General features: G+C 49.4%; 1 protein-coding gene across 5 annotated transcripts; it reads right to left on the minus strand.

Annotated features, from left to right (window-relative positions):
- Nucleotides 1–6,057: 6,057 nt before the first annotated feature.
- On the minus strand, nucleotides 6,058–37,325 carry CDC42EP3 (CDC42 effector protein 3). 5 transcript variants are annotated; one of them, XM_039912253.1, is made up of 3 exons: nucleotides 37,158–37,183; nucleotides 34,307–34,434; nucleotides 6,058–8,360 (listed from the first exon to the last, which is right to left on the minus strand). In XM_039912253.1, the coding sequence occupies exon 3, from the start codon at nucleotides 8,078–8,080 to the stop codon at nucleotides 7,307–7,309; it is 774 nt and encodes a 257-aa protein (XP_039768187.1). In that variant the 5' UTR covers nucleotides 8,081–8,360; nucleotides 34,307–34,434; nucleotides 37,158–37,183; the 3' UTR covers nucleotides 6,058–7,306. The 5 variants fall into 5 exon arrangements, 3 of the variants coding, with proteins under 3 accessions (XP_039768187.1, XP_028926167.1, XP_028926174.1); XR_005660066.1 differs by lacking the exon at nucleotides 6,058–8,360 and adding an exon at nucleotides 33,923–34,054 and having other exon boundaries at nucleotides 37,158–37,325; XM_029070334.2 differs by lacking the exon at nucleotides 34,307–34,434 and having other exon boundaries at nucleotides 37,158–37,315.
- Between the last annotated feature and the right edge of the window lie 34,513 nt (nucleotides 37,326–71,838).

The raw sequence follows: 71,838 nt of genomic DNA on the forward strand, positions 1-71,838 counted from the left end.
GACCTGGGTTCTAATCCCAGCTCCTTCACTGTTAATCAATCAAGGGTGTTTACCGAAAGCTAAGTGGCCTCTGAGCACCCTACTCACTACTTAGGAAAGTGTAATACAACAGGCAGGAAGACACAATATTGTCGTTGTGAGCAGGGAATGTCACTGTTTATTGTTGAATTGTACTCTCCCAAGTACTCAGTACAGTGCTCTGCACACAGTAAGCACTCAATAAATACGATTAAATTGAATTAAATTGAGGAAATTTAGAGACTAGAAGGGGCAGACAGATATCAAAATCAATTTTGGGTTTTACATAAGTGCTGTCAGGATGTGAGCTCGTTATGGGCAGGAATGTGTCTGATGTTATATTCTACTCTCCCAAGCTCTTAGGCCAGTGCTTTGCACACAATAAGTGCTCAGTAAATACGTATGAATGAATGAATGAATGGGGTGAATATCGAGTTCTTAAGGGTTATGGACCCAAGTTTGTAGGCGATGCAGAAGGGATATATCGATTGTTATATTGTACTTTCCCAAGTGCTTAGTACAGTGCTTTGCACACAGTAAGCGCTCAATAAATACGACTGAATGATTGAATAAGGGCGAATAGGAGAAGTGAAAGCCTAGTCAGGGGAGGTCTCCTGAAGGAGATATGCTTTTTGGAGGGCTTTGAAGACTTGGAGAGGGGTGGTCTGGCAGATAAGACAGGGAGGGAATTCCAGGTCAGACAAAGGGCATGGGCAAGGGGGCAGTGATCTGATAGACGAAATTGAGGTATAGGGTGAACTTGGGCAAGTCACAACTTCTCTCTTCTTCAGTTACTTCTTTTGTAAAATGAGGATAAAATATGTATTCTCTCTTCCCCTTATACTGTGAGCCCCATGCAGATTAGGGACTGTGTCTGTCCTGATTATATTGTAACAAATGCAGTACTGGGCGTACTGTAAGCACTTAGCAAATACCACAGTCACTATTATTAGCTAATTTAGGTACCTACTTCTCCTGTCATCCTAGCTCAAGTCTCCCGTGTTTTATCCCTCCAAAATACCCGTGAGTCCAAACCATCACTGGGAACTCATCTAAGTGCACAATTTCGGGTTCCTGGGTGGTGGAGTGGGGGCAGGGGAGGAAATGATAGTTTTAAAGAGGCAGGCACCTAGCAGACTTAAGTATATCCGGTATTTCTTCTTTAAAGTTGGACTGTGTGCACCCTGTAGGTCTGCCCTACATCTGAAACTCGGAAGACGTGTGCAGTGATTTGATTAATCAAGGTGTTTTCATCATCCCTCCTCCAAAGAGCGCTTTTCTAGGTTTATATTTGGGGGAGGGAACGAAACACTAGGCTAAGACCTCTTTGGACGAAGCTGATTGGTTTCCTTTGACCCTTCTGAGTCCTTGACAGCTTGAAGTGACAGAGAGTGTGAGGTAAATGCCCGCTAATGCACAATTCATGACATACCCCAAGAGGTATTTCACGGTGACCCGAACACCTGCTTTTCTGAACCGGATTGAGCCTCGCTCTGGCCTGAAGCCGCTAACTCTGTTTGCAGGTCGTGACTTGCAGAATAGTAAACTCGGCTCTGCCCTGGACAGGACATATGGTTTGATCCATCATCGGTGACGGCTCGTTTCCAAGAACGGTTGTAGAAGAGTTATACTGTAACCTCCCGAGCGCTTAATACAGTGCTCTGCACACGGTAAGTACTCAATACATACTACGGATTGGTTGATTGATAACAGATTCCGGCCCTCCAAGGTTGAAGGTTATGGACGGTCTTTGGAGGCAGACTCCCTGCAAGGCCACCTTAAAGAAATAATGGAAGATGATCGAGAGCAGTCAGTCAATCGTATTTATTGAGCGTTTACTGTGTGCTGAACACTATACTAAGCGCTTGGGAGAGTACAATGTGACAATAAAGAGACACATTCCCTGCCCATAATGGGTTTACAGTCTAGAGGGGGAGACGGATATTAATATAAATAAATAAGTTACAGATCTGTACATATGTGCTGTGGGGCTTGGAGGGGAAGGAATAAAAAGGAGCAAGTCAGGGCGACGCAGAAGGGAGTTGAAGAACAGGAAAAGAGGGCTTAGAGAAGGCCTCTTGGAGGCGATGTGCCTTCAATAAAGCTTTGAAGCGGGGGAGAGTAATTGTCCGATACGAGGACAGAAATGCCCATCAAACACCCACCGCTCTAGGCCGGGCCCCTCAGGAAGCAGACATAGCTAACGTTCCTTTGCATGCCACTCTGCACTGTATAAAATCTTTACCCCAAAGTGATGACTCCCTGGGAATTCAGCCGGGATCCTCCCACAGCCTATTTTAGCTTTGGGACTAAGTAGGGATATATTACCCAGCTACAGAAGGTAAGCTCGTTGGACAGACCTTGGGAGGGGTCCCCGTTATGTTACGTATTATTCATTCATTTATTCAATCGTATTTATTCAGCGCTTACTGTGTGCAGAGCACCTGGAAAGTACAGTTCGGCAACTGAGACAATCCCTACCCAACAATGGGCTATTATTAAGTGACTTTTTGTGGAAAGAGCATAGGTCTGGGATTCAGAGGACCTGGTCCTCCTGGTTCTGCCACTTTTTTTTTTATGGCATTTGTTAAATTCCTACTATGTGCCAGGCACTGTTCTGAAGCACCGGCATAGATACAAGCTAATCAAGTTGGACACAGTTCCTGTCCCACATGGGGCTCACAGTCTTAATCCCCTATTTTCCAGATGAGGTAACTGAGGCCCAGAGCAGTGAAGTGACTTGCCCAAGGTCACACAGCAGTCACATGCTCTGATTCCCAAGGCCGTGTTCTTGCCACTGGGCCATGCTGTTACATTAATTGAGTGCTTACGGTGTGTAGAGCACTGTGCTAAAAGTTTGGGAGAGTTGGTGGACACACTCAGATTTAACTAAAGACATAGATAGTCCTTTAATAATAATAGTAATGAGGGAGTAATATCATTATTATTATTATAAGAGCCTGGGCTTGGGAGTTAGAGGATGAGGGCTCTAATCCCGGCTCTGCCACTTGTCTGCTGTGTGACTTCACTTCTCTGTGCCTCAGTTCCCTCATCTATAAAACGGGGATTAAGACTGTGAGTCCCGCATGGGACAACCTGATTACCTTGTATCTACCCCAGTGTTTAGAACAGTGCTTGGCACATAGTAAGTGCTTAACAAATACTATAATTACTATTATTATTAAAGGACTGCCTATGTCTCCAGTTAAATCTGAGTGAGCTCTGAATAGTGGGCTAATAGGGCCACCCTCCTCTTCTTTGCCCTGGTTTCTTAGATCCAGTTTAGGCAGGACTGATGTTAGAAATGGGATCCTGTGGGAAACCTATTTAGTTCATTAGCTGGCTCAGACCAGATTTTGGGACTACCCATAGATGGTCCAGTTCTATAGTTACAAGGGATTTTTCTCCACAAAATGCCGCTGGATTCAGCCCCGGGTGAAGAACAAAAAAGAATGCTTTGGCAAGAAAGTTTTGCACCTTATCCTTCACCCACTTTTACACAGCAAACTCAGCATACCCAATCGATTGAGAAACAGCTTGGCTAGTGGAAAGAGCACGGACCTAGGAGTAAAAAGACCTGAGTTATAATCCCAGCTCTGCCAATTGTTTGCTATGTGACCTTGGGCAAGTCACTTAACTTCCCTACGCCTCAATTTTCGAATCTGTAAAATAGGGATACAATACCTGTTCTCCCTCCTACTTAGACTGTGAGCCCCAGGAAGGACTGTGTCCAACCTGATTAACTTATATCTACCCTGGTGCGTAGAGCAGTGCTTGATGCAGTATAAGCACTTAATATAATAATAATAGATTTATAGCCAGGACTTCCCTCTGTGCCATTTATGAAATCACTGGGCCACCTGAAACCAGGGGTAGTAACTGAATTTTTCAATTTTCATTTTCTCTATGATCTCAAACATAATCAGTGGGAAGATACCACCTTGAAATTTAATAGGGTTTGAGACTTGCTTGGTCTTGGTCTAGATAGAGCACCTCTTTGGGAATCAGGAATCTCACTCTGGCTTGTCTCGTGCCAATCTTGTCACTGGTGAAACGAGGTTATTGGCTGCTTCCCACTTTCCTCCTGGAGGCCTGGGGTTATAAAATGAAGAGGGTGAGCCCTTGGAGGTCAATTTAATTATATATGCCCCTAAGCACTTGCTTAAACACTATATTAGACCAGTGTCCCATCCAGCCTAGGACCCTGGCAACAGGCTCTCTGGAAAAGTCAGGTGAGAGTTGTCCTCCTTGACTTTCAAATTCAAAACGGTTTAGATGTTTATCACATAATCTCAAAGAACATGTTGGGTTGTGATATCTGATCGGCTCCTATGAGGTTGTTTATTTTCACAAAACTGCAGTGTCACTAAAGTACATAATACATCGCCCATTTTATTTTAGACATTGGTCTCGATTTAGGCTTTGCGATTCCCATGTGGCTCCTTGGGCTCTGTTAGGGAAATCCTGCAGAGATGCATTCTGCTTTTGGTAGAGATAGTAACCTGGCCTTGCAGCTAGTTGGTTAATTGTGGGGAGGAATGCAGGAATTGGTTTAAGCACTTCCTTGCAGGTAAACCACAGGATAATGAAGGCACCTGGCTCCTCAAATTGAAAGAGGATTAGTCGCTAGAGTCTGACAAAGCAGGATAAAACCTAGAAACAAAAAGCTGTCAGGAACTTGGGCATGGAGAGCCTAACCAGATTGCCCAGGATTTGGCTGGTTAAAAAAATAACTCTATACCCGTGAAAAGTGAAAATGTCGATAACTGCAATTCTCATCTGGCCAAAATTCCTCAGAGAATCAGCAGGGCATTAGTGTAAAAAGCAGGGGCCAGAGAGTCAGAGGAACTGGGTTCTAATTCCACCTCTGCCACTGTCCTGCTGTGTGACCTTGAACAAGTCACTTAGCTTCCCTGGGCTTCAGTTTCCTAATCTGTAAAATTTGGATTCAATACCTCTTCTTTGTCCTACTTTGACTGTGAACCCCATGTGGGACAAGGGACTATGTCCAACCTAATTATCTTCCATCTCCTCCCGTGCTTAGTACAGCGCTTGACGCACATTAAGCACTTGCTAAATACGACAATTCTTTCAGCCAGGAGCTTCACTCTATTCCCTCTCCTTACCTTTCCTCAATGCTGTTCCTAGGGAGCAAAAGTGGCTAGATTATTTTCATTTCTCCCCTTTCCCTCAAGCCGGGAAATGGAAAAAAGGAGGTGGCAGGACGCAGAGACGGCAAGACCTCAAATAGCCTCTGGATAATCAAGAGCACTCTTTCCAGTCAGACTCATCAATGCTGTCAGTGACTTGGGTCTCAGAAATGTCTGTTTTCAGTCATGAGCACGGGGATAGTTGCTGTTGGGGGAAGCCAGTAGGAAGAACAGAAACCGTGAGATAGAAAGGACAAAGAATCCAGCTCTTCTTCCTCACTTCCTTCTTGGTTGTCTTGACCATCTACTACAAAAGCCCCGAGGGTCATTTCAACTGATAGGCCTGGGTTTAAAAAGATAAAAATGCTGGGAGGATTGGGTAGCGTAGGTAGAGCAGGGTGAGGAGGGTGAGGAGGGTGAGGTGCTGAAGAAAATACGCTCCTGTCCTTGGCCTTCACACTTCCTGTCCTCTTCAACCAACCAATCAACCAAGGAATCTCTGGACTCCCACCAGGTAGTGGCAGGGGCCCCTGCTCCAAAGCCTCCTCTTCTCTGCCCGCTCTCAAAAAGCATCGACAGCGTGAAAATGATGATGGTTTGCCATCAGAGATGAGCTGAGAAGAGTTTGGGGAAAGGCAGGGTAGGGGGTGACGGGATTGGGGATTTGGGTGTGGGGGGGTGATCCATCACCTCGTATATAACAAGGGCGTGGGGCCGGTACCTCCATTTTCTTCTCTAATTGGAGCTGTCAGCAAGAGTTCTGGTGTCCAAGAGGGCGTAGTTTTTCCTCAGGGTTCTGGCTCATGTCGATGTGAACTCAGGCAAACAGAACTTACACTTGTCCTTTGTCATTCTCTGCCTACTCTTCCACACACATACGAAAACTCAATTCAGCAAAGCTGGTTGTTTTATTCATTCAAATGAGGTTCTCGTGGGAGCTGGATCCACAGCAAATAGTTCATGCCCTCCCTGCATATTTATAGTCAAAAAGGAGGGTACTGTTCAACATTAACTCTTTATTGTGTTGCATGAAGTACCTACGCACTGCAAGGATGTACTGAACCATCCCCATTTCCAAAAACATCATAAAGGTGTCACCGCCTATCTCGGCAGAAGCCTCGTGAGTAACCGGTGCCTTCTTTAAACATCCCAACCCGTCCTTGGCAGATAAGCATTTATGATATATATAGACAAAGGTAAAGTTGAGTATTACGAGTTGCTGTCTCAAACACACACGCGCGCGTGCACACAAAATTTACAACGGACCATCAGTGGACACGAGCCAAACCACAACTTGTTGATGCAATCCCTATAAAATGTAGACTCTGTGATAAAAAGCCAAAGGCACATAAAAATATATTTCAACTTTAAAAATAATTTAGTTACAGTAAATGCTCCGCCTGTGCCATCATCACCACAGGTCCCCGACAGTCCAAATCTGCAGATAGAGATATCCAGACTGGAAATTCGTTGTGGGCAGGGAACGTGACTACCGACTCAGTTGCACTGTATTCTCCCAAGCGCTCGGTACAGTGCCCCGCACAGAGTAAGCACCCACAGACTGACAATGAACGATTGATGAACAGCAGGAAGGCTGTGTTCGATAAGCAAGGCAGAGCAAGAGTTTCGACCCTGCAGGATCGGCGTGCAGGCGCAACAGAGATACGGTCCACCTCTCAAGAGAGAGGCCCGGATGTTAAATAATGGTGAAAGTAAGAGCGTGCCATCCCTCATTCTGCACACAGCCCAGCTGGAAATCTTGGGGAAAAATGAGCACGGAAAGGTTTCCTCAAAGCGAGCGAGTCGGCTGGTGTCGGCCCGAGCCGGATTCCTCGTGTGTGTGGCGTGTGCACCCACCAACGCCAGAGCTCATCCAACCTGGCGAGAAACCGGGTCAGACTCGTTTCCTCTTCTCGCCGGGAGAGTTTTACCAGATTGCAAATGTGAAATACATAAGTAAAAAAATATTTTTGTCGTAACACTCTTTAAGAAAACCCGTCAGACCACTGGAAAACAGTCGGTGAGGCCTCTTTTCAATCTATGCTTTTCGGCCTTCTGTTTTTTGTCTGCCGTGGCTGCTCTCCTGTCCCCCCGAGCTGCATGGCGGGGATGGAGTGGGGGCATCAGGGCCGTCGGTCCTACGACTTATTCTTGTCCATGACGTTCAGGACTTCGTCCAGCAGCGAGGGCCCAAGGTCGAGCTGCAGCGAGAGGAGCGAGCCGGTCATCTCGGAAAGGGACGGCTCCGATTCGGACTTGCCCTTCCCGAGGCCTCCTGGGAGGGGGCCGTCGTCCGAGAGCTCGTCGTTCAGCCAGTCGGCGTACTGGTCGGAGAGGGTGGACGAGGGGCTGTCCCGTCCGTTACTGTACCGGGAAGCGGTGCCGTTGGGCTTCCACGGCGCGTCGGCCCGCCGCGGCGTTGCGTCCTCCCCCGGTCGGCTTTTCTCCTGAAGCTTCTCTTCAGCGACCGGCTCGCAAATCAGTCTCGGGAACCTGCCAGCGGCCAAGGTGTCCGTCTGGGAGTTAAATGTCACAGGGGACAGCAGGGGCAGAGTCAGGGCTTGGGAGCCGCCGATGGCCGGCAGGGAGATGGCGTTTTTGAGCACGGGCGAGGGGGTTTCCGTAAACACAGAATCCGAGGTGCTGTTGGCTCTCAGGAACTCGTTGTGTGCCGGGAACTGGCCGATTCTCGTCTTCTCCTCCCGACTTCCGGGCAGGAGCTCGTAATTGCCTTGGAGAAACGAAATGTCGCCGAAGACGTCGTGATGGCCCTCTTTCCCGATGTGGATAGTGTGCCGGAAGTCTCCCAAAGGAGGGCTGATCATGTCCGGAGACAGGATGTCTCTCAGTTTGAATTTCTTCCCTTTCTTGTTGTTGGCCGCTTTCAGGTAAATCGGGGTCTTGGCTGGCATTTTTGAACGTTCAGAGCTGAGGAGAGTCTGCTCTGAGAGGAAGGGAAAAGAGCCACTTTCTTCTCAGAGTGAGCACTTCCCCTCTGGTAGGTCTGCAAAAGTTCACGGGGGTCACATTATTTTCTCAGATGCAGAATGGGGCCTTTGGAAGTCCACAGTGGACAGGAGTCTGGTCACGTGTGAGGGGCTCCACTAGAAACTTTCCCAAGGTTCCAGACACAGCGCACATGCCAGGGGAGACAGCCTCAGCGACAGACCGCTTCCAGAAACGCGGGAACGCCTGTCGGAGACACAAAGCAGGTGATCATTAGCTGGCTCTCCGTAGTCTGCCCAGTCTAATTCTCACGGTAAAAAGCAGAAAGCAATAGTCCTGGCACCTCCAGCCCGCAATCATTCGATCAATGGTATTTACTGAGTTTTTACTGTGTGCAGAGCACTGTACTAAGCACTCGGGAGAATACGACAGAGTTGGGAGACACGTTCCCTGCCCACAGGGAGTGTTTGGTCTAGAAGAGACGTTAACCTTTATGACAGTTATTTCTTCAGTAAACAGGATTTTTAAAATGATATATTAACTATGTGCCAGGCACTGTCCTAAGCGCGATGATGGATACAAGTTAATCAGGTTGGACACAGTCTGTGTCCCACATGGGGCTTGCAGTCGCAATCTCCATTTTGCAGATGAGGTAACTGAGGCACTGAGAAGTGAAGTGACTTGTCCAAGGTTACACAGCAGACAAGTGGTGGAGCCGGGATTAAAATCCAGGTCTTTTGACTCCCAGGCCTGTAACCTTTCCACGAGGTCACGCTGCTTCCTGAGTGAAAGGTTCACTCTCTACAAGGGCCGGTTAGGCTCAACGACCTGGGTTTTAGGGCACACTTTAGAACTAAACGTCGATTCCTGCCTGTCCGCTCTGTTTCCAGGACTTCACAGATCAGCTTCCTTCAGATAAACTGCTATCAACATTACAAGCATGGGACTCCATCAAATGAGTTCTTAATTTAAGAGGAAATGGGAGAGCAAATATTATTTCCCTTTAGTTCCTTGCTCCCGTCTAGCATTTTGAGCTTGCGTGTCTTTTCTGTGCCGGGCATAAAGCGTAGCATCGTGAAACGGAGGAATATGGAGAGCTATAAGGAAATAGAAAAGGCGTCCAACATCTGAGGTCAGCCAGACGTGGAGGGAACGAACTAGAACTGGCTTCCTATGAAATAATCTCAAAAATTCCTCCTCGCTTAGCAGGAACTAAAACATCTTGGTGGGCCCTTAGCTTCTCCAAACTTTCAGTGTAGTAACAGTTGACTGCTGAATACTTCATCTAAACTGGAGAGCTCCCTCTGGGCAGGAAATATGTCAATCAACTCTGTTGTTTTCCCCCAAGTGCCTAGTACAGTGCTCTGCACACAATAAGCGCTCAATAAATTCATTCCATCGCATTTATTGAACCCTTACCGTGTGCAGAGCACTGTACTAAGCGCTTGGAAAGTACAATTGGGCAACGGATAGACTACTCATTGATTGATTCACCTATCTTCTCAACCACTCCTACAATTAATTTTCTAAAAGCTATTCCAGCTCAAGAAACAGACATTCTCCTCCCAATATCCGGAGGCAGGGGACCCCAACAAGAACCTTCGGATCTCACCGTCCCTAACCCATCAAGAAAGCCTGCCTCAGAAAGGTTACTCTCCAAGAACCTTAGACCATTACTCATTTCACCTCAGCATTAGCTTGAGAAGAATGAAGAGGGTGGGCTGGGCATAGATGGAGAAATAGATGGATAAAATAGGACAGAGGAGTAATATAGTATCTGAGCGCCCATTGGGTATAATGCACTGAACTAAATGCTGAGATAGTACAAAACAAGCAAGTTCATTCATTCATTCAGTCATATTTATTGAGTGATTACTGTGTGCAAAATACTAAGCACTTGGGAGAGGACAATATAGCAATAAACAGACATATTCCCTGCCCACAATGAGTTTACAGTCTAGAGAGGGAGACAGATATTAATATAAATAACAGATATGTACATAGGTGCTGTGGGGCTGGGAGGTAGGATGAATATAGGGAAGTGTCATGTCCCTTGACCACAGGGGAGTAAACAGAGTAATCAGGATAAATAATTGAATAAACATATGTCCATAAGTGCTGGGGATGTGTATTAAAATAATAATACTAATTGTGGCTTTTGTTAAACGCTTATTATGTGCCAAGAAACGTACTAAATGCTGGGGTACCTACAAGCAGATCAGGTTGGACACGGTCCCTGTCCCATGTGGGGCTCACAGTCTCAATCCCCATTTTATAGATGAGATAACTGAGGCCCAGAGAAGTGAAGTGACTTGCCCAAGAACCCATAGATGTGTGATGGAGCCGGACAAGAACACAACTGGAGTCTAAGTGCTAACGTTGGTTGGTAGAGTCCCTACCTCTGGCCTGGAATGAAGCAGACGATCTCTCTACCCACCTTCGAAGCCTTATTAAAAGCATGGCTCCTCCAAGAGGCCTTCCCCGACTAAGCCCTCGTTTCCTTTTCTCCCGCTCCCTTTTGCATCACCCTTGCACATGGATTTGCACTCTGTATACACCCCTCCCTCAGCCCCACAGCACTTTTGTATATACCCATAATTTATATTATTGTCTCTATCCCCCTCTAGACTGTAAGCTCACTGTAGGCAGGGAATGTGTGTAACAGCTCTGTTATATCGTAGTCTCCCAAGCGCTTAGTACAGTGCTCTGAACACAGTAACTGCTCAATAAATAAGGCGGATCGATTGATGTAGAGAGCAATGGGTAACCACTGAAGCTTTGTGAGGAGTGGGGAGATGTGTGTAGAGCATTTTAGTAAAATGACCAATTCACCTCACCTGTGGTAGCAGGCTGAGTAGGGCTAATAACAATACTAATAATCGTGGTGCTTACAATGTGCCAAACACTAGACTAAGCGCTGGGGTAGACACAGTAATCAGGTTGGACACAGACCATGACCCAAAAGGGGCTCACAGTCTGAGGGGGAGGGAGAAAAAGTCCTTAATCCCCAATATGCAGATGAGGAAACTGAGGCCCAGAGAAGCGAAGTGACTTCTGAGGTAACATAGCAGGCAAGTAGCTGAACTGGGATTCGAACCAAGGTCCTCTGACTCCCTCCCAGGCCTGTGCTCTCTCCACTAGGCTACACTGTTCTTCCTGGCTAACTTGTGCCGAAGGCCACTTTACCCAATGGGCAGAGGGACATCTGTGAAGGCCCCTTCCACTCCCAAGCCCTCCCTGAGGCGACGACTGCTAACTCCTCCGAACACTTCTCCCTCCCCCACTTCATTATTTCATCTGTCTCTGCCCCACCTAAAAATAGCCCCAGCAGCTGAGGGGCAGGGAGTAGGCAAGGGAGGAGTTGACTGGGCTCTCTAGGGGAGGGCAAGGCTTAGGAGAAGAACTTTAGCCCAGCGGTTCCTCCCCGGGCTTCCCCGGCTCAGTCCCTCCAGAGCTGAGAACTGCCCACATCTCTGTTTTCCACAGATAAAACTCACAGCTCTTTCCTGCCCTTCAGACAAGAGAGGGCCCTGCAAACCATCCGGCAAGGCGAGTGCCATCTGTTCACGCGACCCCGGCACTCGGACTTCAGAACGGAAGATATGAAGTCAGGACCCCGGAGCCCCCGTCCTGCCCGCCTGGAACTACTCCGCCCCTGACCGGCGTTCCAGATGCCTGCCAGGCAGAAGTCAGGAGGGACGGCGGAAGTTGGGAGTGGAGCAGGGAGCATTCTCTAACCCAGAGGGCATCCCCGTGCTCACGGCCCTTGCCCTCCAAAGGGGCAGCTGACCTGTCAAAGATGTAATAATAATGATAATAGCAACAAAAATAACAGAAGCAGCATGGTGCAGTGGATTGAGCATGGGCCCAGGAGTCAGAGGGTCATGGGTTCTAATCCCCGCTCCGCCACTTCTCTGCTGTGTGAACCTGGCCAAGTCACTTCGCTCCTCCGTGCCTCAGTTAACTCATCTGTAAAATGGGGATTGAGACTGAGCCCCATGTGGGACAGGGGCTGTGTTCAACTCGATTTGCCTGTATCCACCCAGAGCTTAGTACAGTGCCTGGGCACATAATAAGTGCTTAACAAATACCATTATAATTATTATCATTAATAATGGTATTCATTAAGTAATTACTATGTGTCAAACACTGTTCTAAGTGCTGAGGTAGTTACAAGCTAATCAGATTGGATACAGTCCCTGTCCCACATAGGGCACCCAGTTTGGGTAGGAATAGGATTTAATCCCGATTTTAGAGATGACGATACTGAGGCATGTGATTGACAGAGTCAGGATTAGAACCCAGGTCCTCTGTCTCCACCAAGCCACAGTGCTTCTACAAGCAGAAAAAGGGGAGGAACAGTGGGGAAAGAAAAGGGAAGGAAAGCATTGCCTCTCTAGCTGGGCACATCCCATCTTTTCTTTTTCTATAGTATTTGTTAAGTGCTTACTATGTGCCAGGCACCGTACTGACTGCTGGGGTAGCTACAAGATAATCAGGCTGGACACCGTTCGTGTCCCACAGCCCACAGGATATTTAACGAGAACACTGAGCAGCTTCTGCCTTTAATGAGGATTGGCATTTCAAGAAACCCTCCCAGAGAACACACAAACCCTCTCCCTCAGTATGGCATTCCGAAAGAAGGCCTGTTTGGCTTAGGGTTATTTATTTGGGGCACAGTAGTGGAGAGGGAGACTTTCTGGGTGGTTTGTGAAGCAGCGTGGCTTAGTGGATAGAGCATGGGCCTGTGGGTCAGAAAGACCTGGGTTCTAATCCCGACTCCGCCACATGTCTGCTGTGTGACCTTGGGCAAATCACTTCACTTCTCTGGGCCTCGGTCCCCTCATCTGTAAAATGGGGATTAGGACTGTGAGCCCCATGTGGGACAGGGGTTGTGTCCAACCTGATTAGCTTGTATCTACCCTAGTGCTTAGAACAGTGCTTGGCACATAGTAAGCACTTAAGTACCATAATTATTATGATTAATAAGAGGGAGAAGAGCCGAGGCGGGCGAGGAAGACGACAAACCAGAAAAGCAGAGTATTCTGCCGAGGGGGTGGGTTTGGGAGTGCATAAGGAGACAGAGGCGCAAGAAGTCAGAAAGGTGATTTTTGTTGTCATTCTCCAGTCTTGCCACTTTCAAAAATGCTCTTTTAAGCAATGTGGGACGAAAACACAATGAACCTCACTTTGCAGCTCCAGTAACACCCATAATGCACTAGACTGTTGGCTAAATACGCGGCACCTTTGACTCGCAGGGGCCTTATCTTATCTGTGATCTCTCCCCCTCAAATCTATGGACACCCACTTGATTTCATCAGCAACTGGGCTCCAGGCTTTCTCCTCTCTTGCTTCAGCTCTCCTCCCTCTACCACTCCTTGACTCCCAATCTCTCCCCACATCCCAAGTGACTGTTTTAAACTTTATCACCATAACCCTGCTCACCTCTCCGAGCTTATCTGCTCTTTCAGCCACTTCTTTGCTGGCCCAGTGCCATGTCTTCTCTGAAATTTCCTTATGACCCTCGCTGATAGGGAAGCACAGCTCCAGTTTGATCTGGACTTCCCTACCCTTCTCTCGAGGCCAGATCGGTCCTTTTGAGAAATAAAGGGCCAGGCTCTCTATCCTGGCGAAAAGAAAAAAAACCCTGGAAATCTGTTGCCCTCTGTCCTGGAAGTTTTAACATTGATTTGCCCCAAATTTCCCCAGCCGCTGACTGAAATCTCTCTCTCCTTCAGGTGACTGTTTCGCCTCAGCTTCTTGAGCACACCCAGGCCCAAGAGGCATGTGGCTTCCCAGCTCCGCTGCTGAGGGGTGAGAAGGGAGTGGAGGACCCTCCCCTCACCTCAGCAGAGGAACCCCTGCCGCCATCCAAGGCCTGGGAGGGAAAACCTGCAGCAAACCAGGGAAAGGAGGGGAACGTGGGGCCTTTGGTGCAGCTGTATCCCAGGACAGCCCAATTTGAAGGCTGGGTAAGTCCTAGGGAGCCATCACTGGGATGAATCCAGTAAATTCTAGCACACCCCCAAATTCATTCATTCAATCGTGAGCTCTTACTGTGTGCAGAGCACTGTAAATCCGGGCTGCCTCTGGGTACCATGACAGGAGGGGTGCGGTAGAGTCTTGATCTCAGGTAAATAGGGCTGTCCACCAACTGGAACTGGCAGTGGGGACCTATCGGATGTTGGGGACTACGAGGAGGGAGTGGATCGCAAACCAGCGCTTCCCCCGGGTGGTATTCGAGCTCCCGAAAGCGACCTAAAGACTTTCACTTCCAAGGGGCTGACAGCCTGGGAAACAGCCTAGGCACCCACCACGCATAGATCCCAAACGCTTTGTTTTTTTATGTATTTATTTATTTTTAATGGTATTTGTTAATTGTTTACTGTGTACTAGGCACTGTACTGAGTGCTGGGGTAGATACAAGCTAAAAGAGTTGGACACAGTTGGGACCCTGTTTTTACAGTCCTGAATTGCCCCCCAGAAAAGGTGGTACTGGTAATACTGTCCATTTAACTAGCAGCATGAAAAACCATCTGTGTCCCAGAAACAGTTGGAGCTGAGACCACTCCCTTCCCTACTCAATACTAATCAATTAATCAATAGTATTTATTGAGGGCTTATTGTGTGAGAAGCAGCGTGGCCTAGTGGATAGAGCCCGGGCCTGGGAGCCAGAAGGACCTGGGTTCTAATTCTGGCTCCGCCACTTGTCTGCTGGGTGACCTTGAGCGAGTCACTTCACTTCTCACTGCCTCAGTTATCTCATTTGTAAAATGGGGATTAATACTGTGACCCTTCGGCGAGACAGGGACTGTGTCCAACCCGATTATCTTGTATCTACCCCAGTGCATAGAACAGTGCCTGGCACGTGGTAAGTCAGTCACTTCACTTCTCTGTGCCTCAGTTACCTCATCTGTAAAATGGGGATTAACTGTGAGCCTCATGTGGGACAACCTGATTACCCTGTATCTACCCCTGCGCTTAGAACAGTGCTCGGCACATAGTAAGCGCTTAACAAATACCAACATTAATTAATTAATTAACATGGTAAGCAACTAACAAATACCTCAATACCACAACTGTAATAAATACCACAGAGCACTGTACTAAGTGCTTGGGAGAGTGCAGTATAACAGAGTTAGTAGACACAATCCCTGGCCACAAGAAACTTACAGTCAGGCAGGTCCAGGCCCCGTCAGCAAAAACCCCGCTTCCACTGCTCAAGCTTCATATTTCTCAAGCTTCCAGAATGAGATCCAGTCCTGCTACCTCCCGGCAGATGTCTTCCCGCTCCCTTTTTTCTCTCCTTTCCAATCTCTACTCCTGCTACCGGGACACTCCTCTGCTATTCTTCTCTCCTAGCCTTGATTTGCTTTCCTCACATTTCTGTCATTCCTTTCCCTCCGCTATCTTCCCCACATCTTCAAATTCGTCCTTTGCTCAGCCCTCTCTCTAAAACCCCGTCTCTTGGTCCTGAAACACGAACTGCCCACAATCACTAATGCCTCTCTCAAAGCGTTCAGGAAGGCTGTTTGGGTTCTTCTCAGCCCCCCTCCCCACCCAACCTCCTGATAATACACGACTCTGGAAACAAGATGCCTCGGAAAAGTTTGCAGAAAGATCTGAGGGCCTCGGCTTCATCCGCTGAGAGATCGGATGCAAAGCTGGTGGGCAGCTTGTCTCCATTAGAGTCAGAAAGCCACACGGGGCGGATGAGGGGCCGGATTCCAGATGCCACCTCACAGACTCTCACCTGAAGCCATTTAGTGGAAAGTAAAGGGCCACTGTGACAGATGGCTTAAGCAGAACTCTGCATAGGGTGGCGATTACTACAGTCTGAAGATGGCAGCCGTTTTTGACCGAGGGGATTTGGATGAGTTTAATTTCGTTCTAGACAAGGACAAGGATACGAGAATCAACGAGTGGTGAGAACAGTGATGATGAGAACCAGGATATTTCCTGGAAGACATCTGTAATCAGCTCTCCAAACCGAAGCTACCTAGGATAACTGAAACGACAGATTAGAAATGCTCCATCTAATCTAATGAAGTCAGCCTATCCACAAAGTCAGGCTTCATTATGCCTGGGGGGGACCCAACTTTAGAGGTCTTGAACTAACCAGTGTCTAATTCCATCACCTTACCCACTCCTATCTTACTTCTCTGATTTCCTACCACAACCCAGCATGCTCACTTTGCTACTCGAAAGCCAACCTATTCACTATACCTCATCTTATTTATCTCACCTTTGACCCCCTCACCCACATCCTCCCTCTGACCTAGAATACCCTCCCCCTTCAAATCCAATAGATCGTCACTCTCCCCACCTTCAAAAAATCAGATCTCCTCCAAGAGAGCTCCCCCAACTAAACCCTCATTTCCACTATTCCTTCTACCTTTCTGTGCCGTCCTTGTCCTTGGATTTTCATCTTTTATCCACCCCACTCTCACCTCCACATCCATATTGCTCATAATGTCCATCTCCATAATGTCTGTCTCCCTCTCCACCCTGTAAGCTCCTTGTGGGCAGGGAACTTGTGTATCACCTCTATCATATTATAATCTCTTAGGCGCTTAATACAGCACAGTAAATGCTCAATTAATAGGAACATTCGATCGCACCAGTGTAGATACCTGGCTCTCCTCTATAGGTCAAAATGGAACCAATCACTCTCTTTCAGCATGGCTAAGTGGAAAGTGCACAGGCTTTGGAGTCAGGACTCATGAGTTTGAATCCCAGCTCTGCCACTTGTCAGCTGTGTGACTGTGGGCAAGTCACTTAACCTCTCTGTGCTTCAGTTCCCTCATCTGTAAAATGGGGATTAAGACTGTGAGCCCCACGTGGGACAACCTGATTCCCCTGTGTCTACCCCAGTGCTTAGAACAGTGCTCTGCACATAGTAAGTGCTTAACAAATACCAACATTATTATTATTATTGTTATTTCCCTTTCTTTCCTTGGTAATGACAGGGAATGCGTCTGTTTATTGTTATTTTATACTCTCCCAAGTGCTTAGTACAGTGCTCTATTTATTATTATTATTATTATTATTATGGTATTTGTTAAGCGCTTACTATGTCAGCCACTATACCAAGCGGATACAAGCAAAATGGGTTGAACACAGTCCCTGACCCATTTGGGGCTCACAGTCTCAATACCCGTTTTACAGATGAGGTAACTGAGTTCCAGAGAAGTGAAGTGACTTGCCCAAGGTCACCCAGAAGACAGGTAGCAGAGCCGGGATTAGAACCCGTGACCTTCTAACTCCCAGGCCCGCGCTCTATCGACTACGCCATGCTGCTTCTCATGCACACAGTAAGTAGGGTAATGCTCTGCACCTAGTAAGCACTCAATAAATACGATTAAACAAACGAACGAATGAATGATGGGCAGTGAAAAGGACACGAGGGAAGGCAGCAAGGTACTAGACTGTAAGCTCCTTGAGGATAGGGATCGGGCCTCCCAACCCTACTGAACTGTACTCTAAGCGCTTGGCAAAGTGCTCTGTACACTGCCAGTGCTAAGTAAACGCCAATTACCGACTGGTTGATCGAGAAGAGGAAGGCACAGAGAGGAGATGAGGACAGTCCCCACACGGGCTATCGGCCCCTACCGTACCAGCAGCTGCGAGCGCTCTGAGAAGCCAACTGAGAGAGAGAGGGAGGATGGTTTCACATACTCCGAGAAAGGCATCTGGGTCCATTTTTGGATTTTTTACATGAATCTTTGATGGGCATGGAGGGGGAAGAACTGCTCCCGGCTGGCAAAACAGATTGGAATGTTCATTCCAAGCCCACGTGGGTGGGATGAGAGAAGGACAGGCCGAAGGGACCTATCCCCTTCCTCACACTGAGAGAGGATTCCTCAGCTCTCTCTACCCTCCCTGGCTCATCGGGCCTCTCTCCTCAGTGGCCTCAGCCCCACAGCCTCCTTCACGGCCTCCCTGAACCAGAAGGCCCAGAACTACCCCCTCGCCACCCCACAGACCCGGCAGGAAGGCGGCCGTTCCTTAGAGACAGAATCCAATGTGGCCGGAAACTCGTTTCAGTCCTGGCAGCCACCCACGAGGCTGGGAAAGCTTGGCTGAAGGGCTGGCCGGGCTTCCTTCCTCACGCGGGCTCCCCATCTCGGTCACTGGGCACAAGCCACCACAGCTCCCGAGCCCTTTGGCCAGTCAGTCTTCTTCCCCACCCCGAGCTGCTCGACCTGAATGGAGCAGCTTCCGACGGGGAGAAAACTACACCAACAACACAATGGAGGCCTCCCAGACCAGAATGGAAACTCAGAAAGAGAAAGAAAAATAAACAATTGTCCCCAATGCCAAGCACATAATAAACAGCATCATGGCACAAAGCTCTTCACTCTTCAGGTTATTCTCACCCCATCTATTGGAGAGGATAGGAACCAACCTCCATCTATTTATTTTTATTAATGATGTGTATATATAATAATAACAATGCTGGTATTTGTTAAGCGCTTACTGTGTGTCAAGCACTGTTGTAAGCGCTGAGGTAAATACAAGGTAATCGGGTTGTCCCACGTGGGGCTCACAGTCTTCATCCCTATTTTACAGATGAGGTAACTGAGGCACAGAGAAATTAAGTGGCTTGCCCAAGTCACACAAGTGGCAGAGGCGGGATCAGAACCTATGTCCTCTGACTCCCAAGCCTGGGCTCTTTCCATTGAGCACGCTGCTTCCCATCTATAATTCCATTTATTTATAATGATGCTACTGAGGCCTGCTTACTTGTTTTGATGACTGTCTCCCCCCTTCTAAACTGTGAGCCCGCTGTGGACAGGGACTGTCCCTATTTCTTGCTGAACTGTACTTCCCAAGGGCTTAGTCCAGTGCTCCGCACACTGTAAGTGCTCAATAAATACGACTGAATGAATGAATATTATTAGATTTCATCCCCATACTGAGGACTGATGATAATTGTGGTATTTGTTAAGTGCTTACTATGTGCCTGGCACTGTACTAAGCACTGGGACGATACAAACAAATCGGGTTGGACACAGTTCCTGTCCCCCAATGGGGCTCGAAGTATGAATCCTCATCTTACAGATGAGGTAACTGAGGCACAAAGACATGAAGTGTCTTGCCACACAGCAGACAAGTGGCGGAGCCGGGATTAGAACCCAGGTCCTTCCGACTCCCAGGCCCGTGCTCTATCCGCTAGGCCACACTGCTTAGCCAGTCACCCGGAGGTGGGTTACTCTCAGCACTGGTTTTCCTGGTTCTCCCTTCCCCTTTGCTTCTTCTCCCCTTCCTTCTTACTTGGCTGCCCACTTGCTATTCCATTAATCATTCGCTCCACTTGGGGAAGGGTGCGGAGGGAGGTAGGAGAGTGGAAATCCATCCATTTCCAGTCTGTGGATTGTTGGGACTTTCGCAATTATTCAATTTCGTTTGGCTGCCCGGAAACTTTCCTGGATGTCTTAGGGCTACGAGAAGAGTCTCTTCAGTCTGCCAGTTGAGTCACCAGTCGGGCCAACCTCTCTGGCTCCCACTCTCCCCATCTGCTCTCTCCCGGAGGGAAAAGTGTAAGCTCCTCCTCTAGGCTGGGGACTTGTTGTACATTCTACAATACGCGTCCACTGTACTGTACTCTTCCAAGCGCTCAGCACAGTGCTCTGACCACAGTGAGCACTCAATACTCACTATTGTTTGAGTAGTCCAACAAAGATGACCAGAGCACAGGGAAAAGGGACAGAAATCTGCCAAACTTTCCAGAAATGGAGAGGGAAGAAGACAGTAAGCTCTAAACTCGTTGAGGGCGGGGAACGTATCTGCCAACTCTTGTACTGTACTCTCCCAAGCGCTTACTACAGTGCTCGGCATGTAGTAAGCGCTCAATAAATTCCACTGATGATGATGAAGGAGGTGGGGGGAGAGAGGGTGGGAGAGAGAGAAAGAGGAAAAGAGAGAGGGGAGAGTAGTTGGATTGTTGGACAAGGCAGTGTCACATCACAAGGGAAACCAGGAAGAGACATGGAATAAATCAGGACTTAGCAAGATGAAACTTCCTGGTGAGATTCCTAAGCAGACACAACCACAGTGGTCCAGAACTAGGGGTATCCCATATGCCCTTAACCCCAGCCCAGGAAGGCAGAGGAAATACCTGAAGTGCAAGGTCTTCTAAAACTTCTAGAAACCAGGATGGAAGCCTGATCACTGAGAAATCATAATAATAATAATGATGATGGTATTTGTTATGCGCTTATTATATGCAAAGCACTGTTCTACACACTGGGGGGGGGGGCAGGATACAAGGTGATCAGGTTGTCCCAGTGGGGCTCATGGTCTTAGTCCCCATTTTAAAGATGAGGTAACTGAGGCACAGAGAAGTGACTTGCCCAAAGTCACACAGCTGACAAATGGCGGAGCCGGGATTAGAACCCATGACCTCTGACTTCCAAGCCCACGGTCCTTCCACTGAGCCACGCTGGATCCCCTTCTACTCTTGTATTTATCATCACATTTGTCTCATACCGATTTGGGGGATTTTATCATTTCTTCTTGCCTTACGTGTCTGTCACCGATTCCACCTTCCCTCTTTATTCTTCGGCAGTGAACCTTCAGAGGACAACAGACCACGTATTTATCGCCCAGGGCTCAGCACAGGGCTTCACAGGCAGTAAGAGCTTAATAAACATTAACGTTTTTATTAAAGAAAGGGATGTGGGTTCCTCGGAGCAGCTCATTTCGAAATCGCTTCATTCTGCACAGGTCAAATCCACCCTTTGTTTCCAAACCCACACGCTGATGGAGCAGACGTGCAAATGGTCAATCCCGCGGCAGTGTCTCACGGCTGGGTGAGAGCCACGGGGGTGGCTGAACCGGCCTGGATTGTGTACGCGGAGAATGCTCTCTCGAGCCTGAGTCCCGTTGGTCCTAAAGTCCTCCTGATCGACCGAGGCTCGCCAGAATTCACCTGTACAGCAGCAGGGGGCTGGATCAGCTGACCTCTGGAACTCCTATCCAGCTATAGGATTCTATAGGTGGTAGAGTCAACGGCCTCACAAAGTAGGTCACACGAAACTCACCGTCCAGTGAATACAGCAGGGGCCTGGAAGTCACAGAAGGACCTGGGTTCTAGTCCTGGCCCTGCCGCTTGTCTGCTGTGTGACCTTGAGCAAGTCACGTCACTTCTCTGGGCCTCAGTTACCTCATCTGGAAAATGAGGATTAAGACTCAGAGCCCCGTGTAGGACAAGGACCGGGTCCAACCTGATTATCTTGTATCTACCCAAGTGCTCAGTACGGTGTCTGATGTGTAGATAGTGCTTAACGCACACCATTTTTTTTAAAAAAAGATCCTCCCTCCTACTTAGACTGTGAGCCCCATGTGGGCCAGGGACTATGTCCAACCTGATTAACTATTTCTCACAACGTTCTCTACTCCAGCACCTAGAACAGTGCTTGGCACATGGTGTTTAACATAAGCGCTTATTTAACGTAGGAAAAAAAATTACTCTTACAAACAGCTCCGCAAACAGTGAGGCTTTGGGGAATTCTTGGCCAGCTGCGTCCCCAGTAGCACAGAGAGAAGGGTTGCCTGGCAGCGGTGACGGAGATGGGGGGAGGAAAGGATGGACCGACCCGCTCGGATTTCCTGGGGTTCTGCCCCAGTTCCCCAGGAGTCAATTTGCCCGTGTAGACACAACCACTGAGATGCTACTAGAGAAACTATCACTAGACTGTATGCTCACTGTGGGCAGGGTGCGTGTCTACCAACTCCGTTACGTTGTACGCTCCCCAAGGGCGAACCGTCAGTACTAAATAAGTGTCACTAATGATGACTGATGTTGATGATAAACACAATCATCAGGCGGAGCCAGCGAGAGTGCCGGAAGATGCCCTTGGCTCTCTTCCAGAAGCAGCTTGGCCTACTGGACACAGTCTGGATCTGGGAGCCAGAAGGACCTGGGTTCTAATCTCGACTCTGCTATTTGTCTGCTGTGTGACCTTGGGCAAGTCACTTTACTTCTCTGGGCCTCAGTTACCTCATCTGTAAGATGGGGATTGAGACTGTGAGCCCCACGTAGGACAGGGACTGTGTCCAACCTGAATAGCCTGTGTCTACCCCAGCCCCTAGAATGCTAGACTACTGTGTCAGCCTTCTCTCTGACCTCCCTTCCTCCTCTCTCGCCCCGCTCCAGTCTATTCTTCACTCCGCTGCCCGGCTCATCTTCCCGCAGAAACGATCTGGGCCTGTCACTCCCCTTCTTAAACAACTCCAGTGGTTACCTATCAACCTCCGCTCCAAACAAAAACTCCTCACTCTAGGCCTCGAGGCTCTCCGTCCCCTTGCCCCTTTCTACCTCTCCTCCCTTCTCTCTTTCCACCGCCCACCCCGCACGCTCCGCTCCTCCGCCGCCCACCTCCTCACCGTCCCCCGTTCTCGCCCATCCCGCCGCCGACCCCCGGGCCACGTCCTCCCGCGGTCCTGGAACGCCCTCCCTCCTCACCTCCGCCAAACTGATTCTCTTCCCCTCTTCAAAACCCTACTTAAAACTCACCTCCTCCAAGAGGCCTTCCCAGACTGAGCTCCTCTTCTCCCTCTACTCCCTCTACCACCCCCCCTTCACTTCTCCGCAGCTTAACCCTCTTTTCCCCCCATTTCCCTCTGCTCCTCCCCCTCTCCCTTCCCGTCCCCTCGGCACTGTACTCGTCCGCTCAACTGTATATATTTATTATCCTATTTATTTTGTTAATAAAATGTACATCGCCTCGATTCTATTTAGTTGCCATTGTTTTTACGAGATGTTCTTCCCCTTGACTCTATTTATTGCCATTGTTCTCGTCTGTCCGTCTCCCCCGATTAGACCGTAAGCCCGTCAGACGGCAGGGACTGTCTCTATCTGTGGCCGACTTGTTCATTCCATGCACTTAGTACAGTGCTCTGCACATAGTAAGCGCTCAATAAATACTATTGAATGAATGAATGAATGAATGAATGGTGTTCAACACACAGTAAGTGCTTAAAAAATACCATCATTATTATTATTATTATTATTCCCAATCAAGGGAAACGGAGGGTTGGGTTCCGATGTGGATTTGGATTCTTTGGCTTCAAAGGCTGTATTTGAGAAGCAACAGGGCAACCATTCATCTTTCTGCTATTTTCCTGATGTCAGCTCTCCCAGGAAATGCTCTGAGTGATTAGGGATGGTCAGAGAAGATACAGAAATGGAAAAAGAACAGAGGAGAAATGGGGAAGACACATGGGAAAATCAATCATCCTGTCGTGCTTTAGTTCCAGGGCTGCTAACCCCTTTCACAGAGGAAGGCCGGACAGAAGTTCAGATCGTCTTTTCGTTGTGCACCGAGGCCCCCGAGGACCCGAGAGACCCATCGCTACTCTGGGAGAAGCCAGCTGATCATCTGGCCGTGATGCTGCTTGAGGAGAGTCGGCAATGTGGCCATGTGGCTCACAGAGTTTTAGACCTTTATAAAATAGAGGGTTCAGCTTGGGATCTTGCAACTCATCAGTAAGCCGGGGTGATTGGAGAGGACTGGAGAGCAGAACAGATCGAATTTATTGGGATAAAGATCTCTCCTGGAGCTGAAATAAACACAGTGCTGGGAAGCAGTGGGACCTGCGTGCGAATTCCAGCCCTGCCAGTGGCTTGGTGTGTGACCTTGGGCAAGTCACTTCACTGTGCCTCGGTTTCCTCATTTGTAGAATGGGGACTAAAGACCTGTTCTCCCTCCCCCTTAAACTGTGAGCCCCATGTGAGGCAGGGACCGTGTCCAGCCCGATTACAATGGATTTACCTCAGCTACTACGTGGTGCTTGGTACATAGTAAGCATTTAACCAAGAGCACAGTGATTATTTATATCATCCCTCGTAAATGCCTGCTGGGACTCTGTGGTCAACCTGTCCCACCTAAAGAATAAATATTCATTCATTCAATTCAATCGTACTTATCGAGCGCTTACTGTGTGCAGAGCACTGTACTAAGCACTTGGGAGAGTACAGTACAACAATAAACAGTGACATTCCCTGCCCACAGTGAGCAAACGGCCTCATGGATAGAGCACAGGTCTGGGAGTCAGAAGGACGTGGATTCAAATCCCAGATCTGCCACTTGTCTGTTGTGTGACCTTGGGTAGGTCATTTCACTTCCTCTGGGCTTCAGTTACCTGGGGATTAAGACTGTGAGCCCCACGTGGGATATGGACTGTGTCCAACCTGAATATCTTGTATCTACCCCAGTGCTCAGTACAGTGCCTGGCACATAGTAAGTGCTTAACAAATACCATTAAAAAAAGTCAGAATGGAAAATTAATGCCACTATGAACCCCACCAATGATCCTGTCTCAATGGTGGGTATTAGGACAGAGCAGTGGATCCTCCGGAAGCATAACCCATTTTTTTAGTGGTATTTTTTTAAGTGCTTACTAGGAGCCAGGTATTGTACTAATCGCTGGGGTAGATACAAGTTAATCAGGTTGGACACAGTCCCTGTCGCATGTAGGGCTCACACTCAATCTCCATTTTACAGATGAAGTAACTGAGGTCCAGAGAAGCTAAGTGACTTGCCCAAGATCACATAGCAGGCAAGTGGCGGAGCCGGCATTAGAACCCACGCCCTTTTGACTCCCAAGCTCGTGCTCTAGCCACTAGGCCACGCTGCTTCTCCAAATGAAGGGGGATTATGTTTCCCTAAATAAAGGTAAACAATCAACAGAAATGATCAGGTAAATGGCATGACTAAATATCAAGGCTGAGGGCCGAATGCATTGAGAAGGTTCTGGCAATCATCACTCCAAGTGCATTCTCCAGGATACAATATTCAAGGCATGGCCTAGTGGATAGAGCAGAGGCCTGACAGTCAGAAGGATCTGGGTTCTAATCCCAGCTCCGCCACTTGCCTGCTGGTTGACCTTGGGCAAGTCACTTTACTTCTCTGTGCCTCAGTTACCTCGACCGTAAAATGGGGATTAAGACTGAGAGCCCCAGGTGGGACAGGGACAACGTCTAAGCTGATTATCTTGTACCTACCCCAGTGCTTAGTACAATACCCGGCACATAATAAGCGCTTAACAAATGCCGTGAAAGAAAATGGCTTCTGTGAATAGACACCGACCAAATCTTCTTTGGTTAGAAAACTCTCCTGTCACTACTGTAAAATAATTAGGCTTAGAGGATCAGTGGAGGAGCTGAGGGGAGAAAGGAGATTGAGAATGAAGTGAGGGGAATTTTGCAGTAGCGGAACAGACAATCAGACCGTCTGAAGGCTGAGCTCACTGTGAGAGTTCCCCAGCAGAGCAGGGCAGAAGCAGCGTGGTTCAGTGGAAAGAGCCTGGGCTTCGGAGTCAGAGGCCATGGGTTCGACTCCCGGCTCTGCTACTGGTCAGCTGTGTGACTGTGGGTGAGTCACTTTACTTCTCTGTGCCTCAGTGACCTCATCTGTAAAATGGGGATTAACTGTGAGCCTCACGTGGGACAACCTGATTACCCTGTATCTACCCCAGCGAACGGTGCCCTGCACATAGTAAGTGCTTAACAAATATCAACATTATTATTATTATTATCCTGCTAAATCACATGAAGTTGACGTTCGTACAGCAGAGCAGCTGCTTATTTTGTCAACCGCCTTCGAGCCCGGTGTTCCCCAACCAATATGCCGGAGTGCTTAGGCTGAATCCCGCTGCAGAAAAACTCTCTTAACTCTTCCACTTCTCTCCACCTCTTGCCCTTCAAGGCCCATGTGGGACGGGGGCTCTGTCCCATCTACCCCAAGCCTTGGTACGTGTTATTATTAAGTGCCGTCGAGTCGTTACCAATTCATAGCGACTCCATGGATATACTTTTTCCCGTCCTCTGCCGTAATCCGCAACTTTCTAACGGTTCTTCCGTTATCACTGTTATGGTCTCCATCCATCTTGCTGCCGGTCTGCCCCTTCCTCGTTTTCCCTGGACTTTTCCTAGCGTTAGTGTCTCCTCCAGAGAATTAATCCTCCAGACGATGTGTCCAAAGGATGCTAATCCAAGTCAAGGTATCTGACTTTCCAAAGACCACTTGGGCTTAATTTGCTCTAAATTCCATTTGTCTGTCTTTCGGGCAGTCCATGGTATTCACAAAAGTCTTCTCCAACAACACATTTCAAAAGAATCGATGTTCTTTCTATACTGTTTTTTCCCCGTCCAGCTTTCGGGTCCACACGTTGTCAGTGGAAACACCACAGAATTGACATGGCACTTAACAAATAATATTATTATTGCTATTATTATTCTGGCTCCCACGGTTTGGAATTCCGGATCATTCCTGGGAGTCAGGGGACCGGTTTGGAATTGGGGGATCATTCCTCCCGCACTCCCCCAACGCCCGACTAGATCGGGTTGGTTCCGACGGGGATTCGGAGAGCAGGTGACTGGCTCCCTCAGGGGCGGGGGGACTCCTCCGAGCGGCTCAGGGCCTGTGGCGACGGCAGGGGAGGGGGTGGGGAAGGATGCGGGCCGAGCCGAGGGCATCAAGAGTTTCTTTCAGAGATGGCCTGGAACTTGGAGGCCACGTGGCTGGCACGCAACCCCCCGGGGCAGGGAGCGGGGAAGCTTTTCCTCACTCAGACTTTTCACCTTCAATCAGTCGTAGGTATTGAATGCTTACTGTGTGCGGAGCACTTGTACTGAGCACTTGAGAGAGTACAACGTAACAGAGTTGATAGGCACGTTCCCCGTGTATGGGTTGACGGCCTACTCACTGCGTGCATGTGTGTGAGGGGAACTCGTGAGGGGGGACCTTTACTTGCTTGCAGAGCAGCACGGTCTAAAGAAAAGAGCATAGGCCTGGGGGTCAGAGGACATGGGTTCTAATCCCAGCTCCGCCACATGTCTGCTGTGTGACCTTGGGCAAGTCACTTCACTTCTCTGGGCCTCAGTTACCTCATCTGTAAAATGGGGATTAAGACTGTGAGCCCCTTGTGGGACAGGGACCGTGACCAACCCGATCACCTTGCATCTATCCCAGGGTTTAGAACGGCGCTTAGCACAATTATCATTACCACGATTGTTATTATTATTTACATGAATTTTAAGGGGTGATATTAGGTGCCCAGCTCCACCATTTGCCCGCTGTGTGACCTTGGGTAAGTCACTTAACTTCTCTGGGCTTCAGTTTCTTCAACTGTAGGATGGGGATTCAAAACCTGCTCTCCCTCCCTCTTAAGCCGTGAGACCCTTGTGGGACAGAGACCGTTTCTGACCGGATTACACTGTATCTACCCCAGCTCCTAGTTCAGTGGTCGGCATAGAGTGAACACTTACCAAATATCACAATTATTATCATTACTACATTGGGACTGTATCCAATCTGCCTAGATTTAGATCAACCCCAGGGCTTCGCACATAATAATATTAATAGTAATTGCTTAATAAATATCACAATTATCATCATTATAATTGCCCTCACCAGCTCTCCGGGGAAACGGGGTAACAGCCGACAGCCCTAAAATTGAGAATTAAAACCCCAATAGGGACCTGGCAAACAACCAAGAAGAAAGTCTTATCTGAAGCAAACAGATCCTTCATCCTCCCTCACTGAAAAAGCCCAGCCCTCCGTGGTTGCCTTCAGGAAGTGGGGTTGAATTCACTTCGCCAGGCTGTGTTTCGAAGTCCCACCCGCCGATCCAAGCACCCCTGGTAGAGAAGCAGTGAGATGCAGCGGAACACCACCACTGATGCCTGACACGCGGTCAGCCGTTAGATGCGGGCAAGCCACGGTGGGCAGGCAGGGAAGGGCGCACCTAGTCACCCTGGCGACTACAGCAAGTCCTGGCCACGGTTGGGTAGCCGATGCCCACTTCTGGGGCAGCAGTGTCACTTCCAGTTTCCAGCGGCCACATCGGGGACCCCCGAGGAGCCCGGGCAATGTGGATCCCAGGGAGCGCGGGGCCGGCAATGCGGGATTCTGACCCACACAGGGCCGGCAGCGGTTGAGTCGGGTCGGCAGTTCTCTGGGAGCCTGGCATCCCCCACCGTATGCCAGGGTCTTCCCCCACACCCTCGGGCACTTCATCAAGAAGCAGCGGGGCTGAGTGGATAGAACGCTGGCTTGGGAGTGATGAAGATATAAGGGCATATATCTTCATCACCCTATTTGTTTTGTTTAATGAGATGTACATCACCCTGATTCTATTTATCTGCTATTGTTTTTATGAGATGCTCTTCCCCTCGACTCTATGTATTGCCATCGTCCTTGTCTGTCGGTCTCCCCCGATTAGACCGTAAGCCCGTCAAAGGGCAGAGACTGTCTCTATCTGTTGCCGATTTGTACATTCCAAGCGCTCAGTACAGTGCTCTGCACATAGTAAGCGCTCAATAAATACTATTGAATGAACGAATGCATGAGTGAGTTCTAATCCTGCCTCCATCACTCTTCTGCTGCGTAACCTAGGGCAAGTCGCTTCAACTTCTCTGGGCTTCACTTACCTCATCTGTAAAAACGGGGATTGAGGCCGTGAGCCCTATGAGGGACAGGGACGGCGTCCAACCTGATTAGCTTATCTACCCCAGTGCTTAGTACAGTGCCTGGCACATAGTAAGGGCTTAACAGATAGCACAATTGTTATCATTTCTGTTGCTATTATTATTACTATTCATCCTGGAGAACATTTTTGGTACCAAGTGCTTGCCCTACTTAAATAAAAATACATCTGGTGTTTCTCCAAATGTCAGAGAAAAGGAAGGCAGATTTAAAACCACACTGCTTCCTCCTGAAGGTTGCCGTGGAAACGCAAATACTTTGACAGGCTTGCTTCTTCAGGCTCCAAAAAGAGAATGCTCCTGGCCCAAGCCTTTTCTGTAGCTAACTCTGTCTTCTTTGGCAACATCAAAGAGATTCAAGTGATACAAACGAGCATCAGTTAACTAAATAAAGAAATCCGACCGGTACCGGATTTGGAGGGTTCTATTGTTAACGTTAACTAACGCTGAGAAGTAGTGCGGCCTAGGACTGGGAGTCAGGGGACCGGAGTTCGAATCCCACCTCCGCCACTAGCCTGCTGTGTGACCTAGGGCAAGTAACTACATTTCTCTGTGCCTCGGTTTCCTCATCTGCCCAGTGGCGATTCAATATTTGGTCTCCCTCCTGTTTAGACTGTGAGCTCAATGCAGAAGAAGGACCGTGTTCAACCCGATTATCCTGTACCTACCCTAGTGCTTAGTATGGGGCTTGGCACCTACTAAGTGCTTAACGGATACGAGTATCATGCCCAGGGTGGACACGTGTCTACCAACTCTCCTGCACTGCCCTCTCCTAAGCGCTCAGTACAGTGCTCTGCACACAGTAAAGGCTCAGAAAATAGCACTGATTGATTCATGCATTATTCAGTTGTATTTATTGAGCACTTACTGTGTGCAGAGCAGTGCACCGAATGCTTGGGAGAGTACGATATAACAATAAACAGACTCATTCCCTGCCCACAACGAGCTTACAGCCTAGAGGGGAGGACAGACATTAATATAAATAAATTACAGATATGTTCATAAGTGTTATGGGACTGGGATGGAGGGATGAAGGGAGCAAGTCAGAGTGACGCAGAAGAGGAAAGGAGGGCTTAGTCAGGGAAGGCCTCTTGGAGGAGATGGGCCTTCAGTAAGGCTTTGAAGGGGATGCAGGATTGTCGGATTCGAGGAGGGAGGGCATTCCAGGCCCGAGGTAGGACGTGAGCGAAGCCGTGCTCATTTGCAGAAGCGCTTTAAATAATAATAATGATAATGGCATTTGTTAAGCACTTACTATATGCAAAGCACTGTTCTAAGCACTGGGGAGGATACTAGGCGATCAGGTTGTCCCACGTGGGGCTCACAGTCTTAATGCCCATTGTACAGCTGAGGTAACTGCAGCACAGAGAAGAGAAGCGACTCGCCCACAGTCACCCAGCTGACAAGCGGCGGAGCCGGGATTTGAACCCATGACCTCTGACGCCCCAGCCCGTGCTCTTTCCACTGAGCCACGCTGCTTATAATTTAAAACCTCACCCGAAAGGCTGCGGAATAGGTCCGACTCGAAAATGCTACTTTCCCACTCCAAGGTGGAACTCGAGGTTCCGAAAGAAGTCATCCCTGTTGTGAAAGACTGTTTCCAGCCAGCACTCAGGAACAGCCGGAGTGACCCCCAGCACCACTGACAACAGAAAGCTGCGTTATTGCTGCCAGTTGTAATTCCCCATTCCTGCTGCTGTGACTTCCTTCGTCGCTGACATACCTGTTCACCGGCGTAACGGAGGACGTACCGGACGAATTATCGGAGGACGTACCTCTTCGCCGACGCATCAGAGGAAAACACTCTGATCTTGGAAATTTAGGTTCACGGAAACTAACGCTACACGGAATCGCGCCATTTACACTTAGACCCTGAATGGTCCCAGGACGAGTCTTTAGAAAGCTTCTCTCCAAACCACTTTTCTCCTGGAAACCCCGAAGTCCATATTGGAGTCGATAAGGACGGATTGGGCCACGATTCTGGAAGTGGGGCAAAGCAGTCTTAAAGGGGTAGAGGCTCTTCTAGAAACCATGCAGGGCCAGTTAATAATAATAATAACAACGTTGGCATTTGTTAAGCGCTTACTATGTGCAGGGCACTGTTCTAAGCGCTGGGGGAGATACAGGGCAATCAGGTCGTCCCACGTGAGGCTCACAGTTAATCCCCATTTTACAGATGAGGGAACTGAGGCACACAGAGAAGTTCAGTGACTCGCCCACAGTCACACAGCTGACGAGTGTCAGAGCCGGGAGTCGAACCCATGACCTCGGACTCCGAAGCCCAGGCTCTTTCCACTGAGCCACGCTGCTTCCCAGTTAACCAAGCCCCCGGTGTCCAAGACAGTGTGGGGTGAGATTCCTATGATCAAAACGGAGCTGGATTTCTCCGGAGACTGCCCCGTACCGTGTCTGGATGATTTCAGGCCCTTCCTGGAGGCCCTCCGTTGAGAAACAGATGGCTAATCACCGATGCACAGAATCAAAGGGAACAGAGCTCAGGCGGGCCACTGGTCTCTTGAAGGTTCCCCGCCCCAGGGTTTCCAACTCTATCTTTCCCACCGGCATCTTTATCTGGTCTGCCCAGGGACGCTCGTGGCGGCATGAATGCTTTGATGGCTCCGAATAGCTCCCTTGGGAGCACATATCTCTCCATCTTCGTCCTGGGTCGGATGATGGAAGGCAAGGACATCTCAATGCCCGTTTCTAGCTCTCCCACCGACCCTTCACGCGGGTGCGTATCCTCTTGGCATTCTGGAGGTCAGGATGCCCTTGACTTGCGGCGGGCTCTAGCGGAACGAGCGCGGGTCTGGGAGACGGGGCAGCCGGGTCCTAATCCCGGCTCCGCCACTCCTCCGCTGTGCGGCCTCGGGCGAGTCGCTTCACCTCTCTGCGCCTCGGGGACCTCGACGGCAAACCGGGGATTACGACCGTGAGCCCCGTGTGGGACGTGGACTGTGTCCAACCCGATTAGCTTGTATCTACCCCGGCCCGGCACACAGTAAGCACTTAACAAATACTTTAAAAACAACCAAACGTTGATTCGGTCTGAGGATGGCAGGGATTAAGCAGAGCTGTAGAGAGGTCTAGGACCGTCGGTGACTCTGCTTGTAACCCTTTTCGATCCGATCTGCCGGCCCCCTGCTGCGGCTGTGGTTTCTTCCTGTCCATTTTGGAGCTGACGTGCTTTCCAACGACCCAGCAGCCTGCATATATATTCTGGGTATATTCTATATACCCTGCATGTATACTTTCAGCAGCCTGCAATAGATTCTGGTGAGAAACAAAGCTGCAGTCCCCTGAGCTGCCTCCATCAGCAAGGGAAATGCTTTTCCAATCATTATCGAGTTCATCCCTCGGGCAGGCGGCTGTTTTACTCTTACTAATAATAATGTTGGTATTTGTTAAGCGCTTACTATGTGCCAAGCACTGTTCTAAGTGCTGGGGTAGATCCAAGGCAATCGGGTCACCCCACGTAGGGCTCACGGTCTTCATCCTCATTTTACAGATGAGGGAACGGAGGCGCAGGGAAGTGAAGTGACCTGCCCAAGGTCACACAGCTGACAAGCGGCGGAGCCGGGATTCGAACCCATGACCTCTGACTCCCAAGCCCGGGCTCTTTCCACTGAGCCACGCTGCTTCTTCCTAAGATGTCAGTGGAGTCTGGGGAGGCTCAAGGAAGAGAGCTGACTTGTTGGAAGACCAAAGCGGATGATTAATGTCCATCTCCCTCTCTAGACTGCAAGTACGCTCTCTGTGGGCAGGGACCGTGTCTATCGATTCTGTTATAGCGTACTCTCCCAAGGGCTTAGTGCAGTGTTCTGCACACAGTAAGCGCTCAATAAATACAATTGACTGATTGGTGAGGGTCAGAGGTAGAACTGCAATTGGAGATCTGACTCCATCACCAGAGCTGATCTGTCTAATTTAGCTTCTTTTCCCTCCCGCCTCCACAACCTCGCTCGATGCCCCCTCCCGTTACCCCAAGCTCCTGACCCCTGCCAGTTCCCTCTAAAGCCAAAAGAGACCCCAAGTGGCCCTTGTCCACTGAGGACGCATGTGTTCGCTCTTCCTCTTCTGTGGCAAATCTGCTGTCCCTTCAATTTCTCAGAACCTCCCTCACTAGTCACAATAACAGTAGTAATGTTGGTATTTGTTAAGCGCTTACTATGTGCCGAGCACCGTTCTAAGCGCTGGGGTAGACACGGGGGAATCAGGCTGTCCCAGGTGGGGCTCCCAGTCTTCATCCCCATTTTGCAGATGAGGGAACTGAGGTACAGAGAAGTGAAGTGACTTGCCCACAGTCGCACAGCCGACGAGTGGCAGAGCCGGGATTCGAACCCACGACCTCTGACTCCAAAGCCCGTGCTCTTTCCACTGAGCCACGCCGCTTCTCTTACTAATGGCCAAGTTTCTCTTCTCTTCTCTTCTAGTAATAATGGCCAAGGTTTCCTTTGCCTCACGGAATTTTAGAGTGGGGAATGGGATACACACTACAGTTAGGGGGGATTTTTTAATGGCATTTGTTAAACACTTTACGCCAGGCACTGTACTCAGCGCTGGGTAAGATACAAGCTAATCAAGTTGGACGCAGTCCCCGTCCCACCTGAGGCACGCAGTCGTCATCCCCATTTTGCAGACGAGGGAACTGAGGCTCAGATAAAGCCATTGACTTGTTCAAGGTCACAGAGCAGACAAGTGGTGGGGCTGTGATTAGAACCCAGGTCCTTCTGACTCCCGGGCCCGCGCTCTACCCATCGGACCACACTGCCTCTCGGTAACGGTCACAAACAGAGGAGGTCTCGTGAACCACCTGCTCTTCTCCATCCCTCCTTCACCTTCTCCTCCCCTATTCACTACCCCTCCCAGCTTCACACCAAGTTGGAATCCGGGAGCTGTGGAAGTCAACGGTTTCCGGACCTGACGGTGCAGTATATTAAAAAAAAAAAAAAAAAGGTTCAAAAACCGTAGGCTTCCCTATCCATATATACACGGCACCATAGGTCACGGGTTCGAATCCCGGCTCCGCCGCTTGTCAGCTGTGTGACTGTGGGCAAGTCACTTCACTTCTCTGGGCCTCAGTTCCCTCACCTGGAAAATGGGGATGAAGACTGTGAGCCTCACGTGGGACAACCTGATGACCCTGTATCTACCCACAACCTGATGACCCTGTATCTACCCAGCGCTTAGAACAGTGCCCTGCACCTAGTAAGCGCTTCACGAATACCAACATTATTGTTATCATAGGTCCACTCTATAAAAAATGTGGGGGGAATTCCAAGATTTCCAGTTTCCAAGTAAATTCAGGGGTCGGACCTCTTTTCTGGTGAATTTATTGTTCGACTTTACAGCTGCATTGAGAAACCGGAGATGTTCTTATTCTAGCCAAGAGGATGAACACAGGCCCCTTAGATCTGAAGGAAATCAATCCACCGGGCAAGCGACAATTCTAAATGAAGATAAAGTAAAATAAATAAATAAATGAAATAAAATAAATACTACCCACAGCAGTACGCCTGGGTTTCTCCGGGCTACCGATCTGTGCTGTCATCAGGGCAACATCACTAAAACCCTTGTAAGTAGGAGAAGGTCCGGCGATAATCTTTGTGGGCTGGTTAAAATTTTGGCCGGACGCTAGGGTAACGACCATATCTTTAGAGATGCCTCGCGCCACTGGCTCCGAGTAAGGACGATGGCTTACGGGAGCACGTTGGACAGGAATCCAAATACCGCATTGAAGAAAATCCGCCTAACGGATCGGTCCGGAGAGCTGCTGTCTTTTTTCAAGTCTGGATGCCTTCTGGATCGGAAAGCCCTTCTCGAATCTTACTACACAAGACAGAAAATAGAAAATCTGCAACAGCCATTCCCCTTGTGGTCTCTGCAGGTTTCAGTGAGGCACCAAACAGAATTCACCAACGATTCTGAGAATTCATCTCGCTTCACTTTTCCAACCGCCGCAGCTAAACTACAGCCCTCGTATTTTCATCCCGGAATTCATAACGCAAATCTCTAGCAGACGATACCGAAGGAGACGCTGGCACCGGCGGGCGATCTCCGAGATACATTTCCAGGTTTACGTCTACGTGCCTTACGGATGGTCAGAGAGAGCGTAGGTGGGGCCTATTCCGCGGATACCGCAAATAGGAATTCCACTTCACCGTACGTCGACCCCGCGAATACGGTTTCCTTTCCGACCTTATCTCTAAATCGGAAACAGAGCCATTTCTGAAACGGCGATATCCTCCACTCCCTCATCTTTACATCCAGCCTATTCTCTGGAGGGAGGAGAACTCCGGGAAATGACAGGTGGCGGGGCAGAAGAGGAGATTCCCAAACCTTCAAGGGGAGGAAAATACATGGGTTTTTCAGGCAAAGCGAAGGAATTTTTCTTTTTACAGATAAGAACACCGGCCGCTTCATCCCCCTCCACCTCCGTGAGCATCTCGGATTAACCATTTAGGGCCTAGTGAGCTTTGACTTTCTCAGGGCTGTCGGGATCATCCTCTTCCCCGTTCAGGGAAGGATGTGCCAGGCTGAGGGCAACTCCCCTACTCCCCACCCGACCCAGACAATTCTCCACTGTCTTGGGACACCCGGGATCTGGCAGAAACCTCACTTCCAAACGTCCCCCAGCCCCATCCGACCCCACCGGGCCCCCTCGGCGGCCCGCACCCTCTCCGCTTCCGATTTAAATCGGGCGTAACGGGGCTCGGATTCATCTCCGGGGCTCGGCCACTCATTCCTTGACCTCTAGGCTTTTCAGAAGGTCGGAACCGAGGCGGCGAGGTCTCCATCCCTGCCCGGGGGGGCTGCGGACGGGGGTCCCTCATCCCACCCAGCTCGGAGCCGCCCGCCGGGCCAGCCGTGTGGCATCCGGGCTCATCTTTCTCTCCCAAGATACAAAATCGGAGCCGGGTTCTGCGGCTCGGCTGAACCAGGCCGCTACCCCGGGAGGGCGGAGAGCCGGGATGCCCCTCTGCAAAGCGGGGCCGGTCTGTTTTGGAGGAAGGCATCGGTGATGACGACAGCATTTTTGAAGCCCTTACTCTGGGCCAGGCGCTCTACTCATTGCTGGGTTAGATCCAAGCTAATCGGTCCCTGTCCCACGTGGGGCTCGTAGTCTCAACCCCCATTTTCCGGATGAGGGAACCGAGGCTCGTAGTCTCAACCCCCATTTTCCGGGTGAGGGAACCGAGGCTCGTAGTCTCAACCCCCATTTTCCGGGTGAGGGAACCGAGGCTCCTAGTCTCAACCCCCATTTTCCGGGTGAGGGAACCGAGGCTCCTAGTCTCAACCCCCATTTTCCGGATGAGGGAACCGAGGCTCCTAGTCTCAACCCCCATTTTCCGGATGAGGGAACCGAGGCTCCTAGTCTCAACCCCCATTTTCCGGATGAGGGAACCGAGGCTCCTAGTCTCAACCCCCATTTTCCGGATGAGGGAACCGAGGCTCCTAGTCTCAACCCCCATTTTCCGGATGAGGGAACCGAGGCTCCTAGTCTCAACCCCCATTTTCCGGATGAGGGAACCGAGGCTCCTAGTCTCAACCCCCATTTTCCGGATGAGGGAACCGAGGCTCCTAGTCTCAACCCCCATTTTCCGGATGAGGGAACCGAGGCTCGTAGTCTCAACCCCCATTTTCCGGATGAGGGAACCGAGGCTCCTAGTCTCAACCCCCATTTTCCGGATGAGGGAACCGAGGCTCCTAGTCTCAACCCCCATTTTCCGGATGAGGGAACTGAGGCTCGTAGTCTCAACCCCCATTTTCCGGATGAGGGAACTGAGGCTCCTAGTCTCAACCCCCATTTTCCGGATGAGGGAACTGAGGCTCGTAGTCTCAACCCCCATTTTCCGGATGAGGGAACCGAGGCTCCTAGTCTCAACCCCCATTTTCCGGGTGAGGGAACTGAGGCTCCTAGTCTCAACCCCCATTTTCCGGGTGAGGGAACTGAGGCTCAGAGAAGCACATGTTTTTTTTATGGCATCTGTTAAGCGCTTCCTATACGCCAGGCACTGTGCTCAACGCTGGGGTGGATACAAGCTAACGGGATTGGAGCCGGTCCCCGTCCCACCAGCGGCTCACAGTCTCAACGCCCATTTTGCAGATGAGGAAACTGAGGCTCAGAGAAGTGCGTTTTTTAAATGGCATCTCTTAAGCGCTTCCTATACGCCAGACCCTGTGCTCAACGCTGCGGTGGATACAAGCTAACGGGGATGGAGCCGGTCCCCGTCCCACCTGGGGCTCACAGTCTCAACGCCCATTTTGCAGATGAGGAAACTGAGGCTCGGAGCAGCGAAGGGACTGGCCCGAGGTTCCCCGGCGGACGGGGGGGGGGGCCGAGGCGGCATTCGAACCCAGGACTTCCCAACTCCCGGACTCTCTCCCTCCACCCTGCTCCTTCTCCCCCCGGGCCGGGAATTGTAACGTTATTAGAAGGGAGGCTCCCCGGGTGAACGACGGATGCCGTCGGGGTTTCGCGAAGCGCTATGTGCGGAGCACGGCGCCGAGAGCGCTGGGGGAGACGGAGGGAAGGATGGGTGGGCACTTACGGATGGTCTCCGGCGGCGCTGGGCGGGGGTCGGGTCCCGGTGCCCGCGGTGCCCGCGGTGCCCGCCCTGCCCGCCGCCCGCTGCCATAGGAGACACGCCTCCACGGACCGGGAGGGGGCGCCCTGGCGGCGGGGCGTCCGCGGCGCGACCGACCGCAGGCAAGGCGAGCGGGACACTGACGGCGCCGCCGAGCCGCGCACCCACCCACCCCGCCCGCCCAGGCCGGCGGGAGGGGGGGGGGGGGGGCGGGGCCCGAGAGCGGGGACCAATCGGGGGCGCGGGGCCGAGGGGCGGGGCCGCCGAGGGGGCCAATCGGAGGCGGGGACGGAGGGGGCGGGGACGGAGAGGGGGCGGGGCCGGAGAAAGGGGAGCCAATCGGGGGCGGGAGGGGCGGGGCCTGGGAGCGGGAGGCCGATCGGGGGCGGGGCCGGGGAAGGAGGGGGCGTGGCCCGAGAGCGAGCGCGGGGGGCCAATCAGGGGCGGGGCCGGGGAAAGATGGGCGTGGCCTCAGAGCGGGGGGCCAATCATGGGCGGGGCCGGGGAAAGATGGGGGCGGGGCCGGAGGGCGGGGGGCCGATCTGGGGCGGGGCCGGGGAAGGAGGGGGCGGGGCCGGAGAATGGGGAGCCAATCAGGGGCGGGACGTGGAGGGGTGGGGCGGGAGGGGCGGGGCCTGCAGAGCGGGAGTGGGTCGATCGGGGGCGGGGCCGGGGAAAGAGGGGGCGGGGCTGGAGAGCGGGGGGCCAATCAGGGGCGGGGCCGGGGAAGGAGAGGGAAAAGGGGCGGGGCCGGATGGTGGGCGGGGCCTGGAGAAAGGGGGACCAATCGGAAGTGGGGTGGGGCCCGGAGGGGCGGGGCCGGGGAAGGAGGGGGGAAGGGGCGGGGCCTGGAGAGCGGGGGACCAATCAGGGGCGGGACATGGAGGGGCGGGCAGGAGGAGGGCGGGGCCTGGAGAGCGGGGGACCAATCAGAAGCAGGGCCGTTAAGAGGAGAGGCCGGGGGGCGGGGCCGGGAAAGGAGAGGGGGCAGGAGAGGGGCACGGCCGGAGGGTGGGCGGGGCCTGGAGAGCGGGGGGGACCTGGAGGGGCGGGGCCGGGGAGTGGGCGGGGCCTGGAGAACGAGGGACCAATCAGGGGCGGGGCCGGGGAACAGAAGGGCGGGACCAGGGAGTGGGCGGGGCCTGGGAAGCGGGGGGGCCAATCGGAGGCGGGGCCGCGGAGGGGCGGGGCCTGAGGGGGCGGGGCCGGGGGAGCGGGGGGCCAATCAGGGCCGGGGGCGGGAGAGCGGGGAGCCAATGAGAGGCGGGGCCGGGAGGGGCGGGGCCTGAGGGGGCGGGGCCGGGAGGGGGGCGGGGAGGGGAGGGGTCCAGGGATGCAAGGAGGGAGGAAGGGAGGGATCCAGGGATCCAGGGAGGGAGGGATGCTGGGATGCAGGGCTGGAGGAAGGGAGGATTGGAATGAGGGAGGGAGGGAGGGAGGGAGGGAAGCAGGGACGGAGGAAGGGAGGGAGGGAATGGGGAGAGATGCAGGGAGGGAGGCTGAAGACAGACCCGGGATGGGCGGGCACGAGATGGGCCGTTAGCGAAGCAGCGTGGTTTAGTGGCAAGAGGACGGGCTTGGGACTCGGAAGGTCGTGGGTTCTAATCCCTGCTCCGCCACTCGCCTGCTGGGTGACCTGGGGCAAACCGCTTCACTTCTCTGGGCCTCTACCGTAAGCCCGTCAAACGGCAGGGACCGTCTCTATCTGTTGCCGACCTGTTCATCCCAAGCGCTTAGTACAGTGCTCTGCACATAGGAAGCGCTCGATAAATACTATTGAATGAATGAATGGATGGATGGATGGATGGATGGATGGAAAATGAGGATGGAAAGTGCGAGCCCCACGTGGGACCGCCTGATGACCCCGTATCTCCCCCGGCGCTTAGGACGGTGCTCGGCACGTGGTAAGCGCTTAACACATACCATTATTAATAATGTTGGTATGTGTTAAGCGCTCACTATGTGCCGAGCACCGTTCTAAGCGCTGGGGTAAACACAGGGGAATCAGCTTGTCCCACGTGGGGCTCCCAGTCTTCATCCCCATTTGACAGAGGAGGGAACTGAGGCACAGAGAAGTGAAGTGACTTGCCCACGGTCACCCAGCCGACAAGCGGCAGAGCTGGGATTCGAACTCATGAGCCCTGACTCCGAAGCCCGTGCTCTTTCCACCGCGCCACGCTGCTTATTATCATTATTTATTACGGGATGGGCAGGCACAGGATGCGCGGACCTTCCACCCCCACCTCTCTTTGCAGGGCAGCTGAGCACTTTGTGGACGCCCCCAGGGAGAGCCTCGGGTGAAGGCTACGGGAGGCTCTCCTTTGGGTGCAAACATCCCGGAAATGGACGGTAAGAATCATGACGATAACAATGATAATAATGATAATAATGTCGGTATTTGTTAAGCGCTTACTACGCGCAGAGCACTGTTCTAAGCGCTGGGGGAGATCCGGGGTCATCAGGTCGTCCCACGTGGGGCTCCCAGTCTTCATCCCCATTTGACAGATGAGGGAACTGAGGCCCAGAGAAGTGAAGCGACTCGCCCACAGTCACAGCGGACAAGTGGCGGAGCCGGGATTCGAACCCATGACCTCTGACTCCCAAGCCCGGGATTTTTCTCCCGAGCCACGCCGGTATTTGTTAAGCGCAAAGGAAGTGCTGGACAATAATAATAACATTGGGCATGGCTTGCCTCTACCCGTTGCCGAATTGTCCATTCCGAGCACTCAGTGAAATAAGTGAAACTCGCTCCCCGGGGTCGGTGCCACGGCAGAGCCCCACCAGCGATCAACCTCGGACTTCAGTCGATCGATCGATCGTATTTAGCGAGCATCGTGGAATCAATTTCTTCGGTCGATCGTATTTCGCTCGATCGATCATATTTATTGAGCACTCACTGTGTGCAGAGCACTGTACTGAGGGCTTGGGAAAGTACGGTGCAACAAGAACGTAATAAACAATGACATTCCTTGTCCACCATGAGCTCACATTCTAATAATAATAAAAATATTGGTATTTGGTAAGCGCTTACTATGTGCAGAGCACCGTTCTAAGCGCTGGGGGAGATACAGGGTCAGCAGGCCGTATCCCCATTTTCCAGATGAGGTCACTGAGGCCCGGAGAAGTGACCCGCCCACAGTCACACAGCTGACAAGGGGGGAGAGCCGGGATTCGAACGCATGACCTCTGACTCCCAAGCCCGGGCTCTTTCCACTGAGCCAGTGGGGGAGACAGACAGCAGCACGGATAAATAAAATTACAGATATGTACATAGGTACTGTGGGGTTGGGAGGGGAAAGAAAGTCACCGTGAGCAGGATGTGAACCTGCGCAGGGAAAGCCTACTGGAATGCAAGGCTTAACCCCTCGACCTATTTACTGTGTGTAGAGGACTGTACTGAACGACCCCGTCCACAAGGAGCTTACAATCCACCTCTTCGGGCTTCCTCCCCTCAGTCCCGCTTGCAAAGCCCAGACAGGTGGAGTGCAGGTTCGGAGGCCCGGGGCTGCACGCTGGGGTCCGAACACATTCCGCCCCCATTGACTTTGCCCGTTCTCTGGGCAGCGGGTCGGATCTGGGAAACCGAGGCCCGCAGAAGCGGCGCGGCTCAGTGGAAAGAGCCCGGGCTTGGGAGTGGGAGGTCGTGGGTTCGAATCCCGGCTCTGCCCCTTGTCAGCTGTGAGACTGTGGGCGAGTCGCTTCACTTCTCTGGGCCTCAGTGACCTCATCTGGAAAATGGGATTAAGCCTGGGAGCCCCACGTGGGACGACCTGATTCCCCTGTGTCTCCCCCAGCGCTTAGAACGGTGCTCTGCACATAGTGAGCGCTTAACAAATACCAACATTATTACATCGTTATTACGAGAAGGTGTGGGGGGAGGAGCTAAATCACAGCACTTGAACAGTGTAGTGGCTCCCAGGTTGAGCTTGTAGGGGTTGCTACGGATACTAATAAAAATTAGCAATACGAATTAAAATAGTAATAGATTCTTTTGAACTGCGGTGGTGGAGAAGGCTTTCGCGAATACCGTGGGCTGTCCGAAAGACAAACGAGTGGGTTTTGGAGCGAATTAAGCCAGTGTGGTCTTTGGGAGGCCGCATGACTCGATTTAGATTAGCATGTTTCGGACAAATCATCAGGAGGACGGATTCTCGGGAGAAGACACCGATGCTAGGGAAAATCCAGGGAAAACGTGGAAGAGGCAGACCGGCAGCTAGGTGGATGGAGAGCGTAACAACGCTAATGGAAGAACCGTGAGCGAGGGTACGGATTATGGCAGAAGAAAGGACGTTCTGGAGAAAACATACCCATAGAGTTGCTAGGAATCAGAAAGGACTCGACGGCATTCGGTAATAATAACCGAAGCGACGCGGCATAGCAGATAGAGCACGGGCCCGGGAGTTCTAATCCCAGCTCCGCCACTTGTCTGCTGTGTGACCTTGGGCAAGTCACTTCACCTCTCTCTGCCTCACTTCCCTCATCTGTAAAATGGGGATTGAGACTGTGAGCCCCACGTGGGACAGGACTGTGTCCAATGCGATTTGCTTGTATCCACCCCAGCGTTTAGTACACTGCCTGGCACATAGTAAATACTGAACAAATGCCCTGATGATGGTGATCACGACGATTGTTAATGATTTAAGTGCTTAATACGTGCCAACCACCCTACGGATCCCTGGGATGGGTACAAGATAATCAGGTCTCACAGTCTCTCCCTGAAGTGGAGCTTACAGACTAAATAGGAGCGGGAACTGGTATTGAATTCCCATTTTCGAGATGAGGAACCTGAGGCAAAGGGAAGTTGTGACTCGGTCCAGTTCGCAGAGCCGGGTATCTGGGCTGACTGGACTCTGTGCCGGAGGATCCTTCTCCCTGGACGTGATCCCTGCCCTGTCCCCGGGACGCCGCACTGCAGCCGGAATGGGGTCTCCCAATCCTGGCTCTCCTTTCTGGGCCATTTCACCCCTGTCGTCCAACCACGGCTGCTGGAATCACGAGCCGGTCCTCGTCCCATCCCGGCTCTTGATAGCGACTTCGGAATTCTCTCGGCCCCCCGCCTCGGCCCAGCTCCTGATGGCCACTTCATTCATTCATTCCTTCATTCAGTCGCATCTATTGAGCGCTTACTGTGTGCAGAGCGCTGTACTAAGCTCTTGGAAAATACGATTCAGCAACAGATAGAGACCATCCCTACCCAACAATGGGCTCACAATCTAGAAGGGGGAGACAGACAACAAAACAAAACAAGTAGAGAAGCATCAATAGCATCAAAATAAATAGAATTATAGATACATACACTTCATCGTTAATAAAATAAATAGAATAATAAATCTGTACAGATATACACAAGTGCTGCGGGGAGGGGAAGGGGGCAGAGCAGAGAGAGGGAGTAGGGGTGATGGGGAGGGGAGGAGGAGCAGAGGGAAAGGGGGGGTCGGTCTGGGAAGGCCTTCTGGAGGAAGTGAGCTCTCGGTAGGGTTTTGAAGGGGAGAAGAGAGCTAATTTGGTGGATATGAGGAGAGAGGACATTCCAGGCCAGAGGTGGGACGTGGGCCAGGGGTCGACAGCGAGACAGGCGAGAACGAGGCACAGTGAGGAGGTTAGCGACGGCAGAGGAGCGGAATGTGCAGGGTGGGCCGTAGAAGGAGAGGAGGGAGGTGAGGTAGGAGGGGGGAAGGGGATGGAGAGCTCTGATGCCAGTAGTGAGGATTTTTCGCTTGATACGAAGGTTGATAGGCAACCACTGGAGATTTTGGAGGAGGGGGGTGACATGCCCAGAGCGTTTCTGTAGCAAGATCATCCGGGCAGCGGAGCGAAGTATAGACTGAAGCGGGGAGAGACAGGAGGTTGGGAGATGAGAAAGGAGGCGGATGCAGTGATCCAGTTGGGATAGGATGAGAGATTATCCCAACAAGGTAGCGGTTTGGATGGAGAGGAAAGGAGAGTTCTCCCAGCCTCCCCGCGTACATACCTGGGAGATCCCCTTGGGCTGTTGCTCTCCAGCTTGGTTGCTCCCAAAAAGCCGGGCTCAAAGACACCTCCTCCCCGCGGCCCACTCTTGGCTCTCCCACCCCCGAGCCATCGCTCCCACCATCCCCCTGCCCACCTGACAAGCCCTCCCGACTCTGCTTCCCCTTCCCCTCTTCTCGCTTCAAATCCCCACTAAAGTCTCCGCTCCGCCCCTTGTCTGCTCTGTGACCTCGGGCAAGTCGCCTAACTCCTCTGGATTTCCGTTCATCATCGAACGTCGAAGAGTCCCTTCCGATGCACAGCGACTCTCTGGACGTGTTTTCTCCAGAACATCCTATTTTTGCTCTTCTGTAGTCATTGTGCTATGTATAACCGTAGAGTTTTCTCGGTTAAAAAATATGGAAATGGTTTACCGTCGCCTTCTTCCATGCAGTAAAAACTGAAGTCTCTGCCACTGTCTTTGATCAACATTTTGATCACTTCATCCTCCGCCTTTAACTCTTTCCTATGCCGCTGGAGCCCAGCTCAGGGGAATCAACTTTGCCTGACGCTTCAGCTTAGACCTTTCCATTGAGAAGCAGAGTGGCTCGATGGAAAGAGCCCGGGCTTGGGAGTCAGAGGCCGTGGGTTCGAATCCCGGCTCTGCCACTTGTCAGCTGTGTGACTGCGGGCAAGTCACTTCACTTCTCTGTGCCTCAGTTGCCTCATCTGTAAAATGGGGATTAACTGTGAGCCTCACGCGGGGCAACCTGATTACCCAGTATGTACCACAGTGTTCAGAACAGTGCTCTGCACACAGTGAGCGCTTAACAAATAGCGACATTATTATTATAGGTAACGCCGGAGAGAGAGAATTCATTCATTCATATTTATTGAGCACTTACCGCGTGAAGAGCACTGTACTAAGCACTTGGGAAAGTACAATGCAGCGGTAAAGAGAAGCAATCCCTGCCCACGACGAGCTCACAATCTGCAGGGGTGGGGGGAGAGGGAAGAGACAGGCATCGATACAAATAAAAAGACATCAATGTAAATAAATAAAATCACAGCTACCTCTCTCTCTCCGTGGTATAGTTCCAAGCTTCACTGGTGTATGAAAACTCTCCTGCCGCGATAAGGCTTTGATTCATAAGAGAGGTACCTGAGTTACCTCCCCGTAAAATGGGGATTTAAAGTGGTGAGCCCTATATGGGACAGGGACTGCGTCCAACTCGATTAACTTGCATTACCCCAGCGCTTAGTAAAGTTCCTTGCACATAGTAAGCGCTCAAGTACCATTGAAAAAAAGCCCACCTCCTCCGAGAATTCTTCCCTGGTCAGGCCCTGGCTCCCAGGTCACGTCACTTGGTTTCAAAGCAGCTGGTTGTCTTTAACTCGTCGTGGCCTAGTGGAAAGAGCCCGGATCTGGGAGGCAGAGAACCCACTTATCTGTTGTGTGACCTTGGACAAGTCATTTAACTTCTCTGCGCCTCAGCTACCTCATCCCCCTGATTCTATTTACTGCTATTGTTCTTGTCTGTCCGTCTCCCCCGATTAGACGGTGAGCCCGTCGAAGGGCAGTTACCGATTTGTCCATTCCAAGCGCTTAGTACAGTGCCCTGCACCTAGTAAGTGCTCAATAAATACTACTGAATGAATGAATGAATGAAGAGGATTAAGACTGTAACCCCTCTGTGGGTCAGAGACTGTGTCCAACTGGATTATTTTCTGTTTCCTCCAGCATTTAGTACAGTGCCCGGCACAAAGAGTGAACGCTTAACGAGCTTCATCCTGGGTCCAGCAGTTGGGGATTCGGACATTTTCGGGTGGCTTGGGGCCCGCGCTGACCGCGATGGTGAGGAGCCGTGCACGGGGACCCACCGGGCGAGTCACGGCCCTGGAGACCCAAGCAGGGCGGGGAGATGGCACGCGTAAAAGAGCTCATGGACGCAGAGGGGATGGCACCGTGCCTTTTCCCAGCCAACGGCGGCCGCAGAGTTTCTGTTGGCAGACACCTGAGGTTAGAGCCAGGCTCCCGACAGTCTCCCCCGAGGTTCTGTTTTCAAAATCTCTGTTACATTTGGCACTCACATGCGAGTTGTATATTTGAATTTATTGAAAATATCAAATATGTTACAGACCTTACTTAGGCAAAGGTATTTTTATAAATATTTGTGCATAGCTTTCATTACACATGGTATTTTTATAAGTGCAAATGTTATGTATGTACAGACTTATAAAAATGCCATATGAAGAAAATTCCTCGAGCACACGCAGAGGCATTCTTGACACATATGTCTCTGTGTGTAAAGAATTTTTTCATTTGCTCCCTCCATTGTTCACTGCTGTTAAAGCACTTTATTTCCATAGGTTGGGGTGAGGAGGTCACCCTTCGGCTTGTACAAATAGAGAATCGGTCGGGGGCTGAATCTTCATTTTCGTCTGCCTCTATCCCCGTTTCCCGATGACCTCTGCAGCTCCGGTCCGCCTGGGCTCGGCCCATGTGAGGTGGTGGGGGGGAGGACTTTCCATACTCCTCCATATCCCAGATTCGGAGACCGGAGCTGGGCACAGAGCAGTGTGGGCTAGTGGGAAGAGCACGGGCCTGTTAGCGGACCTGGGTTCAAATCCTGGCTCTGCCTCTAACCTGCTTTGAGCAAGCCAGTCGACTTCCTGTTGCTTCTAGTTACGCAACCCCCGAGCACTCACCGTATTTCGATCTCGCCGCCGACCGCTCACTCACATCCTGCCACTGGCCTGGGCCACCTTCCCTCCCTCTTCACATCCGACAAGGGATCAGTCTCCCCCACATCAAAGCCTTACCGAAGACGCGTCTCCTCCAAGAGGCCTTCCCTGACTAAGCCCTCAGTTCCTCTTCTCCCACTCCCTTCTGTGTCAACTGGTGCGCTTGGATTTCATCCTTTATTCAACTCTCCCTCAGTTCCGCAGCACTTCTGTAAATATCCGTAATCTATTTATATCAATGTCTCTCTCCCTCTCAAGACTGTCAGCTCATCCCGATTAGACCGTAAGCCCGTCAGAGGGCAGGGACTGTCTCTATCTGTTACCGATCTGTACATTCCAAGCGCTTAGTACAGTGCTCTGCACATAGTAAGCGCTCAATAAATACTATTGAATGAATGAATCGTAGGCGGCAAATGTGTCCACTAACTCTAATGTATTGTACTCTCACCCAAGAACTTAGTACAGTGTTCTACACCAAGTAAGCATTCGATAAATACCATTGATTGATTGAGTGATTTTTTTCGGTTTCTACATCCGTAAAATGTCTGTCTTGCCCCCCTCGTTGTGGGAGGGGAACGTGTCTGTTATGCTGTTACAATCGTACTCTCCCACACCGTGAGCGCTCAATAAATACAGGACTGACTGACTAGACGATTAGCCAGATAGGTGTTGAATTTGGGAATAATAATAATGGTGGCATTTGTAAGCGCTTACTATGTGCAAAGCACTGTTCTAAGTGCTGGGGGGATACAAGGTGATCAGGTTGCCCCATGTGGGGCTCACAGTCTTAATCCCCATTTTACAGATGAGGTCACTGAGGCCCAGAGAAGTGAAGTGACTTGCCCACAGTCACACAGCTGGCGAGCGGCAGAGGGGGGATTCGAACCCATGACCTCTGACTCCCAAGCCCGGGCTCTAGCCACTGAGCCACGCTGCTTCTCTATGGAATAGAGGAACATGGAATAGAAGATATGTCCCACAGCACACTAGCCTGTAAGGTCCTTGCGGGCAGATAATGTGATTACCGACTCTGTCGTAGTGTTCTCTCCCAAGCACTTAGTACTGTGTTCCCCGCGTAGCCAGGGCTCAATAAATACCATCGATTAATTGCTTAATAAAGGTTTTTTGCAGTAAAGAATTCCCTAGGTTGGAGCAAGGTCCTTGTTTCCATCAGTTAAGCCTGTAGTGGGCTGGGTCTCCACTCTGCCAGAAGGTAAAGAGTTCAAGCAAATGCCTAAATAGATCAGACCAAAAAATTGTTCTCAAGGAAAAGGACTGGATTATCCAATTCAACTGTCTATGCCGATTATTGCTCGACTCTCTGTTTCTCCCTGCCTGTGTGGACAACAGCCTTTGTGGAGAAAGGGGACGTGGAGATTTATTTCTCTTATGGCAATGTTGGATAATTGCTATTTTTATCTCTGGGCTTAGTTAGGTAGAAGTAGGCTTAGGTGTCCTAGAACTTCCACATCTGCTCCTAATCCATCTACTCACAGCGGCACAAATCACCTTTCTAAAATGCTGGTTGAATCGAATCACTCCTCTCCTCAAACGCCTACTGTGGCTCCGATCACTTCTGACAACTGGCTCGTTTACTTTATTCGCTCACTCAGTGACACATTCACTCACTCACTAGAAATAGTAATATAATAATGTTTAATAAACACTTTCTCTATGCAGACCACTGTGCCCAGCACTGGGAAAGAATATACGAGCGGGAATCAGATCCGATTACTCCCTCTCAGGGGGATCCCGGCTCCGCCACTTGTTTTCTGTGTGACCTTGGGCAAATCACTTCACTTCTCTGTGCCTCAGTTCCCTCATCTGTAAAATGGGGATTAAGACTGTGAGCCCCACCTGGGAAAACCTGATTACCTTGTATCTACCCCAGCGCTTATAAGAGTGCTTGGCACAGAGTAAGCGCTTAACAAATACCCAGCATTTAGAACAGTGCTTGGCACAGAGTAAGCGCTTAACAAATACCATTGTTATTATTACAATCTAAACATAAAATGAATACAATTCAAAGGGAAAGTGGGGACTGGTAACAGATAGATAAGGAGAGATAGTAATTCATTCTATAGTATTTATTGAGCGCTTACCAGGTGCGGAGCGCTGTACTAAGCGCTTGGAATGTACAATTCGGCAACAGATAGAGACAATCCCTGCCCAGTGATGGGCTCACAGTCTAATCGATAATAGAATGCATTCAGAACCTGTTCCATGCTGACCCCCGTACTAAGCACTGGGCAAGAGTATATAGGTGGGAATTAAACATGGACCCTGTGTCTTGAGAAATTCACAGTCTATGAAAGGTGAAACGGAACCATAAGACAATGGGAAGAGAAAAACAAAGATAGGTAGGGTACTGTGGCAGGAGGAGCAGAATTTCAGGCTCCTTGTGGCTCAGAGGTCAGAGTCGCTACGACAACAATAAAAATAATAATTATGTTGGTATTTGTTAAGCGCTCACTATGTGCGGAGCACTGTTCTAAGCGCTGGGGTAGATACAGGCTCATCGGGTTGTCCCACGTGAGGCTCACGGTCTTCATCCTCATTTTACAGATGAGGTAACTGAGGCCCAGAGAAGTGAAGTGACTTGCCCACAGTCACACACACAGCTGCCAAGTGGCAGAGCCAGGATTCGACCCCATGACCTCTGACTCCCAAACCCGGGCTCTTTCCACTGAGCCACGCCGCTTCTCTTATCTCACAGTGACCACTACAGCAGCAGCCCACACGGTTTCCCTGAGGCTCTGGGGAGGGAGCACCCGGCCGCAGTTGCTTTTCTCCGTCTCGCCGGGATAGCGCGGAACAGGTCAGATTGGAGGCTCCTCGGCGACGTGGAAGAGAGTCAGTGGGGGATCTCGGGGAGGCGGTGTGCCAGTCGGGTAGGGGAGGAAGCCGAGGGCCCCCGAGAGCCATGACGTGAGGGGCAGTGGGTACCTGGAGGAATCATGCGGCTGCCTGGCGCGGAGAAGCTTGGGGTCCAGTCGGCAGCAGCTTTTAAGTCAATGGAGAGGCCCCCGGTGTCCAGGCCGTGCTGGGAGCAGAGCCCCGGTAGCTGCAATGGAGAGGCGACAGGCAATGAGAGGACGCTGGTGGAGAAGTCCAGGATGGGACCAGTGGTAGCTCATGTCTACCTGGGTGGCCTGCGCTGCGTTTATTTATTTATTTGTTCATTCATTCATCCCAAATATTTACTGACAGCCTACTATACTGTCTCTTCCCACCGTAGTCGGCACCTGGGAATATTCCAAGATATAAATCGAAGATAGGCCCTCCCGCTATGGGTTTTGTAATGTAGAAGGGAAGGCACAGAAGCCACTCAAAATTAACTATCAAAGCTAACGTACCGATGCGGCATCTTGATGTCTAATCCTTTTTCCCATTCCACCTCCGTTCCGTTTGCTTTTTAAGGTATTTGTTAAGCGCTTACTAGGTGTTAGGCACCATACTAAGCACTGGGGTAGATGTAAGCTAAACAGGTTGGACCCATTCCTTGTCCCACTTGGGGCTTACAGTCTTAGTACTCTCGCAAGCTCTTGGTACAGTGTTTTGCTCATAGTAGGCACTCAGTGAATACTTTCGGTTCATTGATTAATGCTCATTTTACAGATGAGGTAACTGAGGCACAGAGAAGTGAAGTGACTTGCCCAAGGTCACACAGCAGACAAATAGCAGAGTCAGAATTACAGTCCAGGGTATTCCATCTCCCAGGCCCTTGCTCTATACCCTAGGTCACGTTACGTTGCTTCATTCCGAGTCCATTGGAGTAAAGTCCTGCACGTTCTAAATGAATCAAACGAAGAACCAATCAGTGGTACTTATCGAGTGCTTCCTTTCATTCATTCATACATTCAATTGTATTTATCGAGCGCTTACTGTGTGCAGAGAACTGTACTAAGCGCTTGAAAAGTACAATTTGGCAACAGAGACAATCCCTACCCGACAACGGGCTCATAGTCTAGAAGGGGGAGACAGAAAACAAAACAAAGCAAGTAGACAGGTACAAGTAGACAGGCATCACTACCATCAAAATAGATAAATAGAACCAAAGATAAATGTACATCATTAATTAAAAAAAAGAGCAATAAATATGTACAAATATATACAAGTGCTGTGGGGAGGGGAAGAGGGTAGAGCCGAGGGAGGGAGTAGGGGCAATGGGAGGGGAGGAGGGGCAGAGGGAATAGGAGGGCTCAGTCTAGGAAGGCCTCCTGGAGGAGGCGAGCTCTCCTTAGGGCTTTGAAGAGGGGAAGAGAGTTAGTTTGGTGGATGTGAGGAGGGAGGGCATTCCAGATCAGAGATAGGACTAAGAAAGTGTTGGTAAACATGATGCCTGACCACAAGAAGCTTGCAGTCTACAGTCTAAAGTGTATGAAGTTTCCCTCGCAGCTTCCCCCACTCTCTGCTCCAGGTTTTGTGTGTGGGGATGATCTGAGCGCCAGGTGTAGGGTGGGTTCTTGGGAGGTGGGATGGGGTGGAGGGACAGGCCTCAAACTATCCCACTACCCTACAGCAGCTCAGTCCAGTGGTCAGTCAGTCAGCCAATCATATTTATGGAGCACTTACTGCGTGCGGAGCACACGGTGTTCTCTACTAGGTGACACTCATTCACTCATTCATTCATTCAATCGAATTTATTGAGTGCTTACTGTGTGCAAAGCACTGTTTCAAGAACTTGGGAGGGAACAATATAGATCTGATGGAATCACTTTTGCTTCTCTATTCTCCAGCTCATACCTTCACATTGGCTCGTGTCCGTCTAACTTCCTGTTTTCCACACTAGACTCTCCCATCTCAAGTCACCTTTCGTAAAATTAAATAGCAAAATAAATAGCGACTTCTCCTATTAATTAATCAATCGATTCAAAGGTATTTATTGAACACTTACTGTGTGCAGAGGACTGTACTAAGTGCTTCAGAGAATACAGTATAATGCAGTTGGTACACATGTTCCTTGCCTACGAGGAGCTTACCATCTGGGGGGAAAGGCAGAGAGTATTACAAATAAATTACGGATATTACCCAGTAGATTGGAAGCTCCTTGAGAGGAGGGATCATGTCCTTTACTATCATTATAGTCTGCCAAGGATTTTCGACGGTGCTCACAAACAGAGGGTATTCAATAAATATTATCGATTAAGTGCATCCGGGAGGAAGACAAGGTAAGGGGAGTTGGAAGTTGTGGTTTGCTGGGTTTGAGGAGGAGACATTTCCTTACAGGAGGCTGGGGAATGGACATGTGCAACGGGTGGGAGACAGGTTAGCTTAGAGCAAAGAATGAATAGGAATCCAAATATTTCCTGGTTCTGGCCAAAGTGGAATAAGGCCTCTCTACCTCTCTTCCGCTCTTCCCAGATAGTACCTACCTCTCCAAAGAATAAAGCATAGAGAAGTGATAAATGCCATTTTGTAATGGCATTCGTTAAGCACTTATTATGTGTCAGGTGCTATATTAAGCGCTAGGGTAGATAATAATGATGGTAATAATAACTGTGGTATTTGTTAAGCACTTACTATATGCCAAGCACTGTTCTAAGCTCTAGGGTAGATGCAAGGTAATCAGGTTGGACACAGTCCCTGTCCCGAGTAGAGTTTACAGTCTTAATCCTCATTAAGGTGACTTGCCCCAAATCACACAGCAGACATGTGGTGTACCTGGGATTAAAACCCAGGTCCTTCTGACTCCCAGGCCCGTGCTCTATCCACTAGACCACACCGCTTAACTGATTGTTTGTTGCAGTCCAAAGAAGGGCAATGAGTGTGGAGTGACTCTTGAGCCTTGGAGTTAGATTCTGAAGGGAAACATGCACTTTAATTTATGGGTTATTTTCTTCCCCGAGACCTAAGCCGGTCACTGCATATTTTAGTTATTTATTTATAGAATTTAACTGCAGTATTTACAAATGAACGTCTCTTATTCTCATCATGGCTGAGTGGCTTGTCTCTGCCCTAAGCCTTCGCTGTAGAACTTTCTAGAAGCTTCTGGGCTTTCCTACCTGAACAGATGCTATAAGGCATTTGGAAAGGTCTCTGTTGGGTGTGAGGATTAGTGTGGGTCCTAGGCCCTGTAATAAAACAGGGATGAAGATTTTCACTCATGATCTGAAATCAGGTTATGCTCAACTAAATCTTTTTAAACCTACATACCAACATACTAACAAGTACTCAATTCTAACCCAACAGGTGTTTTCACTACACCTTTTGAACAAAACATTGTTGGGCAATTAAGGAATGCTCTAATTTCATTATTTCTTTATTTATGGTTTTTGTTCAGTGCTTACTACGCTCCAGACACTGTACTAAGCACTGGGGTAGATTCAAGCTGATCAAGTTGGATAGAGTCCATGTCCCATGTGGGGCTCACGGTCTTAATCTCCATATTAGAGATGAGAGAACCGAGTCACAGAGAAATTAAAGGACTTGCCCAAGGTCTTACATCAGACGAGTGGTGGAGCCGATGTTGAACGCAGATCCTTCTGATTCCCAGATCCGGGCTCTGTCCACTAGCAACAGTGTGTCTCTATCTTGATAGAATGCATTGTGATGTTATAAGGAGCAATTATGCACCTGTACACAGCACAGCGTAACATGATTTCTCCGAAACCTGGCCTTCCTCAAGAACGTGACCCCTGTGTTAGAGAAGGAGTGACTGGATAGAGTAGGTTCATCCAGTGGTGTCTTGGATTGCTGGAGACAGAGACACAGAACCATCTGGGACTCAGGTGTGGCTCACAGGGGAGAAACAGCTATTTCCCGTCTAGAAACCTGCGAGGTTGAAGCTAACGGTGTCGCCCTTACGGTGTCACCCTTATGGAGTCAAGAATGAATTGTTCAGAATCATGTCTGGTACCAAGAAGACCAAGAACTGGCTGGTGAGTCAGGGATTGCCAACTCTTAGACTCTAATTGTGACCACCTCCCTCCCGTCCCCCGCCCCATATACTTTCACACACGCACACACACACCCATACAAAACAATGAATAATTCAACAGTGTTTGTAGCCGTTGTGGTAATAGAAAGCTCACTGTGGGCAAGGAATGTGCCTGTTTAATGCAGTATTATACTCTCCCAAGTGCTTATTAAAGTGTTCTGTACCCAGTAAACCCTCAGTAAATATGACTGGATGATTGAACGAATAGTTGTTGCAATGGTGTTCACTCAGTCAGTCGGCCAATCATATTTATTGAGCTTTTACTGTGTGCAGAGCACTGTAACAAGCACTTGGAGCAAAGAATAGAACAATAAACAGACACATTCCCTCCCCGCAATGAGCTTACAGTGGAGATGGGTACATAATTGGTTGAATCGCGCTGTAATAAGCACTTGGGAAAATCCATCAGAAGCGTGGGACACATTCCCAGCCCATGAAGAATTCACCTTCTATAAATAGTTAAATTAAATGCTGCTCAGCAGGATTGCTCAGAATCCACAGTGATTGCCCCCTCCTATTCCTCTACCTCCCCGCCAGGCCAAGGAACAGCAAATCCCCAACATAATAAAGTTTTCAGACACTCACACTGTCCCTGGTGGGGAGAGAGATGAAGAGGCTTCGGCCAGAGGGACACTCCTAGTCATAATCATAATAATGTTGGTATTTTTTAAGCGCTTACTTTGTATCAAGCACTGTTTCCAAAGCTGAGAGAGACACAAGCTAATGAGGTTGACACAGTCATGTCCCACATGGGGCTCACAGTCATAATCCCATTTTACCACTAGGTAACTGAGGCACAGAAGAAGTGGTGACTTGCCCGAGGTTACACAGCAGACAAGCAGTGAAGCGGGATTAGAACCCAGGTCCTTCTGATTCCCAGGCCCCGTGCTCTATCCACTAGGCCGAAGCTACTTGTCATGGTAGGAGTGGCGGGGATCTCAGAGCCCCCCAGGCAGCCTGTCCCAAAGGCTTGGCACACACCCTCTCCTCTTTTCCTTTGCCCCATCCCTCATCCCCCTCCTCCGCTTCTGTGAGTCATCAGAGAGAACGAAAAACCACCATTCCCTAATACTCCGACAACAGCAAGTGTTTACAAAACTCCCCAGCTCCATAGCTACAGAAATAATTACATACTTGCTGAGCCCCGGTTCTGAATTGTACACTCTGTACAGGTGCCAAGACGAATTTTTCTTCACATCCTGTCCTGCCACAAGGAGCAGAAAATGTTTTCTCAAGGGGAAATAAACCTTAGCGTGGCCTCTGAAATTCAGCCCTTAAAAGTAAGGTTTCCAAAAGAGGCTTTTTACTATTTGTTCATGATGAAAACTTTCTTTTTTGAGGTGGATTATAATGAAACCCAGTTGAATTCACTTGGCTGAGACTCTCTTCCAGACCATCACTTTTGAGCTGACACAGTCATGAATGGGAATCCAAAATCTACACTGAAGAGCCAGTTAACTATCCACCGTTACGCATCCTGGCCGGGCAGCATAATCAGTAGCTGGTCTATGGGGTATACTGTCTTCACACCCCCACACCCCTCCATAACTGTGCCCTGCTCTGAGGTGGATAAACCCCATGGAAATCCTGAAAAACACCTACGTCTATATAGATGGCAAAGGCCCCAACATCTATTATTATTATAGTATTCGTTAAACACTTTTTTATGACATTTGTTAAGCACTTACAATGTGCCAGGAATTGTACTAAGCGCTGGGGTGGGTACAAGCTAATCGGGTTGGACACAGTCCATGTCTCACATGGAGCTCACAGTCTCAATCCCCATTTTACAGATGAGGTAACTGAGGAATAGAGCATATAAGTGATTTGCCCAGGGTGACACAGAAGACAAGTGGCAGAGGTGGGATGAGAACCCAGATCCTTCTGACTCCCAAGCCTATGCTCTATTCACTAGGCCATGCTACTTACTTACTATGCATTAAGTACGGTTCTAAGCACGGGGGTAGATAAAACATAATCAGGTTGGACACAGCCCCATCCCTCGTGGTGTATACCGAGCTATATTGAAAAGCAGTGTGGCCTAGTGGATAGAGCAGGGGCCTGGGTGTCATAAGGACCTGGGTTCTAATCCTAGCTCTACCACTTGTCTGTCATGTGACTCTGGGCAAGTCAGTTAACATTTCTGTGCCTTCAGTTACCTCATTTGTAAAATGGGGATGAAGACTTTACCTCATAATAATAATAATAATAATTATGGCATTTGTTAAGCGCTTACTATGTGCAGAGCACCGTTCTAAGCGCTGGGGTAGATACAGGGTAATCAGATCGTCCCACGTGGGGCTCACATTTTTTTAATCCCCATTTTTACAGATGAGGTAACTGAGGCATAGAGAAGTTAAGTGACTTGCCCACGGTCACACAGCAGACAAGTGCCGGAGCCGGGATTAGAACCCACGACCTCTGACTTCCAAGCCCGTGCTCTTTCCGCTGAGCCACGCTGCTTCTCTACCTCATCTTACCTCATCTTACCTCATCTGCTTACCTCATCTGTAAAATGGGAATGAAGACTTTGAGTCCCATATGGGACATGGACTTTGTCCAACCTGATTAACTTGGGTCTACCCCAGTGTTTTAAATGCTTAACAGATGCCATTAAAAAATAGAAAGGTCCCTGCCTCCAGGTTCAGGGTACTACGATCCTGCAAGTTTAACAAACCTTCACGTACGCCTAACAATTTATTACACAGCATATCTGCTCATCCTTCTGCTTGCTGCACTCCAGGCCCTATAGGATACACAACCAGTAGGGATGAAAGAGTGTGTGGGGGGAAAACTGCATGACCTAGTGGACAGAGCACAGGACTGGGAGTCAGAAGGACTTGGGTTCTAACCCTGGCTCCACCACGTGTCTGCTGTATGACCTTGGGCAAGTGGCTCAGTGGAGAGAGCCTGGGCTTGGGAGACAGAGGACATGGGTTCGAATCCCTGCTCTGCCACTTGTCAGCTGTGTGATTGGGGGCAAGTCACTTCACTTCTCTGTGCCTCAGTTACCTCATCTGTAAAATGGGGATTAAAACTGTGAGCCCCATATGGGACAATGCGATCGCCCTGTATCTACCCCAGCGCTTAGAACAGTGCTCTGCTCATAGTAAGCGCTTAACAAATACCAACATTATTATTCTCTGGGCCTCAATTACCTCATCTGTAAAATGGGGATTAAAACTGTGAGTCCCACACCTGATTACCTTGTTTCGCCCCCAGCCCTAAGAACAGTGCTTGGAACATAGTAAGCGCTTAACAAATACCATCATTATTAAATAGGAAGCACTTAAAAGAGTCCTGAAGTTTCAGGACCGAGACTCACATATAGACCGTGAGCCCCAAAAGGGAGAAGGGACCGTGTCCAACACAATTTGGTTGCATCCACTCCAGGGCCTGGCACACAGTAAGCCCAAAACAAATACCATTATTATTATTATTATTATTATTATTATTATCATTGTTCCCAACAGGAAACACCATCGTCAACGTGATCATTCTCCCAAGCATCCAGATTGGAAGCCCTCTGAAGGCATGGGCAGGATGTCTTCTTCCAGTTTCCTCTGCTACAGTGCTTAAGATACCACAGAGATGTAAAGAGCTCAGTAAGTACCAGAAATTGACTGATGGATGGATTGAGCTGACAGTCTGGGTGAGACCCCCAGATCAGACTAGGAACAAGACAGCATGGTGAAAAAAGAACAGAGTAAGTCCCTGGAGAAGGGACGAGACACATCCGCAGACAGGAAATCTTCCCTGGGACCTTTCTTCTGGGGAGCACTGGGTCTTCAGCACGTATTTCACTCATTTCCTACACGTCTTCATGAATCAGGGCAGTGATTCACCGGCAAAAAACAGTGATGATATTTTTGGTTTGGTTGTGGGGAGGAGGTGAGGGGGGTAGAGGTGAGTGGGGGAGGGAGGGTCAGACCATGGCTTAGTGAGAAGCAACATGGCTTAGAGTCAGAAGGACCTGGGTTCTATTCCTGACTCTGCCACTCTGCTCACAGTCTTAATCCCCATTTTACAGCTGAGATAACTGAAGCACAGAGAAGTCAAGTGCCTTGCCCAAGGCCACACAGCAGACAAGGAATGGAGCTGCGATCAGAACCCATATTCTCTGACTCCTCCCAAGCCCATGCTCTTGCCATTAAGCCATGCTGCCTCATGATGCTTTTAGATAGGAACTCAATAAGTAGGAATTAACTAGAATAAAATGACCATCAGGGTTTGGCATATAGTCGGTCTCTGTGGTCCAGAGGTAAATTCTGAGGGATTTTCCCCATCCAACTCTGCTTCCTCCCTCCCTCCCTCTCAACAAGGAGGCGGAGGGCCCCCCCTGACTCCCTCTGTCATGCTATCCTCTGCCATTGATAGGCATGGTGGCAATGTTGAATCAATGTTAGCACTTAGCCCCAGAACCTAAGGGCAGAGCCCCGATGTCTCTGGGGAAGACCCAACACCTGCTAGCTATGGGAGGGAAAATGACCGGATCTGTCGTGAGGAAATAAAAAGTCCCAGGGCTTCAAGGGAGTGTAGTAGTTGACTGAAAATAGCTCCTGCCCCTCAAACAAGCCCTTTCTTTTCCTTTTCTTCCATCTTCCCCCTCCCCTGCAGAGGAGAGTGGAGAGGGGGCAGAGCTGTGCCCTCCGGGAATCATTCCGTGGTCTGGGGACTCGGAGAACGTGAGTGCAAATGCTTCCGGCTCCGCCAAACGGCGGGAGGTGACTTACACAAGGGGAAGTGGACTCATCCCTGAGTTCTCTATAACTTCTTCTCCTCCTCAGGAAAATGAGGGCACCTGGGCAACAATAAAATCAATTTTCCTTGGCCTTCAGAGTAGGGTAGGATGCTGCTCTGGGGTCCTCACTCCAAACCACCACCAGCCCCTGGGGGACTAAGAGTTGGGTAATGATAATTGTGGTATTTGTTAAGAACTTATTATGCATCACACACTGTGGTAGATACAAGATAATGCGGTCAGATACGGTCTCTGCCCCACATGCAGCTGACAGAGTAGGAGGGAGAACAAGTATTAATCTCCATTTTATAGATGAGGAAACTGAGATATAGAGAAGTTCAAAGACATCCATCAGACAGTGAAGGATCATCATCCATCAGGCAGAGAACCCAACTCCTTTTGACTCCCAGGCCTCGATTCTTTCCACTAGGCCACACTGCTTCTCCTGCTGGCTTGTAAGTCTGGGCAGTTAAACAGTACTGTCCCGAGAAAGAAGATTCAACTCAAATGGTTGTAATTCTGTGGTTCTGAAATAGTCAGAGAGCCTTGTCCAGCTCGCAACAGAACTGGCAGAAATTCTCTAGACTGCAAGCTCCCTTTGGGCAGGGAATGTGTCTGCTGTATTGTTATATCGTACTCTCCCAAGTACTTAGCACGGTGCTCTGCACACAGTAAACGCTCAGTAAGCACGATCAACTGAATGAATGAATATTTCATAGCGATGCTGTGAAAACAAAATGGGATAAGCAACACGAAAATATCCTTGCTTCTCCCACCCCACCACAGCTTTACTCCTCTCACGCCAGCCTGTTCGCCCTGCTGGTCTTACTTAGAGTTAGGCATACGGTCTGCGGCTAGATCCCGGGTTTTTGGGCCTGAGCCTTTCTGGCTTCCTGACATTGCCTCCAGGCTGCATCGAGTGCCTCCAGGCCCACCCGTCCCGGCGAGGGAAGGCAGTACGGGCACTTGTCAATGGCAGCAGCCTCCTGGTTTCCTGCGGGAGCGAGGGAACTGCCTGCTGGAGCCCCACATTCCTGGGGAGTGAATAATAGCCCAGCTTGATTACGCTGCAGGACGGCATCTATTACCGGCACGTTACTGATCGAAATATGACCTAATTAGGAAATGTGAGTCTGTTCCCGGTGGGAGATGGATGAGACTATCATGAGGTTAGCTGTAATTGATGACACGGGTTTCACTTAACCTCCCCAGTCAGATTTCACATCAATCAATCAGTTTGTATGAGTCCTTACTGGTTCAAAGCCTGTATTAGCTTGGAGAGTACAATATATAATAGACACGTTCCTGCTCGCAAGGATTTTACAGTCTGGAGGGAGACGATTAATAAGAATAAAATGATAGAGACATAATAGGCGGACGGAGGAATAACAAGAGTCATGTAGAAAGGAATGGGAAAAGACTTCAGCATTCCTCTCTTTCGGTAGAAGAGGGAGACAGACTGTGACAGACATACAGAGGGAGAAAGAGGCACAGAGAGAGAGAAAAAGAGAGAGAGAAAGAGAAGGAGAGAGAGAGCAATGGTCTGGATTCCAGCTAGGAGTTGTGGCTTGTCTCTCTTTCCACTGCTGTGGTAATCGCACCGTGGCAAAAATCAGCTCTGTCCTGCTGAGCTGTCCCTTCTCCATCCAGCATTACCTGAGAAGACTCACATTCTCAATTCATTTTTTTATGGCATATGTTGTCAGTCAATTGTATTTATTGAGCATTTACAGTGTGTAGAGCACTGTGCTAAGTGCTTGGGAGAGACACCATGGATACATCTCTCCCAGAACGCCCCACCTCCATCTGCAACCGTTCTGGTAGTGGATCCATAGAGTTTTCTTGGTAAAAGTATGGAAGCGGGTGACCATTGCCTCTGTCACACAGTAAACTTGAGTCTCCGCCCTTGACTCTCTCCCCTGATGCTGCTGCCCCACACAGGGGAGCACAGGGGAATTTTGACTTGTAGCAGATTGTCTTCCACTCACTAGCCACAGCCCAAGCTAGGAATGGGTAGGCTTCTGTTTGACTCTCCCTCCCATAGTCAAGAGTGGTAAAGTACTGCAAACTCTCCAGATGAGACCCTGAGAGGGAACAATATAACACTATAACAGACATATTCCCTGCCCACAAGGAGTTTACAGTCTAAAAGGGAAGACAGACATTAATATAAATAAATAAATTCCAGGCATGTACTTAAGTGCTGTGGGGCTGTGCTTACTATGTGCCAGGCACTTTTCTAAGCACGGGAGTTAGAGCTAATCAGCAAATCAGACTGGAAATAGTCCTTGCCCCACATGGGGCTCGCAGTCTTAATCCCCATTTTACAGATGAGGTAAATGAGGCACAGAGAAGGGAAGTGGCTTGCCCCTGCTCACCCAGCAGGCAAGTGGCAGAGCCAAGATTAGAACCCCGGTCCTCTGACTCCCAGGCATGTGCTCTATCCACTAGGCCATGCTGCTTCCCTATATATTCTTCCTTTCACTGAAATCTACTACGTTGCCTGCTCATGCATACTCTCTCCGGGTCCACGGATCCCAGCCTTGGCCCCCGTTATGACCTTCCCAAGAGAAATAGGGGCCAGGTTTTTTTGGTGGGGGGGAGTTATGGTGTCTGTTAAGCACTTACTAAATGCCAGGCACCGTACTAAACATTGGGGTAGATACAAGATAATCAGGTTGGACACAGTCCCTGATTCACACAGGACTTCCGCTCTAAGTCAGAGGGAGGAGGATCTAATCCCCATTTCACAGACAGGGAAGCTGAGACATAGAGAAGTTAAGTGACCTGCTCTAGGTCACACAGCAAAGAAGTGGCAGAGCCAGGATTAGAACACAGGCCCTCTGACTCCCTAGTCCATTTTTTTCCACTGGGCCACATTGCTTTCTTAGTTCTCTCTAGGGAAGACTGACCCAAGATTTTATCTGATGAAACGTCTCCTTTTTGGTCAAGGAATTTCTGCAGCCACTCCTTCAGCCAGATTAAGCTGCTCATTTGCTATTAGCTTCTCCATTCACTTTTCTCCATTCTCTCCCTCTTGACTGATTAATCAATTAATGCCTGTTGTATCCTCCAGTTAATTGTAAGGCTCTTGAGTCCAGGGACCATGTCTCTACTTCCTCTTTATGTTTCCAAATGTAGGCACCCAGGACCGGGCTCTGCACACGGTAGGTTGGAGCACCAATGGAGCACACAGAGACACAAATCTGCCTCGGGACCCTCAGTTTGTGGGCAGAGGCCTATCTGCAAGGGTGGCTAATTGTCCAGGTGCCTAATGCCCAACAATTGGCTTTTCACACGGGTCTGTAGGGTCGCCCAACTAGGGCCCTGCTGGGCAATTTTCAACAGAAAACAGCACCATATCAGTTTAAATGTAACTTGTGCACGTGTTCTGAGTGCGGACAACATTGAACTAGCAAACTTCAGCCACTATGACCTAACTTATTAAAGTGACAGTGCTTTCAATTTTCTTTAAATGGTATTTGTTAAGAGCTTATTATGTGCCTGGCACCGTTCTAAGCTCCGAGGTAGACACAAGGTAATTGGGTTGGACACAATCCATGTCCCACATGGGGCTCACGGTTTTAATCCCCATTTTACAGATGAGGTAACTGAGGCACAGAGAAGTGAAGCGATTTCTCCAAGGTCACCCAGTAGACTATTGGAGGAGCCAGGATAAGAGCCCAGGTCCATCTGGCTCCCAGATCCGTGCTTTATCTGTTAGGCCACACTTCTCAATGAAAAGATGTGCTGCTTCTTATCACAGAGAGTTAGGTTCCCCTTCTACTTTCCTGGGATGACGGGTGACCCCCTCAGGCATCCTCCACTCAAATGTTAAGGGGCTGCTTATTTTGGAACTTTGTTATTGGGAAAAAAAATTAGTGGAAAGAGAACTGATTTTTTTTTGTACTTATTCACAATTTATTATGCATCAAATACTCTGCTAAATGCTGGGGTAGATTCATGAGAGTCAGACACAGGTTTTGTCACCACAGGACTCACAATCTACTACATGTCCTCATGTCACAGATCAATCAGTTATATTGATTGAGTGCGGAGCATTGTACTAAGCACTTGGGAAAGCACAATATAGCAGAGTTGTTAGACATGTTCCCCGCACACAACACGCTTACACTCTAGATCTTTCTGAGCTTCAGTGACTTCTCCCCAGACCCACAACAGGCCTTGACAATCAACCAATTATCCAGTTTTGGCATTTATTGACAGCTTTCCTGTTGTGCGAAGGACTTGTACTAGGTGCTTTAGGAGACCCTGTACAGTGCCAATAGAGTTGGTAGACACATTCCCTGCCCGCAAATTGAGCTTACAGTCTAGAGGGATAGACAGACACTAAAATAAATTTCAGGGTATGGTACATAAGTGGAAAAGCAGTGTGGCCTAGTGAAAAGAGCAAGGCCCAGGAGCAGAAGGATCTGGGTCTCAATCCCGGCTCTACCACTTGCCTGCTACATGACCGTGGACAAGTCACTTAATTTCTCTGTGCCTCAGTTTCTTCCTGTGAAAATGAAGATTCGATATCTGTTCTCCCTCCTTCTTAGACTCTGAGACCTATGTGGGTCAAGGCCTGCATCCCACCTAACTAACTAGCATCTACTCCAGCGTTTAGAACAGTGTTTGACACATAGTAAATACTTCACAAATACCAGAAAAAAAAGTGCAGTGGGGCTGAGAGTGGGCTTCACTACCAAGTGCTTAAAGGATGTAGATTCAAATGTATAAGTGACACAGAAGGGAGATGGAGTAGGGAAAATGAGGGTTCAGCCAGGGAAGGTCTCTTGGAGAGGAAGTGGTTTAGGAGGACTCTGAGGGTGGGACGAACGGTCGTTTATCATTTATGAAAGGGGAGGGAGTTCCAGACAAATGGGAGGATGTGGGCGAGGAGGCAGAAGAAGGAGAGATGCGATTGAGGTTCAGTGAGTAGATTGGCATTAGAAGAGTGAACTATGCGGGCTGGGTTGCATTAGAAGATCAGTGACGTAGGGAAAGGGGGGCCAGGACTAGGATGAGAAGCTAGGTCTCCTGACTCCCAGTGCCCTAGTCTTTCCAATAAAACTTGCTGCCTCGATGCTGAACACCCCCACAACCAGAAGCAAAGACTCAAATAATGGAGGCTGAGATCATCTAGACTGTAAGCTCCTTGTGGGCAGGGAACGTATTTACCAACTCTAATGTACTGTGATCTCCCAAGTGCTTAGTACAGTTCTCTGCACACAGTAAGCACTCAATAAATACTGACTGATTGATTCTGCCTTCTGATTCTGAGTCCCAGGAGGGACCAGGTGGGCTTGAGGTACTTTGACAGGCAAGAATCTGACACGGTTTAGAGTGGATCACCTTGAGAGATTGGTTTTTTCCCATTTTGCGGCTAAATATTTTCTCCTGATCTCTCCTTAATTAATGGATCTCAGGAAGACTACGATATTTTATGTGTTTTCTGCATTAACCTCTCCCCACCATTATCCCAACCCAAAACCTGTTTTTTTATTCCAAGTGAAATTTCTTACACCCGAACCAGATGTAATTATGGTCGTGCTTAACTCCAAACACTCCCAAAATGAGTTTTTAGACACAGCCACAGTAGGAGAAGTTGCGAGAGACTCCCAAACTATGGACAGGGACAGGGACACCTTTCATCTTCAGGGATTGTCTCTATCTGTTGCCGAATTGTACATTCCAAGTGCTTAGTACAGTGCTCTGCACATAGTAAGCACTCAATAAATACTATTGAATGAATGAATGAATCTGCAGCTCTAAGGGCTTTAGACAGCCTAGTACCTGAAAAGAGGATCGACAGTGACAGGAGAACTGAAAGGCAGATATGGCTCCTTGGGGTGTTTGGTGTGAGAGCGGATTCTAGTGTGCACGGTATAATAATGATAATGATGCCTGGTATTTGTTGAGCAGTTACTATGTGTCAAACATGGTACTAAGCACTATCAATCAGTCAGTCATATTTATTAAGTGCTTACCGTGTGCAGAACACTATACTAAGTGTTTGGGAAAATACAATTCAACAATAAACAGTGACATTCCCTGCCCATAACGAGCTCGCAGTCTAGATGTGGGGGAGACAGACATCAATACAAATAAATAAAATTACAGATATATACATAAGTGCTGTGGGTCTGGGAAGGAGCCGGGGGAAGAGCGAAGGGAGCAAGTCAGGGTGATGCAGGAGGGAGATGAGGAAAAGTGGTGCTTAGTCTGGGAAGAGCTCTTGGAGGAGATGTGTCTTCAGTGAGAGTTTGAACGGGGGGAGAGTAATCGTCCGTCAGATTTGAGGAGGGAGGCCATTCCAGGCCAGAGGTAGGATGTGTGCCGGGAGTCGGCAGTGAGACGGGCGAAATTGGAGCACAGTGAGAAGGTTATCACTAGAGGAGCGAAGCATGCAGGCTGAGCTGTAGAAAGAGAGAGGTGAGATGAGATAGGAGGGGGTAAGGTGATGGAGTGCTTTAAAGCCAATGGTTAGGAGTTTTTGTTTGATATGGAGGTGGGTAGGCAACCACTGAAGATTTTTGAGTTGGCAGTGATATATCCTGAACGTTTCTGTAGAAAGATGATCCGGGCAGCGGAGTGAAGTATGGACTGGAGTGGGGAGAGACAGGAGGTTGGGAGGTCAGCGAGGAGGCTGATGCAGTAATCTAGGAGGGATAGCATGAGTGATTGTATTAACGTGGAAGCAGTTTGGATGGAGAGGGAAGGGTGGATTTTAGGGATGTTGTGAAGGTGGGACCGACAGGGTTTAGTGACACGTTGAATATGTGGGTTGATTGAGAGAGAGGAGTCCAGGATAATGCCAAGGTTATGGGCTTGTGAGACGGGAAGGATGGTGGTGCCGTCTACAGTGACTGGATCCTCACTTCTTTCCATTATATCTCAATTCACACGCTTCACTCTCTCCAAGCCCATCTATTTACTGTGTCTCACTGTCATCTCTCTCATTATCTATCCTTTCTCACGCCATCCCTCCCATTTTCTCTAGGTGCTTTGTGTTCTCTTCCCAGGACAGTGTGAACACAGACACCACTGGAGAGCTGTGAGATTCGGTAGAAGGAGGTGAGGAAACGTCTGGGAGTTAAAAATAAAAATATCAGACAGGAAAACATTGAGTGCCGTAGCCTCCAAGAAGTATATCTCCTCCAAGAAGCCTTCCCTGACTAAACCCTCCTCTCCTCCCTTCTGTGTCAGCGTGGCTCAGTGGAAAGAGCCTGGGCTTGGGAGTCAGAGGTCATGGGTTCTAATCCCAGCTCCGCCACTTGCCACATGTGTGACCTTGGGCAAGTCATTTCACTTCTCTGGGCCTCAGATACCTCATCTGTCAAATGGGGATGAAGACTGTGAGCCCCATGTGGGACAACCTAATTCCCTTGTATATACCCCAGCGCTTAGAACAGTGCTTGGCACATAGTAAGCGCTAAACAAATACCAACATTATTATTATCCTGACTTGCTCCCTTCATTCATCCTCCTGACTCTCTTCACATGCCTGGAACTCCCTCTCTTTTCACACATGAAAAAAAAAGCTCATTGCTCTCCCCAGCTTCCAGGTCCTTCTGAAATCACACCTCCTCCAGGAGGCCTTCTCGATTCATCTCTCATCACATCAACCTATTCCCCTCCCCCATACTCACCACTTCACATCAGCACTTTCACATCACCTAAACCCAGGATAGTGTTAGAGGAGTGAAGTAGGAAGGCTGGGTGTAGCAGCATGGCCTAGTGGCAAGAAGCAGCATGGCCTAGTGGCTAGAACACGGGCTTGGGAGTCAGAGGATGTGGGTTCTAATTCTGACTCTGCCATTTGTCTGCTGTGTGATCTTCGTGGCTCAGTGGAAAGAGCACGGGCTTTGGAGTCAGCGGTCATGGGTTCGAATCCCAGCTCGGCCACTTGTCAGCTGTGTGACTTTGGGCAAGTCACTTAACTTCTCGGGGCCTCAGTTACCTCATCTGTAAAATGGGGATTAAGACTGTGAGCCCCACGTGGGACAACCCGCTTCCCCTGTGTCAACCCCAGCGCTTAGAACAGTGCTCGGCACATAGTAAGCGCTTAACAAATACCAACATTATTATTATTATGATCTTGGGCAAGTCACTTAACTCCTCTGTGCCTCAATTTTCTCATCTGTACAATGGAGATTAACACTGGGATCTCCATGTGGGACAGGGACTGTGTCCAACCTGATTACCCATATCTACTCCAGCACTTAGAACAGTGCTGTGCACATAGTAAGCTCTTAAATACCATAATTATTATTATTATTAGGAAATCAGAGAGGTAGGGCAGAGGTGCAGAACTAGGATTAGAACCCAGGTCCTTCTAACTCTCAGGCCCATGCCCTTACAGCTTGTTATGGGTAGAGAGTATGTCTGCTAATTCTGTTGTACTCTACTCTCTCAAGCACTTAGTACAGTCCTTTGCACATAACAAGTGCTCAATAAATATCACTGATTGACCGATTGTTTCCGTGTTGGCATGAAGTTTCCTTTAGCCAGTGAGGATCTCTCGTTATATACAGAATTTCCCCAATGCAGACTGGTTCCTTTTTTCAGCTTTCTTCAGACTTTACCGAGCACTTAAAGAAGAATCACTGTGGCCTAGTGGAAAGACCACAGGCCTGGGAGTCAAAAGACCTGGGTTCTAATTCTGGCTCCCCGTTTGTCTGCTATATGACCTTGGACAAATTGCTTCACTCGTCTGTGCTTCAGTTACGTCATCTGTAAAATGGGGATTAAAACTGTGAGCCCCATGCGAGACATGGACTGTGCCCAACTTGATTAGTTCAGATCTACCCCTGCGCCTAGTACAGTGCCTGGCACATAATAAACACTTAGCAATAAGCTTGTTGAGGGTAGGGAGCATGTCATCTAATTCTTTTTTATTGTACTTTCCCAAGCACTTAGTACAGTGCTCTGCACATAGAAAGTGTTCAATAAATAACACTGATTGATTAGTAATGCCATTAAGAAAAAAAACACCCACTTAGTACTGTGGTCTGCACATAATAAGCACTTAATAAATACCACTGATTGATTAGCAAATTCCATTAAGGAAAAAAGCACTTAGTACTGCCCACTAAGCACTCAGTAAATGCCACTGATTACCGATTATCAGTCGGTATGACCAGGTTGATTCTCTGAAGCAGGCCATAACCATCTTCCTGTTTACCGGAGTGTATTTTCCTGTGGCACCGTCATCCGGGAACGGCCAGATGTCATTGTTTGTCCCAAGGACATTCGATGATGCTCCTAATCCTGTCGCTCTGGAGGAGTCTCCCAGGAGAACAGAAGAGCTTTCTAGCCCCCTCCTACAGTAGCCCAGCCCGCACACTCCTCTCGCTCCAGTTTATTCACTGTTTCCCGATCTCATCTACCTTGCCATCGACCCCTTTCCCCATATTCCCCCTAGCCTGGAACTCCCTCCCCCTCCATATACACCAGACCACCACTCTCTCCACCTTCAAAGCATTATTAAGGTCATGTCTTCTCCATGAGCCCTTCTCCTATTAAGCCCTATTTTCCCCAGCTCCCTCTCCCATCTGCGTGGTCTATGCACTTGGATCTGTGACCTTTGGACATTTGATATTCACCCCACCGCCAACCCCACAGCACTTACATACATATCTTTATATTATTTATTCATATTAACGTGTCCCCCTCTAGACTGTAAACTCATTATTGGTAGGAAACCTGTCTGCTCATTCTCTTGAATCTTTTTCTCCCAAGCACATAGAAAGCATTCAAAAAATACCACTGAATGACTGATTGTTCCTCCCATGTGGCTGCACAGACTGGAAACCCCCTTGAACCTGGTCAGCCATGTCATCTAAAGGAGAGCAGGAGTGGCTAGGATTCAAATAGTTGGTGTCTTTCATTATCTTTTTTTTTTATCCTATTCGTTAAGGACAGGCACTGTTCTGATTACTGAGGTTGATGCAAGGTGATCAGGTTGGACCCAATCCCTGACCCACATGGGGCTCTCAGTCTTAATCCCCCTTTAGCAGATGAGATAACTGAGGCCCAGAGAAGTGAAGTGACTTGCTTCACTTCAAGGCATATGGGGGAGCCAGAATTATTATTATTATTATTATGGTATTTGTAAAGCGTTTACTATGTGCAGAGCGATGTTCTAAACGCTGAGGTAGACACAGGGTAATCAGATTATCCCACGTGGGGCTCACATTTTATACTCCCCATTTTTACAGATGAGGTAACTGAGACCCAGAGAAGTTAAGTGACTTGCTCAAGGTCACACAGCAGACAAGTGGCGGAGCCGGCATTAGAACCCACGACCTCTGACCCCCAAGCCCTGTCTCTTTCTACTAAACCACGCTGCTTCTCTAGAACCCAGGTCCTTCTGACTCCCGTAATCCGTGTTCTATCCACTAGTTCACGCTGCTTATCCGAGTGGTGAGGTTCCAGTAACCCCTTTTACACCCTTCTCTAAGTAGGAAAAGTAAATCCTGGCTGTACCTCCCTTGGGGGGAAGGAATGAGGAGGGGCTCTCACTTATGTGGGTCGGGGGAGGGTTGTCCCTATCTGCAGATCTTTGCTCAGACAAGTTTAGAGGAGGAAAGCCTTCTCAGATGCTAAATAGAACCGTTAGAGACCTGTTTGCCCGAGAGCACAGCTAAAGCAGGTGTAAATGTCTGCAAACCAAAAGTCAGGGACCTGGATTCTGATTTCAGCTCCACCACTTGTTTGCTGTGAGGCCTTGGGTAACTCCCTGACACTTCTCTGTCTCAGTTTCCTCAATCAAAACCTGTTCTGTTCTTTCTCCTACTTAGACTGTGAGCTCCATGTTGGACAGGGGCTGGCCGAACCAATAATACTAATGGTTGTTAAGCACTTACTTTGTGCCAAGCACTGTTCTAAGCGCTGGGGGGGAGGTACAACGTCATCAGGTTGTCCCACACTCTTAATCCCCATATTACAGATGAGGTAACTGAGGAACAGAGAAGTTAAGTGACTTGCCCAAAGTCACATAGCTGACAAGTGGCAGATTCGGGATTATCTGCCATGTCCTCTGGCTCCCAAGCCCGGGCTCTTTCCACTGAGCCACGCCGTTAGCTTGTATCTACCCCACTGCTTAGAAGAGTGCTTGACACAAAGTAAGCATTTAGTAAATAGTATTAATTATTAATAGTATTATTAATAGTGGTAATTATTATTAGGCACAGTCCCGGCTGCCTCCCCAAGGCTTAAAACAGTGTTTGGCACATAGTAAGAGGTTAACAAATACCATCGTCATTATTATTATTATTACTGTGTGCAGAGCACTGTAATGGAGAAGCAGCAAGGCTTAATGGAAAGAGCAAGGGGTTGGGAGTCAAAGAACATGGGTTCTAATCACGGCTCTGCCACTGTCTGCTGTGTGACTTTGGGCAAGTCACTTAACTTCTCTGTGCCTCAGTTACTTCACCTGTAAAATGGGGATTAAGTCTATGAGCCCCACGTGGGACAACCTGATTACCCTGTATCTACCCCAGCCCTTAGAACAGTGTTTGGCACCTAGTAAGCGCTTAACAAATACCATCATCACTCAATCAATCAACCTGATTAGCTTGTGTCTCCTCCAGTGCCTGGCACATAATAAGCACTTAACACATATCATCAAAAAAGGCTTTATTGTGTCTTTTAAGTGGTTCTTCTGTCCTTTTCTTTGATTTCCCCACTTCATCTTACCCAGCAGCAAGTTGGAGATCCATTCTGCTGTCATCCTTCCTCCTCTCATGACACAATTTATTACCTAAATGAAAAATCACCAGAGGAGTACATTCATTTAAAAACCCCTATGGGAAAAGCACAGGGTAGATATAATTCAAGGAAAATTTTGCTCTGGTTGTGTGGAGAAGCACCACACTTAATGAGAAGTTGTTTTTTTTATCAGGCATAAAGGCAAAACTACCATAATCCTGTGAAATGTTCATTTGATTTTCATTTGCTCTGGGTGTCTCTTAGCTGTTCTCTCTCCCTCTCTCTTCTCGTTCCCCATCTCTGCCTGGGTCTCTCTTTTCTCTCTGAATCTCTCTGCTTTACTGAACTTTCTTTCCATCTCTGTCTGTCCCTCTGCCCCCCAGGTCTCTCTTTGGCCTCAGAAAATAATCCAGGCACAGTGTCCTGAAGCCCTGGAGACCGTATTGAGGGAATCCTGATCCTTGAATGGGTTGCTGGAGGCCGGACTCTCAAGACTGTCTTGCCTTATCTAATGCTGCTGAGTTGTCTCTGACCCATAGTGTTGCCATGGTCACTTCTCTTCCAGAATGCCCCATCTCCATCTGCAATCATTCTGGAAGTGTGTCTTTAGAGTTTTCTTGGTAAAAATATGGAAATAGTTTACCGTTGCCTCCTGCGCAGTAAACTTGAGTCTCCGCCCTCGACTCTCCCCCGTGCTGCTGCTGCCCAGCTTGTAGCAGATTGCCTTCCACTCACTAGCCATTCATTCATTCATTCAATAGTATTTACTGAGCGCTTACTATGTGTAGACCACTGTACTAAGCGCTTGGAATGTACAATTCAGCATCAGATAAAACCACTGCCCAAGCAGGGAATGGAAAGGGTAGGCCTCTGCTTGACTCTCCCTCCCATAGTCAAGACTGGAAGAGGACTGGAAACTCCACAGGGATGACCCTGAAAGGGGGCTCTGGACTGTACATATCTGTAATTTATTTATTCGTTTATATAAATGTCTGTCTCCTCCTCTAGACTGTAAGCTCATTGTGGGCAGGGAATATGTCTGTTTATTCCAAGTGCCTAGTACAGTGCTTTGCACAGAGTAAGTGCCCAAGTACAACTGACTGACTGACTGACTACTCCTGATGCAATGAACAAGTGGTTCTGAAGCCAGGAGTTAAGGGTTATGGAGATTGTTTGAGGATTTAGGATTTAGAGTCCAGGAGCCCAAATTTTCTGGGAGATACTAAAGTGTGAACCTTAATGTGTGATCCCGGCCACAGGCCCAGTCTCCCTGAACATCTGAGTCCTAACTGGCCTCAAGTCCCTAAAGTTTGAGGCATGAATTTGGCCTAGTTCTGGGAAGTTCTGCAAGAGAGGGACCCAAATTACCTGCATAATCTGTCTGTGGCACATAGCAGGTGTGTAACCACAAGTCATCGGCTCTCTGAGAGGCAGGGAACTCTGTCTGAGCCGTGACTCCGTTTTTTCTCTTTAGTATTTATTCCTTCCATATTTTTCTTCCCGGGGTGTAATTTGAAACGTGGCCTGCATGGCCTGTGAAAGGTTTGTTTACCATGCCACTTAAGGTTTTTAAACCTCATGTACTGTACCATACAAAGATGATAATCTGAGCTCTCCCGTTACTCTCGCTACACATATTCCAAGCCCCAGAGGTGGAAGGCCTGATGTTTCAGCTAGGGCATGTTGTTTGAACTAGAAGAGAGGTGGGACAGTGGCTGGGTTCTGTGCTGGGAGTCCCAAATTCCTCTGGAGGACCAGTTCCAGAAGAGACTGTGCCCTCCCAACAGAGCCCGGTGGGCAGATTGGGTGCTGAAGGGTAAGTGGTGGCATGGCCTCTCATCATAGACATCTTGTCCCCAGAAAGGAGGTGACTTCTTGTATCGAGTACAGGGGTGAGCAGGGATCCAGGATGGAGGGTGAGAGAGAGAAGGCTTCAGAGTTAGCAGGCCAAAAAAAACACCATTTTGGAATTTTTCAATCCTGATTAGGAACTTTCAGGACTTGTCAAGAGAACTGGGAATGAGTGCGGCTGGGAATCCAGCTCCAAAAGTCCTGTCCCTTATCGATCAATTAATAAATCCACCACTCAGTGGTATACATTGAGCTTTTACTTTTTTAATATGTTAAGCACTTACTGTATGCCAGACCCTGAACTAAGCGCTGGGGTCGATACCAGCTAATCAGGTTGGACACAGTCCATGTCCCACAAGGGGCTCACAATCTCAATCCCCATTTTATAGTTGTGGTAATCGAGACACAGAGAAGTGAAGGGATTTGCCTAAAGTCACACAGCAGACATGTGGCAGAACAGGAATTAGAACCCAGGTCCTTCTGTCACCCAGCCCATGCTCTATCCGCTAGATCATGCTGCTTCTTTACTAAGCACTTGGGAGAGTAGAATGCAACAGAGTTGGCCGACAAGTTACTGGACCAAAAGGACTTTGCACTCTAGAGAGGGAGACAGACATTAAAATAAATTAGGGATATGTACATAATTGCTGGTGGAATAATGATGGGGTGAATAACAAGTGCTTAAAGGGTACAGATCCAAGGGC

This window comes from Ornithorhynchus anatinus, chromosome 1, assembly GCF_004115215.2.
Source record: "Ornithorhynchus anatinus isolate Pmale09 chromosome 1, mOrnAna1.pri.v4, whole genome shotgun sequence".
Taxonomy (NCBI): Eukaryota; Metazoa; Chordata; class Mammalia; order Monotremata; family Ornithorhynchidae; genus Ornithorhynchus; species Ornithorhynchus anatinus.

Bases quoted from the DNA above. Each gene is read 5' to 3' on its own strand.
- CDC42EP3 (XM_029070334.2), bottom strand. From the start codon at position 8,080: ATGCCAGCCAAGACCCCGATTTACCTGAAAGCGGCCAACAACAAGAAA.